Source organism: Patella vulgata, chromosome 9 (genome assembly GCF_932274485.2).
Source record: "Patella vulgata chromosome 9, xgPatVulg1.2, whole genome shotgun sequence".
NCBI classification, from domain to species: domain Eukaryota; kingdom Metazoa; phylum Mollusca; class Gastropoda; family Patellidae; genus Patella; species Patella vulgata.
The window spans coordinates 41,002,392-41,074,480 of NC_065887.2; positions in this window are offsets into that span (position 1 = coordinate 41,002,392).

Below are 72,089 nucleotides of genomic sequence, written 5' to 3' on the forward strand. Positions count from 1 at the left end.
ATCTGAAGCAGGTCTGGTAAACATGTCTTTAAAAGTCATTTCGGTATAGCGTCCAGATCGCATGATTTTGTGGCAGCATTTCTAATAATCTTCTCGAGATCTATTAGAGAAATTGGATTAAATGTTAATCGGTATGAATCAGTTACACTGTCAAGTGAGGAGATTGGGTGTTTGCTCACGGCCACATCAGGAAACAGATCATGGATTTTGTTTATCTTACTTCTGAAAAAGTCGGAGAAAACCCCTGGTAGAGAATCTTTGTCGGAACATGATGGGTACTTATCTCCGGAAGAGCCTTTTGTAAGCTTATTGAATGTTTGAAACAGTGCTTTCGAGATACTGTGATTGGTTATGCGATCTTGGAGATATTTTATCTTAGTTGATCTTAACTCGGATGAGTACTGGTTACGTTTACGACTTGTATATTTGACATTGTACTTCTAAACCTGACCTTCGCCAGTTGGTTTCGGCACTCCGACACTGGTGTTTTAATGTAAAAGTGGATCTAGAACCATTTACTGTAGGGTCTGATGGTAATAGTACGCCTCTTAAGGGGAGTGTGTCTGTCTAAAGTACCAATAAGGGCTTGATTAAAAACTGACCACTTTTTGTCAACAGAGTCTAATTCAGATATCTTTTGTAAAACAGTTTCAATATTGATGTCCTGTATGAATTGACTCAAGTTGATATTCCGACACTTCCTATATACTACTTCAGTTTTAGTAGGGGCTGGTTTTGACAGGTTAAGATCCACAAATACACTGTAGTGATTTGATAATTCATGGTTACACACATGCACTTTTGTTATCAGTTTTGAGGTTGATTTACAGATAACTAGAACCAATGTGTGACCGCTACCATGGGTAGGTTTGGCAACAAGATGTTTGAATACAAAACTATCCAGTATCTGTGTAAAACTCTGGGAATTATTGTCAAGAACATTGTCAACATGGATATTAAAATCACCAAAGAATAGGAATTGGCTCCAAGTTACATTAAGATCAGAGATCAATTCAAGGAATTCATTCTCAAAATTTTGGAAATTCAGTTTGTTTTTAGCGGAAGGGGGAGGTCTGTATAAGGCAGAAACATTATTTTGCTGCAAGTTGAAGCCATTATGTTCGAAACTCTTGAAAGATTTGATTTCACCGCTATTAAACTGTTTCAGAGAGAGTAATTGTCTGAAGATAATTGCTTATCCACCACCTCTAGAGGTTTGGCGATTTTCAAACAGAATGTCATAACCTAGTCGAGGATTTCATTAATAACAATTGTGTCACTGTCTTTTAGCCGTGTTTCAGTTATTAACAATATGTCTATGGATTCATCTTAAATATACTGATCCAGTTTAATTGATTTGTTTCTGACAGATCTTGAGTTTAACAAACAAAGTTTCACCTTATCGTTATTGACAGAGTATTCAGACTACTGAGGTAGGCTGAGAACTTTTTTTCCTCCTCTCCTACTTCTTTTGGTTGGTTTAACAGAGTTAATGTTCAGAAACTTAATAATGTTAAATACTCCAGGTTTTAAGTTTAAGATCTGTGTTGTTTTAGCCCCTCACTAGTATAAGCCAACATAAGTTTAACTCACTAAACTAGATGAACAATGATCATTGTGTCCCTATTGTCAATATTTCAAATGCATATTTCTCAAAAGTTGTTGAAAATTAGGAAGTAGACATAGTTTTTGTTTTATTTTTCAACCAATTTGAAAAGCTGTTTTCACCAATTGGTAGTAGTTCTAAATACATAACGTTTGTCCAAGCTTAAAATTGAAATTCGTGAAACATTTGAACATAACTTTTTTTATTTTCCAAGACATGGACTTGAAACTTCCAGAATCCGTTACTCAAGGGTAGATTAAGGCAAATCTAACCATTTTGAAAGCGAATCAATTGTTTGAACATTTTTAATGTGATATTAACTAACTATAGTGGTCAATTGTAATCGTCTATCAACTTTTTACAGTAATCACCTAAAGCTAAAACAACCGGAATTTTAAAAATGGTAGTCAATTTAATATATATCCGTCTAACAGTTCTGATCCGATTTTTAATATCGTAATATTGCTAGAAGCCATTCACAAGTTACATTTTTGACCAAGAATTTTTAAAATGACGTCAAAAATATTGTTATTTGAAAATGTGCAAAACTCATTCTGAAAATTATATCAACATCGGTTTGTAAACACAGGCTTTGTATCACTATAAAAAATCTTGAAGTGGGAAGATGAAACACCACCTTTAATATCAGACGCCGGTTGTCAAGGGTAAGAAAACCCAAATATCCGTGCTTACTCTTACCCTGTCCCATAAAACATTGGATTGGTCGGTTTTAATACAAAACATTAAAGGAGGTTATAAGTGCAAAAACTTTGAAATCCGTAAATTGTTGATGTCAATCGATTGAGTTGGAAATGAAATGAAATGGGGTTTAACGTCCTACTGTTCTGCTCCTAACTGGGCTAATGAAGACGGGCATACGCCATACAGTGGGCTATGAGGGAAATTTTGGCGGGCAGCGGCGCTACGGCCTACTCTTATATCGAATTCCAACTGCCAAGGAATCTTTTACGTGCACGCCAATGTGTACACAGGACCTCGGTTTTTCGTCCCATCCGAACGACTAGACAGCTGTCCTTGTCGGGCCCTCCGTCCTGCATCACTGACAAGGGGAAACCAGGCCGGATAATCGGGATGAACTTTCTCGGCCAATGCAGGGATCGAACACCCGAACTCCAGGCTAGCGAGCCAGCGTCTTACCCACTTAGCCACGTGATTCCCCCGATTGAGTTGGACATTTGGGTCTAATTTGGAAGTTTTACCAAAATTGTAAACAGAAGGTAATGTGCAACTGGAAATTTTGCCCGATTGAAAATTCTTTCTTTATAACATAGTGACCTTTTGGACGATTTTAATAATTTTTCATTCTTTAAGATTCATGAACGAATACCTATAGGTTCAACATCGAACAGGAAATTTGCCCGGTTGGAATGTTTCTTGTTATAACTTAGTCGGAGTTTGACCGATTTTATTCATTCTTTTGCCTTAACCCTTGTGCGTATACATACAAGGGGTATTTCGGGGCCCCACGACCATATCCTAACGTTTGTGAGGAACTGGTTCATAATTGTCGGGGGGGGGGGTGATGGCAGAATCGTTAGCGCGCTCTGTATGATACGGTCTGTCATTGAGTCAACTGGCGGGGTTTTAATTCCCCGGTTGTACGTGACAAGGAGTGGGGTCGCCTGTCCAACCTCGTGGGTTTTCTCCGGGTCCTCCGGTTTCCTCCCACTGCTAAAGACCCCTACGCGCAAGCGAATTATTGAAATATAAAAATTAAACCAAATGTTAGTCCCGAAATGACCTAGTTTGTGTCGAGCGGACGTTAAACCCAATTTCTCTCTTTCGCTCATAATTGTCTAGCGAGGATGTTATACATTGTCAGCTACTTAATGTCGAGTATAATGCCGCAAAAAGAACGGAAGTGAGGCAGTGGCAACATTCTTCTTTTGACAAGAAACTACGGGTATTACATTATCGGGCACAAGGGGTCGTGTGGACCCCTCTCCTTTCCTTACAATATTATGCTGGTTACAAGTGTCTAATTCTTCGCTCGGTGCTAGTTTTGTATTTGGAATCTTTCTTACTGGTGATATTGTTTTGGTCATTCTAGTAATCTAAATCTGAAAGCAAATCTGGGTACACTACCAACCCCATCAAAAGACGACTCTGCATGGAACATGACAATTAAGTTATTTGTAGATTTGGATGGTCTAAAAAAATACCTTATACTTCATATCGTCACTGTTAATACCTCAAATGTATATTTTTTTACTCTGACTGATTATTATTCAGTCTTTATATGAAGCTGTACTTTGATCGTATTTGACTCAAATTATGCATCCAAAAACCAATTTATGTCTGGGGTCTTAGATTCCCCCTTGTTGCGGACAATGTTTTTTTTAGTGCGACGTGTCCACACAAGGGTTAAAAGATCCTTGATGAAAGGCCAACACAACATTCGACCATTTAATATATAAGTGTGTGATTGTGTTAGATAAAAACTATAGGACAACTCTAACTGTTATTATATTTATGTCATTGTTCCTGGTATACATGAAGTTTTTAATTTCCAGCATTGGTTGCCTGTTTGTGTCTCCCGTCATTATTTTACGTTTTACTCATTGGTTGATCAAGGCTAGAGAAACCCATTAGTCGAAACATCGCTCAGAAATAAACAGTAATTTTATTCCGTACAATGTACATTTCTATTTAAAGTTACAATTTCATATTTTTTAAGAAAGTCAAAACATAATTATTTCTATGTCTTTTGCTCAATAGGTTGTCAACTCACTATTATACGATCATAGGTGTCATGTTCACACTTAAAACTCATTTACACCGGAAATAATAACACAATTACCCCCACCCCCAATTACCTCCCTTGTTTTTATTTCTCCTCCATTCAAACGCTTGAATTTAAAGATGAAAATGATATTTTTGCCAATTTCTCAACTGTTTATAGATACCATCTATTTTAGGGCTTTATTTTAATACATTTTAAAAATATGAAATTGTAACTTTAATGTGATAAAGCCCAGAGCATAATTCATAAACAGTAGGGGGCCACGGTGGCAAAGTGGGTTCCTCTTGCCAGTGGTGCAGGACGGATGACCTGAAAAGGACAGCTGTCTAATCGTTCGGATACCACGAAAAACCGAGGCCCCTTGGCAGTTGGACTTCGATGTAAGAGTAGACTACAGTGCCGCTACCCGGGCAAAATGTCCCCCATAGCACACTGTATGGCGTATGCCACGTCTTCATTAGCCCATTCGGAGCAGAACAGTAGGACGTTAAATTTCATTTTATAATCCATAAACAGTAAATTTAATGTCATGCATACAGCCAGGGGGTTTAGGCACTTGAACATTTAGGTATGCATATGGCGTATATTTGCCTCGGGATCTAATTGTTAATCGATTTCAGCTCTCGGTATTAAATAACCAAAAAAAACAACAGTGTGACTTTAGTCACTGTCTAATATTTATATTTTCCCGCACAGGGGATCATTATATATATATATATATATATATATATATATATATATATATATATATATGGGAAACCATTTTATTAAAAAATATGTTCCTCGACTTAATAGTCAATAAGTAACAATTGACCATTAGCTTCATTAATTTTCATAAATCTATCCCATGATTATCTTCCACTCATTGTTCATTAATTGAACCCATATACTACAGATAAACACATGTGTGTACATGTTTTCTATTAGTTAACAATATACTATGTAACCATAGACAATGGTAACTATAGCCAATTAAAACCACAGTGTTACTATGTAAATATGTATAAATATACTATACTGTCCATCTTTATACAATGACATTATTTATGAATAGTCCCAAGACGGACGAAAAGTACTTTAAAATGTTATTAAACCAACGTTGAAATCAGTTTGTGTCGGCATACTTTTTTTTTATCTTTTCATTATTTACCGTGAAACAAAGTAGTGCAGCTTTGCGGTTGTGCTAATAATTTTGGATATATATATATATATATATATATATATATATCCAAATATTAGAATAGTTAATTAAAGCTGCTCTTTGGTAATATATAATTAAAATTAAAGGTGTTTTTTTAAAGCAATATTTTGTTCAGAATTGTATCTGAATAGTAGGGATTGGGGAACAGACATAGCCTATATTAAACCCCTCTCCCTGTCAGGTATAGATACATGTATTTACATTTTAGAAATAGATAATCAATGGACACATGAAATTATGATTACAGTGATTGTGTTATAGCTGTCTCTGGAATGGATTTACATTTTAGAATATAGCAAGACAGTAATGTACAAGTGAAAATGTAGTTACAATAAGTGCGTTATAGTTGTCCCTTGAACCGCCCCGTCTTCATTATCCCAGTTTAGGAGCAGAACAGTAGGACGTTAACCCCATTTCATTTCATTTCCCTTGAACCGTCTGGTGATTTCGAAAAACGAGTGGACAATTTAAAAATACTGAGTGAGTTTTCTATGTCGTCAATTCCGTGCAATAAGACAGTGGTGTTTCGATGGATAGTAGGTAAATTATTTATTGTATTATTTCGGTCATCAGAATATAAGGAGCAATTCAATAAACAAAAAAGTGATAACCACATTTGCAGCATGGATTATCAGAAATATGAAGTAAAAATTTATGTCTGTTTAGATTGCTGCAAGAGAGACGCAGTTTACAATGAATAGTTTGGATTGTGCGGGATCCAAACGAAGTTTTTTTGTTTGTTTTAGTGGTGTTGAATTTGAATTTGAGTTATGTCTTCTGCGTCTCTCTTTTATTATTATTATTACAGCATATTTATAGTGCGCCCTTTCATATAACATGTTCAGGGGCACTTTAAAAGTGTAATCATAAATAAACAACAAGATTATGGACATGTTAACGATTGTATACAGAGTCAGTTAAAAGCCTGATTAAATAAATGGGTTTTTTGAAAGAATATAGAGATGTACAACATCTTAAACTAAATGGTAGATTATTCTATAAAACAGGTGCTTGATAATTAAAAGAGCGCTGACCATAAGAGACTTGTTGAACAGTTTTGGGTTTTAAAGTAGTTTATCTGATGTATGTTAACGATTGTATGCAGAATCAGTTAAAAGCCTGATTAAATAAATGGGTTTTAAGTTGTTTTTTAAAAGAATATAGAGATGTACAAGTACAACATCTTAAACCAAATGGTAGATTATTCCATAAAACAGGCGCTTGATAATTAAAAGAGCGCCGGGTCTATAAAGTTCTAAAAGATCTGAGAAGTAAACAGGGGCTAAATTATTTAAACATTTAAAAGTTAGTAATAAAATCTTAAAATTAATTCGATATTTAACAGGCAACCAGTGCAAATTATATAACACAGGAGTTATGTGGTCACATTTCTAGCTGCAGTTTTCTGTAGTTTTTGTAATTTATCTATAAGCTTTAAAAGGTAAACCAAGTAAAAGTGAATTAAAGTTATTTAATGGAGAATTGACCAGATAATTAACAAGTGACTTAGTGGCCTCTACAGTTACAAATTTACGTATTTTACCTATATTTCTGATATTAAAATAGCACAATTTACAAATATATTAACTACTTGAGCTCCCATAAGCATAAAAGGGGGGTTGGATGGCCGAATGGTTAGCACGCGCGCGCGTCTATCATACGGTCTGTCATTGAGTCAACTGGCGGGGTTTCGATTCCCCGGTTGTACGTGACAAGGAGTAGGGTCGCCTGTCAAACCTCGTGGGTTTTCTCCGGGTCCTCCGGTTTCCTTCCACTGCTAAAGACCCCTACGCGCAAGTGAATGATTGAAATAAAATTGAACCATGTGTTAGTCCCGAAATGGCCTAGTTTATGTCGGGTGGACGTTAAACCCCATTTCTCCCTCTCTCATAAGCATAAAACTATCAAAGATTGCGCCAGTATTCCGAGCAGAATAAGATAAAAATATATCACAATTACCAATTACAACCGGGGGGTTATCATGTGCAAATTTACTTAATTGATGCCTTGAGCCTCATAACAAATATTTGGTTTTATCATCATTAAATTTTAGAAAGTTCTTTGACATCAATTTTCTAATTTCACTAATACAGTTCTCAAGTTGCAATTAGCGTAATAAAACCGGTTTCTTTATATAACAGTCTATGGCTGGTACCCCTTACAGCTTTACAGCTCCACATATGGACCTAAGTGCATCCAGTTGTAGGAGTCTAATTTGTTAGCTAATTGGTCTGTGCAGTTATCACAATAATCAAAATGAGGTAGGATGAAAGAGGTATAAATGGTTTATAACGATTTACGGTTAAGTCTGTATTTAACAATAATAATCAAAATGAGGTAGGATGAAAGAGGTATAGATGGTTTGTAACGATTTACGGTTAAGTCTGTATTTAAGGGATCTTAAGCAATTGACAGATTGCTGCTTTTTTCGATAATATCGTTAATATGTTTGTTCCATTTACAATTTTGTTGAAAAGTTAAGCCTAAATGTTTGTGATGTGGGACCTCCTTGATAGGAACACTATTTATTGTAAGCGTAGGTAAAATAGGATTTTGTTTGGTTGTCAGTGTTTCGGTCTTTAGTTGGTTGAAGGATACCAGCCATGATTTAACCCATGAGTTAATTTTATCTAGGTCACTGTTTAGAATATTTGCGCATTGGGTAGGATCATCAATTTTCAGATAAAGGGACGTGTTGTCAGCGAAGAGTCGAACATTTGATATGATATCACTTACAATATCATTTATATAAATGAGAAAAGGCAGAGGACTGAGAACAGAGCCCTGTGCCACACCCAAGGGAAGAATTTTTTTTTTTGGGGGGGGGGGGAAAGTAACAACAGACTGTTTTCTTCCCTTTAAATAGTTGTGAAACCATTGAAGGATGCCCCCCCCCCCGTATCCCCGCAGCTTCAAGCTTGTGACAGAGTCCAGCATGCCAGACCCTGTCAATAGCTTTATTTATGTCACAGAACACTGCTCTCGTGTAGAACCCCTGGTCAATGGCTTGACAAAGGTAGTGTGTGATATTGGTAAGTTGGTAAACACTAGAACCCCCTTGCAAAAAGCCGTACTGGAGGTTAGTTAGAACAGAATTCTCCCTTTGGAAGTTGAGGACACTTTTATAAATGCATTTTTTGAATATTTTAACTAAGATACTCAGTAGTGATATGGGCCTATAATTTCCGCAGTCTGATGGGTCACCTTTTTTAATATGGCAGTTACATTGGCAAATTTTTAGATATTCGGTACTGTTTTCGATAAGAGGGAGTGGTTAAATAATTTACATAAAGGTTCAGAGATTTCGTTGGATATTAGTTTTATTAGTTTTCCGCTGATGTTATCGGGTCCGCTGGCTTTCGAGGAATCAGTTGTAGTAATGGTGTCTTCAACTTCCTTCTGGCTAAGGGTACTGTTAGTTAAAGAATTGGGTATTCTTTCTAGTGCAGGAAGTGGTGCATTGTTGCTATCTATGTTAGATTGGCTTATAAAGAAATTGTTAAGGCAGTTACATTTGTCGGAAGGTGTGTGATATGTAGTGTCGTTTACTGATAGAAAATTATTTCATTGCTAGTGCCAGCAAGGTTCTTTTTCTTAAATGAGTTGACAAGGCCCCACCAGTTTATACTGCCAAAGTGATTGCAATTATTGATTTTGTTATCGATTTTGTCAAACTATTCCTTTTTAGAAATTTCTGATTAGGTTTATATATTCGTTTCTAATAGTTCTAAATTTCAGCCAATCTAATTCTAAATTTCTTTTAACTGCCTTTTATGTATTTTATTTTTCTTTCTACTCAACTTTCGACTCGCATTATTCGTCCATGGTTGGTCTTTGGGTCTGACAGTTGCTGTTTTATTAGGAATGTGTTTTTTCGCTAGCCTTGTAAGCTCACTTGTGAAGTTAACACAAGCTGTATTAATTGATTGGATGTTAATTAAGCTTTCCCAGTCCGTTTCAGTAACGTACAGTCGCATTTCTGCTGTATTAATATTGTTATAGTGCTGACTTGGCAATCGAATCAAAAAAAATATTGTTCTGTTCAGCGGTAGAGCTTGGGGGTCTATTAAAAGGTACCTATTAAAATAGTTTTATTTGAGGTATTAAATTGTAACCATAAGCACTCTGTACCGTCGACTTCCAGGTCAGGCCTTCTTTTCACAGAAAGTTTGCCCCGTATGTAGGCCACAATACCCCCACCCTGTCCGTATGTCCTGTCATTTCTTATAGGTGCGTGAAAAGAACTTATTAGTAATGTATTTGTGTCTACTAATTTATCAAGCCATGACTCAGTTAGGAGAATAATGTCAAATTTTTCGGGGAGTTCAGCCACTAAAATATCGACTTTTTGACGGAGACTCCTTATATTTAGATGGGCGATAGATAAGTTGCGGGAAGGGCCAGGATTGCTTTCAAGATCACCAGAAACTAAAAGGGTCATAGATATAATATTTGGGACATAATGAAAAAATAACAAACAACACGCAGGTCTATAAACAGCAGGAAAACACACATAAACATAATTACTTGGTGATGTACATTGAAAATAATTTTGAGTATTTACAAAAGATCGATAATCACGGAACGGCACTGATGCGGCGCTGTGCGTGGGTTGTTACAATGTAAAAAGAACCCGCAAAAAAAAATAACTAAAAAACAACAAACGACAACAACCCCACCCCACCCGAACAAAAGTGTTGTGTTGTGCTTATACCATTGATTGGCACGTTAAGCGCGACTATGGAAGAGAGTTACATAACAATCGACAGTAGAAATAACGGCTAATTTAGATGGTGAGTAAGTTCAGTTGTAGTTAGTGAATAGTGACACCTCGGTTGGATAAAAAAAAAATTAGATACGAGTTATGCAGTTTCATGATACAAGCCCATAACCGTGTTATAACTTCACAAGTCGAAAGTTTTCAGCATTGTTTATCTTAATGTTACAATGATAAAACTAACCTTAGGCTACCTACTCAAGAGTTAATTGTAGAAAATGTAGTATACACGTACATATTTCGATATTTAGGAGAGTTAGCACATTTACGAAACTGGATACCTTAATTGTTAATAATTAAATAATGTTGTACAATACCAGTTTTAAACATTTAGTAGGTGAATTAGCACAATATAATGTCATTATTTATAACCTGGTATTCTATTTTTCCGACGTGATTACTTCAATAGATATTAAAATGTAAAATTAAACTGTAAATGTTTTGGGAGAGAGGAAGAGAGAAAAGGGGTTTAACGTCCACTCGACACAAAGTAGGTCACTTCGAGATTACCATGTGCTTCAAATTTATTTCCTTACTTCCTTAGCATTCGGGGGGTAACCAGAGAAAGCCCCATTAGGATTCACTGTTCTATTTTGTTGACAGTTGTTGTGAGTAGGCCTATTGGGAACAAAATGTTCAATTTGGTCTCAGTTATGAGGTGAATATTGATTCTCGTCTTAAAAACACTTTGGACTGAAGGATAGTGGCCTAGATATACCATAGAACTTTATTATGTATAGTTGGATTTGTTGGCAATTTTCCTGTCTAAAAGATTGTATAGTCTTTTGGAAACATTAACTATCGTTGGGGATATAGTAAGATTAAAATTTGTCAGGTGACAAGTTTTTACAGTTTCTATAATGGTTATGTGAGAACATAACAGACAGCTGACATGCACATGCACAATATACAGGCTAATAAGGGTAAGTATTTTACATATAAACTTATTGATATTTAATAACTAATGTTTTGCTTCCGTGGTATTTTAAAGTTACTACTTAACTAGTTTTTTTATCACTTACAATATGTATTGTTATATTACGACAAATACTCTTTAACACAACATAACAGTTTTAACACTTTTAGTAGCCTTGCATGTACCTAAATACAATATCAATAGGACAAATAGTCTTAACACAACATAACAGTTAATGACACTTACAGTTAATAACACTTACAGTATAACCTTGTAAGCAATACTGTCAACATTTTACATTTATTTTACAGTACAGGTGACAGCTTTAAACAGTGTAGTTTGATGAATTCTGATTTACTATAATCAGAGGATTTACAATCTTTTGCAGTGACTACCAAAGGATTGACTTGTTCAATTGTTGATTTCATGATATGGTAAACAAACTCTTACACAATGTAATGCACATTAAACATACAATATGCAAGAGCTAAATCTGCCTATTGCAAGTCTTTATTTAGGCTCCAACCTCGTGGGTTTTCTCCGAGTCCTCCGGTTTCCTCCCACTGCTAAAGACCCCTACGCGCAAGCGAATTATTGAAATAAAATTAAACCATATGTTAGTCCCGAAATGACCTAGTTTGTGTCTAGTGGACGTTAAACCACATCTCTCTCTCTTTATTTAAGCTTCAGACCTTATTAAGGCTTATTAATTAGACCTTTATTTACACGACAAGCTTACAATCAACTCTGTAGACCCACGAATGGCTTGGATACGGTTTGGATTTAAACAGCCTCGTCCATTTAAAATTAAATCAATAAATGGCGGACCAAGATAACGCTTGCCGTTACTTGCTGATGTCACAACCGGAGACTGACGATGAAAAGTCTGTCAAGCGAGGCTACCATAGCCATTGAGCATGTTACTTGATAATCGAGAATATGTGTGTGGACTTACCGTTTGTGAATCAAACGATCGTCAATTCTCATAGACGGTGAAGGCACAATTGATGCCTATTTCTAGTCCAAACTTCTAACAGTGACAATTCCGATCAGAACAAAGTAATTTGACTGAAATTTTCAACATTTTCTTTTTTAATTATCATCTATTTTTGAATTATTATAGCAAGAATGGCCAACTCTTTATTAAACTCTTAACTAATGTATAGTTAATTGTTTTTCATATTGATGGAAATACATGGGATATAGTGATCCGGCTAGTTTAAGAAGAGTTTTTAGTGATTTTACAGATCACAGTAGAAATTGACAAAAAATAATTCTAATTTAAGGATTGTAGTGAACTGCACTGATAGTGGTTTCTCGCATGTAGAGTATTTATGTTTGTGCACTATTTTGCAGGATATACAAAGAACACTTCGGGCCAGCTATATGCAGACTGGCTGATATACATGTAAATATTTATCATGGGTAAGGTCTATAAGCATGTACAATTGGTTATACAAGTTTGTTATTAAACCCATCATAGTTGAGTATCGTGGTAGATATTCCTGTTATTTATTACAAGACATAATTTTTGGGGGCTACATTAGGTATACTTCATAATATCTCATAAACTACTTTTATTTTTGGAATGGTCCTGATTCCAATTTTAAATAAGGTTGAATTAAGATATCATGATAAATAAACATGATGTAACTAATATAATGTTGATAGATAGTATCGAAAATTTAATTTGAAATACATAGGGTGGTACTAAAGGGAAATAAATGTTTTTTAAAAAAGAGTTATTTCCCTTTAATACCAAACGTGCTAAGTTTTTACATGCTATTTTGAGAGGCAACTCATTTTATTAATTTTAAGTTCTGAAGGGTGACACTTAGCCATTATGAATTATTTTGTGTTATTGAAGGGGACATATGTATTGTCACAGGAAATACTATCAACAACAATATACAATAAAATATTGTTTTAGGTTACATTATATTATGTCAGTGGATGGAGAATTTGTCTGAGGTTGAAGAGATATGGTTAGATTGAAATTAATTAGTTCTTCGCTTGTTGGTTTATAACCAGGCACTTCAACCGGGCTTGTCAGTCCATTCTTACCTGGAACAGTACTGTTTTCACGTATAAAGATTTTACCGCCCCTGGTCCAACAAGCAGTAATAAAATCCTGTCTGTATGACCATCGGGTTATACTCGCTACATATGCTCTGTATCTGGTAAGGTCTTCATTAATGTAGACGCCATTTATTGCATTGTGAGAAATTTTCCTGTTCATCATGATAAGAACTTTTGTTTTGTAACTTTTGAGTCGAACAATTATCTGACGATGCTTGTTATCTTCTTTCCTACCAAGACGATGACAGTTTTCAATATTGTTTGGACCTAGGGAGTTGTCAATAGTGGTCAGTACTCTCAAGATTTTACCCTCAACATTTTCATGTATTTCTTCTTTTATTCCGCTAATGCGAATGCAATTTTTAACGACCGTATTGTTCTAGCTCGTCACACTTCTCTTGCACAGTTGCATTTAGATGGAAAGAGGTTGAGGCTAAGTGCAAGTTTAAGGATTCAGTTTCTTTTTTAAGAGGAGCGACTTGTTTTTTAACGTCAGCTTTGGACGATCTGTTCTATGAAAGGCTTAATTGCGTCCTTGACTTGCCTGCTGTGGAAGGATCGAGCAATTTGATGGGTAAGTGCCTCAACGGTTTTGTCAAAGACTGAACCTTCCGGTTCAGAATGATTGTTTATAGATGGTATAGCCGGGCTTGTATTATTTTGGTCCATTATTGAAGATGGGCTCAATAATTCTAATCTGTCCTTTGTCAACAGTGCCAAGGAAATTAATAAAATCAGAGTTGGTTTGGTCAGTTTCTGTCATCTTCATATACGTGTTCAGCTGGAGGGTTATATGTTTTGTCATCACAATTCCCAGATTGAGTAAACATTGATTTTAAATTAGATTGTTTTGTTCTTTTCAGGACAGATTCAGAAAATTTGATGCTAGTAATATCTCTCGTTGCATATCAATTGGCGAGACAGTGTTGCTTGGGACGCCATTGAAAATGTAAACAAACCAGTGGATAATAAAAACGATCGAAAAAACTCACTCTTTTTGTCGTTTTATCTGATTTTTAGTTGAATCGTTTATGGTATAATTCTTTCACATAACACCATGGAAGCCGATATATTACTTTCATGTAGATTCTGTAAGAGTTTCTTCATGTACGAGCAAAAATCCAAGCAGCGACATTTACCGTGTCTTAACGTGACGCCAAATTAAAGATGGCAAAATAAAACTACATTTTTATGCTAACGTTTTCGCCGCGATAGCGGCTCCTCAGGCATTTATTAAACAATAATTTAATTAACAAAATGCCTGAAGAGCCGTGCAGCTGCACTTCTTTGTTTCACGGTAAACGACGAAAGGATAAAAGGCATGCCGACACAAACTGATTTCAACACTAGTTTAATAACATTTTAAACTCACTTTCTCTCCAGATATACAATGTCATTGTATAGATGGACAAAATACAATTTATACATATTTACAGAGTACCACTGGGTTTTTTTTTGCAATTGTCTTAGGTAACATTGAACATAGGTAACTAACAGAATACATGAATATACATGTTAATCTGTTTTGTATGGGTATAATTTAGACACAGTGAGTAGGAAATAATACCGGTATAGATTATGATAATTAATGGACCGTTTATCATCAACACATCTACTTGCCAAAGACCCCGGGCTAACCCCTCAATCTGTTGCATAGAGTTAATTTCGAAAAAAAAGGGGTTCGTTAGTCAGCGGTGCACTAATCCGCCGCTATGAAAAATAGTATAAATATGGGTATAGAACCCCCCCCCCCCCCGAAAAAAAAAACAGTGGCTGATTGGTATCATGTCGTGATGTAGTGCCGCCCATCGTAAGAGTAACACTGTTTTTTGGGGTGTGTATTTTTTACAATTGTCTGTGGTTACATTAGAGGGGTTCACTAGCTCGCGGGTGCAGAAGTCTGCGGGTTCACTAGTCTGCAGGTGCACAAGTCCGCTGGTGCACAGGTCCGCTGGTTCACTACTCCGCGGGTTCACTAGTCCGCAGGTGCTCTAGTCTGCCCTGTGAAAAATACTATAAATATGGATATCAAAAAAACAAAACAACAACAGCTGCCATGGTGGCTGGTTGGTATCATGTCATGATGTGGTGTCGCTCTTCATAAGAAGACATCACATTTTAACCCGACGCCAAGACAACCCGACATCACGGCATTTTAACATGAAAATACGATATTTTTACCCGACACCACGACTTTAAAAATGTCGTAATGTCGCGTATAAAATGTCATGATGTCAGGTTGTCGGCTATCTTCCTCTCAATATACTATTTGATTATGTACACTGATTCTGGTGTTGGTCAAGTATATATACTGGGATGTTGTTTAACGTCTTACTGTTCTGCCCCGAGTGAGCTAATAAAGATTGGCATGCGCTAAACAATGTACTGTATGAGGAAACCTTTGCCCCGACAGCGGCGCTACCGGCCTACTGTTATATTCAATTCAATCAATTCTTGGAAAAATGGTTACATACCATTGCCGGTGTGGGTGGGTTGCGTACATGTCATTCTCAGAGTTGGTGCATTACATTGCATTGTCGGGGTTGGGGTATTACATTTCATTGTCGGTCTGGGTTGGTGTTTTACATTTCATTGTCAGTGTGGGTGCGTTACATTTCTTTGTCAGGGTGGGTGCGTTAGGATTAACTTTTATGGGCGAGTTATCTTTATAAAACCATAGTCGGTACAAAAACTAATAAGGCCAACATCATGGGTCGTCCATTAGACAGAACTTGTGTTTTAAGAACTACCATTTGCTAAAAAAAACGCTTTTAAATAGGTTGAAAAATAAAAAAAAAAGTATTCATTGCGTTATTCATCAAAATTGCTTTTAGATAATCCTTGGCAGTTGGAGTTCGATATGAGAGTAGGCCGGGAAAAAATTCCCCCCATAGCACAAGCGTATGCCCGTCTTCATTAGCACACTCGGAGTAGAACAGTAGGCCGTTAAATTTCATTTTATTCCTTGTCCTACACTCCGTACTGATAACGGGGTGTGGAGTCACACAGCGAAATTCTGAGGACCTTTCGTAGCCAACACCGGGATTGATTCTTGGACCTATCAAAATAATCAATACAGTGAGCATAGTATCAATAACAGGTGGGGACCGAGGACAGACCGTGGTGCAGTAACTATCAATAACAAGTGGGGATGGGGGACAGACTGTGGTCCAGTAACTGTCAATAACAGGTGGGGATCGAGAGCAGATCGTGGTGAAGTAACTATCAATAACAGGTGCGGATCGAGGGCAGGCCGTGGTCCAGTAACTGTCAATAACAGATGGGGATCGAAGACAGACCGTGGTGCAGTAACTATTAATGACAAGTGGGGATCGGGGACAGACTGTGGTCTAGTAACTGTCAAAAACAGGTGGGGATCAAGAGCAGACCGTGGTGCAGTAATTGTCAACAACAGGTGGGGATCGAGGGCAGACCGTGGTGCAGTAACTACCAATAACAGGTGTGGATCGAGGGCAGACCGTGGTCCAGTAACTATCAATAACAGGTGTGGATCGAGGACAGACCGTGGTCCAGTAGCTATCAATAACAGGTGCTGATTGAGGACAGACCGTGGTCCAGTAACTATCAATAACAGGTGTGGATCGAGGACATACCGTGGTCCAGTAGCTATCAATAACAGGTACTGATTGAGGACAGACCGTGGTCCAGTAACTATCAATAACAGGTACTGATTGAGAACAGACCGTGGTCCAGTAACTATCAATAACAGGTGGGGATCGAAGGCAGACCGTGGTCCAGTAACTATCAATAACAGGTGGGGATCGAAGGCAGACCGTTGTCCAGTAACTATCAATAACAGGTGGGGATCGAAGGCAGACCGAGGACCAGGGAGTCTGGTATATCTTTGTTATTTCTCAGTAACGACTATGTGTCACATGGCCGTGGTCAAAAGTAAGATATAAAGCGTTAGGTATTTGTCACAAAATAGCAACATGTCTCTCAACATTGTAAAACTGCGCTTAATGGTGGGAAATACAGTTAAGGGCGGGGGGGGGGATACTCTATGTTATATTGCAGGCAGACCACCATTAAATTTCACCATCTCCATTTATAGCAATTCTCTCTCTCTTTTCTCTCTTTTTGTATGACAATTTTTGTTGATTTTGTGATCTAGAATGGACGAAGAAGGCTGAATTAACAATTTCTTCCACAATGACCCTTTAAGGGTAGACGTGGTTTTGACATTTTATTCCTGGAGGACATCAGGGAGCACCAGCTGTCGTACTAGTATAATTATCTTGTCACAGACACGCTACTGATATAAATTAACATCCCACGCCACCCAACACGGGTTAATTGACAAAACAGTTCGGTAAAATAAAATACGCTATATTAAAGATACATTATGGGAGATTCGATAACGAGTTGGCAGTTCTCACTATAATAGTTAAAAACTAGATAATGTAAAGGCAATTTGCTGAAAATGTCATTCAAATTGATCCACTATGAACCGAGAATTAAGCGATTGAAATTTCCGCTTAGCCTCGATCATCGTTACTAAAGTCAGTACGATAAACAGCATAGTCTCGATTATCCATTTAATCATTAAATCGTGAAGGAAAGTTATGCAGTAAATCGGCTCATAATCCACTAAAGATCGTAGGCTAGCGATGCCATCGAGAGTTGATTATGGTCTGGATAGGTTAATTAATGTCTAAATACATATATGTAATAATTTAGATAACATTTCAGGTCTAAAGAAAGACCCGCAATAGACAGATTTAGCTCTTGCATAATGTATGTTTAACAAACACATGAACTATATCACAATGTAATCAACAATATCTGTAGGATTTGTCCCTAAGCACAGGTTTACTGACAGAACAGAGAGAGGGAGAGAAATGGAGTTTAATGTCCACTCGACACAAACTAGGTCGTTTTGGGACTAACAGATGGTTTAATTTTATTTCAATAATTCGCTTGCGCGCAGGGGGCTTTAGCAGTGGGAGGAAACCGGAGGACCTGGAGAAAACCCACGAGGTTGGACCGGCGACCCTACTCCTTGTCACGTACAACTGGGTATACGAAACCACGCCAGTTGACTCAATGACAGACCTTATGATACAACGCGCACGTGCTAACCATTCGGCCACCCCTGAAAGAACAGTAATATTAATTAGGTTATATTAACAGAAACACCAACAGGATCTGTTACCTGGCATACTGTGTCACCTAACAGGTTACTTAACCAAAGAGAATTTAGTTTATCCAGCAAACACAACTTATCCAAAGAACAGACACGAAAGGGGTCCAACCTTTTCAAAGTGGGGTGTGAGTCGCGTGGACGTGGAATGGATAGAGTGTGTAACCCAAATCAAAAAGTCGACTGAATCCAAGAGCTTGTAATTTGGAAGTGATATTCAATCCACGTAAGAGGAGTGCGCCCAAGCCCATCAACTTATTATGTGTTTATCACCAATTACACGATACATTTTAACGATTACAATAAATGTTCTATTAGATAAAATTATATAATTGGAATGTTAAATATTTGTTTTTTTCAAGTATAAAAAATTCCGTAAAAAGAACTCTAATATTTGTTTTTTTCAAGTATAAAAAATTCCGTAAAAAGAACTCTAATTCAATACAACAAATCGCCCCCTTGATTAATTAACTATTACGACCAACCAGGGTACTATATAACTAGATTAGTGCGAGTTATCTCCCTTTCTTTATTTATAAACTAACTGTTACGGCCGATCAGGGTACTCTGTAACTAAATTAGTACAATTTTAAGTAGATAAGGTAGAATGTTATTTGTCGTATAGGGAAACAGAACTAACACACACACATCTCCTTAATGACCGAACGAAGAAAAATATTGGATTAAAAATAAGCTATATCTATACTTTATTTAATAAAGATCGCCATTAATGTTATCTGAATGGAATGTAATACAAGTGTGCTGCTCAAAACGCTGTAGAAGCTAGTGTAAATATACTAGGCAAGTCAATTTGGCTATAATTATTGTTTTCTGTATCGGTTTCATGAAACAAAACACACGTCATAGTGTACATCGAACTTCCAGCTTTGTTGATTATATATAGTCTATATTATCCAGAAAAAAAAACATATTCTGCGATGGATTGTCAACATTTGGGTATAATAAGTCATTGGCGAGATTATCCAGTCTTGGATAATCAAACAGACAAAAAAACTCCCGGTTACGCGTGGACAATGGAACTTTTCATCAAATATTGACAACGGTCCCAGACCTTATATACGTTGAAGACTGGGGGTTCTGGGTGACCGAGACTACATATGATATGGTTTGTAGAATATGGCTATTATAAGGTCTTTGTTAGTGCTAAAATGATTATTGAGCCTATGCTAATGAACAACATATGATGGGGTTTGTTAAGTATGACCATTACAGGATCCTTGTTGGTGATAAAAGTGGTTATTGGGTCTATGCTCGAAGTCATAGTTTTACAGTAACCGGAAAACAATAATTTATATGATCTCCGCCGTTAGTCGCAAAGCATTATCGACACGTCAGTTTGTGGAAATTTGTTCCACGGGCCACATTTAAATACTTGGCGGACCGGATCAGGCCCGCGGGCTGCATGTTGGACACCCCCGATCTGTGCTAACAACGACATATGATAAGGTTTGTTGAATATGGCCATTATAGGCTCTTTGTTAGTGATAAAAGTGGCTATTGACAGTAATGACACTGATGGTTTATACATTTTTTAAAATGGCAAATATATTGTTCATTACATCTCTTAATCAATAACATTGATTTGATTCATAAAATATGTAAATTCCCCTTGAGGCTCAAATATAATAATCATGAAAGGGATTGAGGAAGAGTCCGAGAATTGTGGCTGTCACATACTTATCCTGGTGCAATGATCGCTGTCGTGGCTAGGTTTCTGTGGTATTCCAGGCGGCCATTTAAGTCTCGATACCATATTCAGGTAATAGCTGTCGATATCATTAGCTCTTTTCACTTTGGTGGCTATTTTTAAAATCTTATCCAGAGAGTTTAATATAATTGGTCTGTGGGGAACCTTTTGCGCGACCAGAAGGGCGCTGCTACCTACTATGATTTTCTTTGAATCCCAACTGCAAAGGTTATATTTTGTGTGCACCCAAACATATACACGGGACCTCGGATGTTTGTCCCATCCGAAAGACTAGACATTGTTCCTTGTATCATCCTCCATCTTGCACAATTGACAAGAGGGGACCACGCCTGAAAATCATGGGGAACATTATCGGTCAACAGCGAGATCGCACACAAGAATTCCTGGTTAGCTTTCCAGCGTAATGTTCAATGAACCACCATAGCACCCCTTTGAACTCAAACTCACGGCTTCAACTCTTCCTTTCTAGTCCAATTAACTTATTATGTTAAAAGTTCAACACATAACCGTTTTCAATACGGTTCAGACAAATATTTTCCAAAGAGTGTATCGCGGTCTTAAACAGGAAGTCGATTTGTTCACACCTGTAAACAGTGTCTAGTATACCCGATCAATAGGTCATCAATAACCTCGACAAGAGACAACAAGATTATAGCCGTCTAGTGTACTGGCTGACCTAGTCTAATTGATTTTAGTTGTAATACAGATGGTACGTACACGATTCATCTGGCAACCCGAGATGTCTCGGAGAACAAGATAATTCCATATACTGACTGATTAAAAATAATAGACATTGTGTTCTTTATTTAACCCCAATCGGTACCAGTTCACCTTAGTACATGTTTCAGTTCAGAAATAAACGTGGTCGAATTTAAAGGGGCACTATCACACTTATTAGTGTAATACAATGTCATAATTAAAATAACCTTAAACTCACCGAATTACGAAATACATGCAATGACGTATACATAGTAAGATTATTTACGCGACTTTCCATTTTAACTTCTTGAAGAAAAAAAAACCCAACACACCAATAAATTTGCACGATATCTAATTTAAAACTTTTAAGTAAAACGTTAATATCTCACTAATGACATGCTAGGTTGGTTCTAAGGGACTGTCGCAAACTTTCAATATTTACGTCCAAACGATTAATCCGGGAAACTGGCAGGTAGTTTTAAGGATACTGCCGACAAAATGATAATTAAAATGTCGGTTATTGTGATTTAAACTCGCATCAAAATACATCCGTTGTCGCGGATTGACTGGTGCGTGGGCATTCGAGATGTATCGGCGGGTTATTCATTTGTTTATTCGTTGAAATTGTGCAACCGTCCCTAATGTAGTTTGAGTTGAAGTATATCAGGTTGATAGACTGGCACTGGTAGACCACGCGATTCTGTTGGAACGTAGACTGTAGAGTCGAATGGTCTAGATAATAAGGTCTGTCAATCGACGTGGTATCGACACCCACCAACAAACGAATTATTGAAATATAATTATATCATATGTTAGACCTGAAATAAGTTAGTTTGGATCGAGTGGACGGTAAACTCAATGGCTGTTATAATTGGACAGTGTGTAACCTCGGGAATAATCAGTCAAGTAATGGCCTCTATACAAGCCGTGGGTTCGATCACGTGGCTAAGTGGGTAAAGACGCTGGCTCGCTAGCCTGGAAGTCGGGTGTTCGATCCCTGCATTGGCCGAGAAAGTTCATCCAGATTTTCCGGCGTGGTTCCCCTCTTGTCAGTGATGCAGGACGGAGGGCCTGACAATGACAGCTGTCTAGTCCTTCGGATGAGACGAAAAATCGAGGTCCCGTGTATATATTGGAATGCACGTAAAAGATCCCCTGGCAGTTGGAATTCGATATAAGAGTAGACGATAGTGCCGCTGCCTGGGCAAAATTTCCCTCATAGCACACTGTATGGCGTATGCCCGTCTTCATTAGCCTAGCATAGGAGAAGAACAGTAGGACGTTAAACTCCATTTCATTTCATTTCATTTCATTTCGATCCTATATCGGGTTTAATTGTCATCATTTAACTCACCATCCCTACTGTTTATGTAATTAATATGTTCTGTTATCTATGCAAGCCGTGGGTTCGATATTAACGTCATTGTTTCTTTCTGGTTTCTCTCGCGTGTATGAGAATGATTGACCCCAGAAATCCCGGTTGGTGCAGAAAAGTCAGATGTTCAGACGTTCAATACCATTGCATGTCATTGCTAGCGTGTTCTGGACTTTTAATTACTTGTTTTGGAAATATACGGTTAAACATATATTATGTAATTTACTGTTACAGCGCACATGTGCAGTCACGTGATTAGATATATTTAAGTGCACAGTTAATTCAAGTACAGTTCGTCGTTTAAACCTTTTTATCGTGACCGTCTCGAAGATTATAATTGACATTCAATAATTCAACATGACAGTCGCCCCCCTTGATAAGACAGAACTAGGTGTTCGAATACTATTGTCTAGTTGACTGAACCGTAGACAAAGTCATGCGTTCAAACTACTTTCAAATCTTATTACTATGTCACGTTGTTCTTAAGGGGGGTTGGGTGGTCGAGTGGTTAGCACGTGCGCGCTGTATCATAAGACCTGTCATTGAGTCAACTGGCGTGGTTTCGAATCCCCGGTTGTACGTGACAAGGAGCAGGATCGCCTGTCCAACCTCGTGGGTTTTCCCCGGGTCCTCCGGTTTCCTCCCACTGCTAAAGACCCCTACGTACAAGCGAATTATTGAAATAGAATTGAACCATGTGTTAGTCCCGAAATGACCTAGTTTGTGTCGAGTGGACGTTAAACCCCATCTCTCTCTCTCTCTCTCTCTCTCTCTCTCTCTCACACCTTGTTCTTAAATCGTCTCGACATGTAGGCACCATACATGTCTCGTATTCTAATTGGTCCTCGCAAACGGTTTTAATGACCCACATCCTAGTTTAAAAATGTTCGAGACATTTGTAGATACAATGTATAATTCACTGACTGTAAAAGTACTATACTATTTATTTCATGGTTTTCTTCTACTTAGATAGATTTGTACCTTCACTGAGAGAGCAGAAGACAAATCTCCGTCGAGACATTCCACAGTGATTCACATCTCAAAAGAGTCATTTCTTGACACAAGCCGACGATTCTAGCTAATAAAATCAGGGAACATCATCATTCCCAACAATTATGGACAGTAAATGCCGTCACAAACGTCACACCGTCACGGCAGTATGATAATGTGATACACATAAAATCGAATGACAATAAAATGAAACGAACTATTAACAATACAAATAAAGACTGCATAGCGGTTTTTTTTTATCAGGATATGGACGTGTTAGTCTCATAATAAACTAGTTAAAGTGATTAGTGCCTGTTATATTTTACGATTTGCTATGGTGTGAAATGAAATGAAATAAAATGGGGTTTAATGTACTATAATGTTCTGCTCCGAACTGGGCGAATGAAGAGGGGCATACGCCATACAGTGTGCTATGAGGGAAATTTTGCGGCACTGTGGCCTACTCTTATATCGAATTCCAACTGTCAAGGGATCTTTTACGTGCACGCCAATGTGTACACTGGACTTCGGTTTTTCGTCTCATCCGAACGACTAGACAGCTCACTCGACCTACTGAATTATCTTCTGGCTACACGTGACAAATATTGGCGTCACGGACCCAAATTAAAAAGGTTTTGGTATTTTCACCGACTGGTAAACAACAAATATTTCCCGTTTAAGCATTATTGGACCTTGCATGTTCGAATGACATTGTATGCTAGTTTTGAGACCGATCTGTTAAAGCCATCCTTTAGTCAATAGTTGGTTTGTTTTACCGGTTTAATTGGAGGTGTGTTCAAATTCAACATTTGATTGGCGATAATAGATTGTTCGTTTGTCCATGTTGTATTCCATTAACATCTGACCTAGTTTCTTTGAAGTCGGTCTCTACTTCTTGGCTAATCAATCATAATGTCGGCATATTGCGGTGAATAATAATATGGGTGGTTTTCGGGATAAAGCCATTTAAACATGCATTATGCAAGAGCTAAATCTGCATATTGCAGGTCTTTCTTTAGGCCTGAAATGTTTTCTAAAGTATTAATTAGACATTAATTAACTGATCCAGGCCTTAATCAACTCTCGATGGCATCAGATTTCTCCGATATTAAATAGATTAGAATGGTTCAGCGATACTTTGATTTAATCAAATATGGAGGACCGAGACTTAGCTTTGATCAACCAGTACGGTGGTTGAAATTATTGCACACGTCTGTCAAACCTTCAAAGGCTAATAAATTCGCTTGCAATAGAGTAATTTGAATGAAATTTTTAAATTATTCATTTTACATCATCTACTTTCGAACTATTATAGCAAGAATGGCTAGTTCTTTATCTAAATCTTACATAATGTATCTTTAAAATACGACTGCCTGAAATAAATATGACAGAACATCGTAAAGTCAGTCCCTTAAATTATAATTTGACTGAACAGTTGGCCTGATGAATTTTGTTATACCACTTTGTTCAGTAATAATAGATAGGGAGAAAATTAAGGATAATTTTAAAAATTCACATCGGTCTGTTTTCTTATCAGATTAGGTTACACACATCTATCCTGAAGGGGAATATGTCAAAGGTACGTTTTTTCTGGTTGAAGCAAATAATTTACACAAATTAACGTAAGATAATTGCTCGTCTAGATAGGACAGACCAAATCAAGCTGCAGCCAAACAAAAGGCCCTATGTCGTTTTCTAATAACGCTAAAACTTCTACAACCATAGCAAATTACGTCAGCCCTAAAGACGGAAAACCCTATCTTGGAGAGTACCCTAATTTTCTTAGCATCACGACCAGTACCAGTGTATAACTGTTCATATAAAATATATGCAAGTGCCCTTTAAAATTGGGGAAGCATTAATGAGTATCATATTGACTTTTAGTCCATAAACTCAAACAATTTAATGCATTACATTAATACGCTTATCACAAAAATACACTCCAATTTATACTGACTTAAGAGAGATTGAAATTCGAGTAAAAGATTGATTGAAAAAATGTAAGGACTAGCTTAGGCGTACAGGTATGTGGGGGGGGGGCAATCTAACTTTTCGGGCAGACGAGCAGAGTAAGTGAAAACTAAAATTAATTATTACTTCATCCGGTTGGTAAAAAAAGGTGCCCGAAATCTAATAAAACTCATCAATTTATATCGGTAGTACATCCCCGAGGCTAAAAATGCCCAGTGTGACCTCGGCATTAGATTATAAAGTCTGTCATCGTGTCAAGTGGCGTGATTTCGATCCCACGCGTCAGAAAATTCAGGCACTCATTCACATGATGACAAATCTGGTTAAATATGTGAAGTAGTTGGCTTGTCAGGAGAGAGGGAGAGAGAGAGGGATTGAATTCCCTGAAAAATACATGTTATATTGTTATCTAGATAGAGGACACACATTCACCACCGAGAGGTTAGTTGTGCTCACATGTCGGTTTTATTGTCAATATGTAAGTATCTAAGCTTAATATAAATATGTGATGTAATGATTAAACATACATTATGCAAGAGCTAAAACTGTCTTTATTTAGGCCCTAAACGTTATATTAAACTATTAATTAGGCATTTATTAACATGACAAAATCTGATGGCTCCGATTTTCATTAAATTTGATTCCGACCTGCCGTTCAACGACTGTAATGATTAACCGCAAAAATGATAATCGAAACTGTGTTTATTATCGTAACATTGTCAAAATGTGAGCGTATCTTGTATGCCAACCGCTTGTTTTATCGAAATCAAAGGTGTTTACATCATTTAAGCGGTATAACTAGAAGTGGGACATATCAGTATGAATTAGCTTTTACGCCGTGGTGCTAGCATTATACATGGTCTAATCTCATCTCACATTCTCTTAATCTCTTGGGTGTGTGTGTGTGTGTGGGGGGGGGGGGCGAATGGTTAGCGCGTGCGCGTTTTGCTTCTATGTTATATAAATTAATATTTAAACATGTATTTACATGACAAACCCACAATCAACTCTCTAGACTATGCGGTGGTTGAGATATTAAATGGTTGAGAAACAATCTGTCTTTTCTTCATTAAACGTTAAATTGAAAAATTATAATCGTAGCAACGGTATTTGATGATCAAGACTATGTATGCTATTTTTTGTCAAAACTTTAAACATCCAAAAAATAATCTGACTGAAAATTTAATATATAATTATTTTCATTATCTATCTTTAAACTAGTATACCAAGAACAGGGAGTTCTGTATCTTAACCCTATATAATGCATCTTTAATGTTTATGGTATCTTATTATGTTGTCGTTTAAAACTGTTTTCTATTATACGTATTCGTCCGTGCAGGGACACCATTACATTATATTGCATGTAAAATCAAGGTAACCTGACATAGCTTTGAATAGTATATATTATATGAAGGAGGGAACACCCTGCCATAGCTCAAACTTCTAACTCCAAAATTTATAATTCGTAACTTACAATTGCTAACTTGTATTCATGTAGCTTCCTATTTTGATTCATTTAAATGCCAAATTCTTATTTTTAACTTTTAATTTCTATTTTTAACCTACAATTTCTTACTCGTTTGTTGTTTCTTGGTTTTATATCAATAAATTGCATAACGTGTCTTTAATTTCACAAAGTATTTCTCAAATTGTCAAACATTTCTCAATTTATTAGCGTGGGTCGCACATTGTCATTAGATATGCCCATAGGACGTTTAAGAGAGATTAAAACAAAGTACAAGTTTGGAGTCAAGAGAGAGAGAGAGAGAGAGAGAGAGAAATGGGGTTTAACGTCCACTCGACACAAAATAGGTCATTTCGATACTATCATATGGTTCAATATTTTTTCAATAATTCGCTTGCGCGTTGGAGGAGCCGGTAATAACCCACGGGGTTGGACAGGCGATCCTACTCCTTGTCACGTACAACCAAGGAATCGAAACCACGCCAGTTGACTAAATGCCCCCTCCACCCACCCTCCTGGAGTCAAGGGCGTCAGAAACATTTCGCTACATTGTTTTCATTTTTGCTGTTTATTATTAAAACAAGTGTCATGCCCATAAACAACAGCAAAATCTGAGGGTCACAACAGATTAATGAAAGTGATAATCAATAGAAATATTCAACGCAATTTCTTAAAATTGAACCATGTGTTAGTCACAAAATGACCCAGTTGCTGTTGAATGGGCGTTAAACCCCATTTCTATCTCTCTCTCTCTCTCTCTCTCTCTCTCTCTCAACGCTATTTCTAATGTTGAATAATGAAGAGAATTGAAAAAAAAAACTGAACGTATTTGACTTGGCGCATGATGTAAACATCTCCCGAGTATGATAATATAACATTATTTCGGCTTCCAGGCTTACTTACGTGCATGTCAACGAGTACACCGGACCCCGTTTGTTCGTGTCCCATCCGAACGACAGGATGCCAGTTCCAGGTCTTTCGCCCTGCTTCATTGACAAGGGGGACAACCACCCCGGAATATCACGAGGAACCTCTAGGTTTGCGAGTCTGTGCTTTACTTTATGAACAACTATCAAATGTGTCATACAGATAAATGTCTTTGTAATAATGGTTTAATGCATATTTTGTTTTATCTTTCCTGAGTACACTGAAACTTGGGGTATAAACAGCGGACGTGACATGGACAATTCTAGGAGGAAACCGTATGCGATATCAAGCACAGAAAACTACCCCGCCGAAAGAACATCGATGAATGGAATGTCTGACATATATAGTTCAAAACCTAGGCATGGACAACAGCTTGTTCTTTTTTCTTCTTTCACGTGGGCGAATTATGTCGTCGCCACTGTCCGTCGCTTCACATATATTGTGGACATTCTACAGGGTCACTAATTTTCATGAAATTTAAAATAAATGTTTCTGTTCCAGATATCTCGTATGAGCTCAATTTTGGCCCATATCGGACAAAACATCTTTGATTATTGCCCACTATTGTACGAAAATCACAATCAGCTTGTGTTAGAGGTCGGACGTGCTGTCCAGTTGAGATGAAAAGTTAAAAAATATGTTAGGGAACTTCGATATTGATTTATAGACCCTGTCATTTACTCAAAATGTGTAACAACGTTTGTAGCCACTCTTGTGTGATGAGCCCTATCGATAATTGTCGTTCTGGAGACCCCCCCCCCCTCCCTTAGTCGAATATGGTTGTTAACGAAAAAAGACTACAGTTCTAACGGATTTATTACAAATTTGGTGTGAAGCATTATGGTCGTGAGAGGACCTATCGATATTCCGGAGTTACTCCCCTTTGCCAAAATCCTCGTCAACTGGATAGAGCCTACAGTTTCTAGTGGAAATGAGGCATTAGGACAAAATCAATTCTCCTGTTTTCCGTTCATCTGCAAAATGTGGGCGTATCTTGCATGACAATCGCTTGTTTTTAATGATTGAAACATGGTAAAATGAAGCAAGGTGTCAAAGTGAATTACTTTAATTATATGAGTGTTTCGTGTGGGGATGGGGGTGGAGGTACCGAATTCAATATTGGACTGGTGGAAGGGACCCAGGCAGTGCTAACTGTCCACGAAAACGGGGGCGGGCTACTACTTGCCTTGCCCGGGGCATTGGTAACCCATATGGGTTTTGGAATTTTGAAATTTACTTCGGTTTTGCTCTGTTACGTAAATCCTTTAGGACAATCACATGTGTGTGATTTTTGGCTACACAAGTTCACCCCTCTTTCGTATTGAAATAATTTAATACATATTATATTATCTTCTTTTAAGTGGTGGAACTTGGAGTATATATGACGGTAGTGATAAAGTCATCAATAATACCAGAAAGACGCCAGATGAGATGTCAAGCCCAGCCACCAACGACAAAACACCTTGGCGCCTTTCTAAAATTGGTAACCGCTTCGCCGAGAGAACATCGATGCAAGGAATTGCTTACATAACTAGTTCAAAAACTTTGTATGGAAAAGCGGCGTGGGTGTTTCTGTTGTTGGTAGCATCGGGGGCTATGGTTCTTCATTTGTATTATCTCACCGATACGTATTTGAAGTTCGAAAAGACGACATCTATTAAACTGGGTTTTAACGCGTTGAGATTTCCGGCTGTCTCGTTCTGTAACGTAAATCCGATACGACAATCAGAGATGTACAGAACTAATGATAAGTTACAAGTTTTGGTTGAAAATGTTAAACCAATTATTGTGAAAGAACTCTATGAGAATTATGTGGTAACTATAACCTTTTCTTTTCACTCCCGTGTAATACACCAGTTTGTTCATCGCATATATTTCAAACCTATAGCCTATTTTATCACGTCAATCTAATAATAAGCCACCTCGTTTACATACATGTTTTTGATTCTCACAACTGAAATAAACATCATAATAACAAACCAACCCATCCATCACGCCACTCCCTTATACAATCCATCCATCACGCTACTCACTTACATGTATACAATCCATCCATCACGCTACTCATCTCAAACCAACTCATCCATCACGTCACTCCCTTATAACAAGCAAACCCATCTCAAACCAAACCATCCATCACGTCACTCCCTTATAACAAGCCAATTCATCTCAAATCAACCCATCCATCACGCCACTCCCTTATAACAAGTCAACTCATCTCAAATCAACCCATCCATCACTGCACTCCCTTATAACAAGCCAACTCTTCTCAAACCAACCCATCCATCACGTCACTCCCTTATAACAAGCCAACTCTTCTCAAATCAACCCGTCCATCACGTCACTCCCTTATAACAAGTCAACTCATCTCAATCCAACCCATCCATCACGTTACTCCATTATAACAAGCAACTTATCTCAAAGGAACCCATCCATCACGTCACTCCCTTATAACAAGCCAACTCTTCTCAAACCAACCCATCCATCACGCCACTCCCTTATAACAAGTCAACTCATCTCAAATCAACCCATCTCAAACCAACCTATCCATCACGTTACTCCTTTATAACAAGCCAACTCATCCCAAACCGTCTGTATAGTTTACGTAATTACATACATAGATCCCAGTATAAGATAATCATTCATAAAGAATTGGCTGGCTTATGAAGTTATTTGCGCTGACTTTTACAGTCATATATATTGAAAAAGTCTGAATACGGTTTGACATCCTACTTCACACCAGCATGGCTAATGACGACGGGCATACACCATTCAATGAGCTATTAGAGGAATGTTACCCAGACAGCGGCGCTACGACCTAATCTTATATTGAAGTCCAAGTAACCTACGTGTACGGCAACGTTCAAGCCGAATGTCGGGATACTTGTCAGACACCCCGTTCTGCACCACTGACAAAGGGACACCACGCTAAATAATCTAGAGATACTTTCTTGGCCAACACCGGGTTTGAACACTGGAACTCCTGGTTAAGCCATTGTCTTACTGCCTGGGAGAATAAGGCCAGATCTAGCCAGGTTTTGTATGAATAGAAACTTTTATATCGACCGTCTACATTCAATTTAATTTTATTTTTAGGACAATACCACAACTGAGAGGCCAGGCTCAGGACATGCTCGTAAGAAAAGGTTTATAAATAAGAATATGGAAGGCGGAGACAAACAGGTCGGTCTATCCAGAAAGAAACGTGTCTTAGATAAACTTACCATTAATGAGTCGTTTGCTTGGGAAGACATCCATGAAGAGTATTATCAGGATTATGACGAAGGTGACTGGGAGTATGTTGCTCCAAGGGATCCAACTGATGTTATTTATGACAATTTTATAGCCCAGTTTAACGCTGAAGATAGGTAGGAACTGACAAAATGGATTTTTAACGTCCCACTGTTGTGAGCCAACCAAGCTAATGAATTTCAAATGCCACGCGCAACTCATCTTGTTGTCCTTCTTGTGGGAAACACTCTTCGAAAAAATACCCCTAAAGCCCAACAAATTGCGCATCATGACGTATCAATATACTATTATGACAACAATACCACCATGCTAGGTTCCTGGTCCATATGGTACTATCATACTTGCTATTTTATTACTTTGACAATGTGTTTGTCATCTTGTCGGAAAGTCTGTTTTCTTGGTTTGCTATTTGTGAATTATGCGTGGTGCAGTTCTCCTCCGGTTATTATTAGAAGTCAGATCAAAACGGCACTTCTATACGAGTCTTGGTGGTCTAGTGGGGTATAGTAAAACAAATATAAGTACTGCAGGAGATCTGTACATTTATGATTGTGTATAATAATGTCAGTTTTCCATTCGTTCGTTTCTGGAGTTTTACGTCCACTTCCACCTAAGGTGATATCGTAGACAATCAGTTTTCCAGTAACCAGTGTTGATAAATATCTCTATAAAGCTAATATCATCATTCACTTATAAAATTTTACTAAAGAAAATATCTTCCACAAACAGATGCATTGTATGATTGTATTCTTGTCTGATGGAGTGATTAGTGTTATGTCTGATGGAGTGATTAGTGTTATGTCTGATGGAGTGATTAGTTTTATGTCACTAAAAACGTAATATACACCACTATTGGTTAAGTTATATTTATAGCACGGCTTTCGTGAGTTAACAGGTTTAACCAGAGGCCGAAGGTCGAGGGATTAAACCTGTTAACGAATGAAGCGTGCTATAAATGACTTGTAACATTGACACCTGCTCAACATGCTTATTGTTATTGCACAGAAAAAACACCCCACTTCTCTATATGATTTCTACTAAAACTAGCGTAAACCAGCAAAAAGTGTGCAATAACATTGAGCGGGTCTAGTTATTGCAGTGTAAGCTCCACCCAATCTACTAGACGGAAAACAGTCTGCTTATTCAACGAAAAGAGCAAAGGAAGATTTCCCGTTCATGTTACAGCTGTGTGTATTCAATAGTAATGGTTATTAGAGAAATAGTCACACTTTAACAACAGAAGGGGCATATTTTCCAGCTGGTTTCACAGCTGCTAATTAATTACTACTATATTATTTATAACCACTTCTCATGCCTAATTAACAATAGTTAAAAGTAATGCTAACTTGTACGATTTGATGGCAATAGGCATAGGTTCATACGTGGATGTCATTTTCATTTCATTTTTCAGAACAACCCGGATAGCTATTGGTCATGATTTGGAGACAATGTTAATTAAATGTACATTTGCTGGAAGAACTTGTTATGCACAGTACGTATTGGATTTGAAATAGTTTCACCAATTCCAGATCATTGTCTCCGCTTATATTCAAGCGGAATCAAAATATGCTAGCACGAACTGGAGTGGTTTTGATTCCCCGGTTGTACGTGAGAAGGAGTAGAATCGCCTGGCCAACCTTACGTGCAAGTGAATTATTGAACTAAAATTGAACCATATGTTTGTCCAGAAATGACCTAGTCTGTGTCGAGTGTACGTTATCCCCCCCTCCCTCTGCCTGTTGTCATACCATGCAGTTTATCTTAGTGATAGAGTAAGAACCAGTGCGGACAAGTTTGGTAGCGACAAAGGTAGTCATAAAGCCATTGACCCATCCTGATTATATACGCTTCTCTGTTGTCATACCTTCACGATAAAGTAAGATACATTGCAGCACGATTTGAGCCTCGTAGTATAAATATTGTGATGTTCTTCGAAGCTTTAAAATGGCACTTCTATTGTTATTTGGGTAAAAAATACTATGGATTTTTTGACGGCATTTTATGTTCTCGTTTGTTTTGTGACAGTTTGTATTTGTTCAAAAGTTAAGCTTCGTATTAGATACAGCCAATGACCGATTCGATATTCAAATGTCAAGAACTCAAGCAAAAATATAACTATAATTTTGACCTAAATTCAACAAAAATATAACTATAATTTTGACCTAAATTCAAGCAAAAATTTAACTATAATTTTGACCTAACCTAAATAAAAGTGATTGACCTACTTTGGTATACAATTTCTTTTTACAGAAATTTTACACAGTTCACGAATGAAAAGTATGGAAACTGTTATACTCTAAAATCTCCACTGTATAAAAGTCGACGCAGTGGACAGTCACAAGGTATTTATATTAATCTTTAATTTATTAGGAGTACATTATGTGTGCCATAAACCAAGAAGAATTAATCGAGGCCTTTTGGTCATCAGAAATTACTGGATTAATCAACCTATGTGCTGTTGGTAGGGCGTTAAGCCACATTGCATTACCAGGCATGACCAATGACTGACTTTCTGAATCGTTATACCGTGGGGGTTGGGCAGGGATGGAAGTAGTGGTTGCCTTTAAGTGTTCATTTTCTTATTTAAAAAATAGATTTCTGACATAAAAGATCATTTGATTTCGTTGTTTAATTATAAGTTTCTTATTTCGCTTAGATATTTTAATATTTATATGAACAATTTCTGAAACAGTTTAGTGAATCATTTTCAAGGTATGGAATTGATTTTATTTATGGAAAATAATGAATATATTCGCGGTATTACAAATGGTTTTGGGGCTACATTGATTATTACGGACAGTGATGCAATTCCTAATATAGACGATGGGATAGCTGTTTCGCCTGCAGCGGAAACTCAGGTGGGACACCGAATGGTAAGTAAACATCATTAAGGGGAATTCCCTGTGCTTAGATAATAAAAAGTAAAAGTAGATACACAAAAAGCTTGGAATACGCCCACACAACAGCTTTGTCTCAACTACATCATATCCGAAAGAAAAACTTGGCTGCTGAGCAAATTTGAAAAGGATCCTTGAAGAAATCTAATCTCTAAGGTTCAGGGGGGATAACTCCGGAACTGATAATCGTGGACAGCTGAAAATTGATACGCTTCATCCCCTCGTGGCCCAACTACTTTGAACCTAATTTACACACTGAATCCTTTGTTCAGACTCGGGTGTTCAAGTTACTGATCAACCTATAAAGTGTTGTTTTAGCACGTGCACAGGTGACCATTTGAGCAAAAGTAGGTGTTCATATAAATGAACACCCCAACATACTAACCCGGTGATTGTCAAAATAGACCATGCATGTTCGTGCGTCGCTGCATTAGAAATAACAAGAAACACCGTGTTAATTAAAAAAGATAAATACATGTAGTTAAAACAATAAATACAAATTTGTTTCAATGTAGATTGTGAAATAGTATCATTAGCTAAAAAAAGCATCCAATAGTATAAGGAACAGATACACAAAACCTAGCGAACTGGGATAAATTTCTGTTTGGTCAGGTTTTAGATAATTGTAATCTTGTAAAATACCTTTCCTGCATCATCGCACATGCTATTTCTTTTCGCACATGGTTAGTTTGTTCTGTAGCTGATAATTCGTGAATGTAAAACGTATTCCAGTCAATGCAGCATACATTATTCATTGACCTGTTGTGAATTTTAAAGATAGATTGCCAGGCAACGAAACATACGCCCACATCAGCTAATTCCGGGCAGTCAATAAGGGGTGTCGCATATTTAGTTCATTTCTTTTGTCGGTAAGGAGAGAGAAATGGGGTTTAACATCCACTCGACTCAAACTAGGTCATTTCGGGACTCACATGGTTCAATTTTATTTCAAAAATTCGCTTGCAGGGGTCTTTAGCATTGGGAGGAAACCAGAGGACCTGGAGAAAACCCACGAGGTTGGACAGGCTACCCTACACCTTGTCACGTACAACCGGGGAATCGAAACCACGCCAGTTGACCCAATGACATACCTTATGATGCAACGCGCACGCGCTAACCATTCGACCATCGAAACCCCCTTGTCGGTAAGGAAAACATTTACAACACATTAAAATATACGACATGTTGGCGTATAAAAAAAAGTGTCGAAAACCGGAAATCAGCAAATAGGCTTAAATTAAATTTATCTATATACCAATCCACATTTCTTAAAATTGTATTTCAAAAACCTGACATTGGAATGATCTGATTTGTATGCATCGTAAATAAACGGGTATACACATATTCAGGTTATTGACCAACTCCCCAATTTGCTGAGTAAACAACAATATATTATGATGTGCAAACTAATGTATTGATACCTATTATATCCCAATTGGTAAAATTATTTTGTGTGATAAAGGGCCTGTGAACGGAATAACTACAGAACGGACAGTCGTCTTCACACATCCATAATGCATCACACCAAATTTGAAAAGAATCCGTCAAAAACTACAGCATCTATCGCATTCAAAGGTTTTCGGCAAAGGGAGGATAATTCTAGAATGACAGCGTTCACAAACCAATTGTTGTTGTACAACAATAAGACAACTTGTCTGCGATATTACCCTCGGTAGACGCGAACGTTAAACACCGCTATAGATGGATATGATTGCTAAAATAATTTCTTCGATTGGACGTGATTGGATTTGGCAGTTACATTGGGGATTGCAAGCTGGACAAATGTGCGATGCCATAGCTGAGATTCATTTGCACAATTGCATTAATTAGCGATGTTATTGTCAGTGTAATTATTCATGGTGGAAGTAGACATCAAGAGAGAGAGAGAGAAAGAGAGAGAGAGAGATGGGGTTTAACATCAACTCTACACAAACTAGGTCATTTCAGGACTAACATGGTTCAATTTTATTTCAATAATTCGTTTAAGTGTAGGGGTCTTGAGCAATGTGAGGGAACCGGAGGACCCGGAGAAAACACACGAGGTCGGAAAGGCCCCCCCCCCTTGTCACGTACGACCATGGAATCGAAATCACCCCAGTTGACACGCCTTATGATACAACGCGCATGCGCTACCCCCCCCCCACGCCCGTCGCTGTTAAGCCTAAAAAACGACAAACGGGCGATTTAGTCAGCGTAGCAAATATCAATTTTAATTTTAAATACATATATGTATAATTTCTTTAATTATGAATCTTTATTTATAAAGGTACACATATCAAGAATAGGAAAACCATATGGTGAATGTACCGAATTATCTGAATTTGAAAAGAATTATAATGTCACGTATAAAAGAACGGTAATTTTGTTTTTGTTTTTGTTACTTTGAAAACACAAACTAGATAAATCTAAAGATATTAATTATACTAATAGTCAACTTCCACTGATATATTCATAGGGGCATCCATTGCATGGGTTCATCCAATCAGAGAAATGAAATGAAATGGGGTTTAACGCCATACAGTGTGCTATGAGGGAAATTTTCCCCGTGCAGCGGCACTACTCTTATTTCGAATTCCAACTGTCAAGGGATCTTTTACGTGCACGCCAATGTGTACACGGGACCTCGGTTTTTCGTCCCACCCGCACGACTAGACAGCTGTCCATGTCAGGCCCTCCGTCCTGCATCACGCCAGAAAATCTGGATGAACTCGGCCAATGCAGGGATCGAACACCCGACCTCCAGGCTAGCGAGCCAGCGTCTCACCCACTTAGCCACCCTGATCTCCCATCCAATCAGAGAGTGGCATTAAACTTAATAGTACTTGATTTGAATACGTTTGTTTCGTCTGTTGTACAAAATTAAATTTCTCCCATTTCCCAGTACAAGGCCATATACACGAATCTTGGGGTTATCACTAAACATCTGTATGCCACTAGCTCGGTAGCTCAGTGAGTATGACTATGACTCACTGATCAGATGGTTCCTCAGTGAGTATGACGATGCCTCACTGATCAGATGGTTCCTCAGTGAGTATGACTATGACTCGCTGATCAGATGGTTCCTCAGTGAGTATGACTATGACTTACTGATCAGATGGTTCCTCAGTGAGTATGACTATGACTCACTGATCTGATGGTTCCTCAGTGAATATGACGATGACTCACTGATCAGATGGTTCCTCAGTGAGTATGACTATGACTCACTGATCAGATGGTTCCTCAGTGAGTATGACGATGACTCACTGATCAGATGGTTCCTCAGTGAGTATGACTATGACTCACTGATCTGATGGTTCCTCAGTGAATATGACGATGACTCACTGATCAGATGGTTCCTCAGTGAGTATGACGATGACTCACTGATCAGGTGGTTCCTCAGTGAGTATGCCGATGACTCACTGATCAGATGGTTCCTCAGTGAGTATGACTATGACTCACTGATCAGATGGTTCCTCAGTGAATATGACGATGACTCACTGATCAGATGGTTCCTCAGTGAGTATGACTATGACTCACTGATCAGATCCTCGGTGAGTATGACGATGCCTCACTGATCAGATGGTTCCTCAGTGAGTATGACAATGACTCACTGATCAGGTGGTTCCTCAGTGAGTATGACGATGATTCACTGATCAGATGGTTCCTCAGTGAGTATGACTATGACTCACTGATCAGATCCTCGGTGAGTATGACGATGTCTCACTGATCAGATGGTTCCTCAGTGAATATGACGATGACTCACTGATCAAATGGTTCCTCAGTGAATATGACGATGACTCACTGATCAGATGGTTCCTCAGTGAGTTCCTTGTCGGTAAGGAAAACATTTACAACACATTAAAATATAATTACGAATAACAAACCCATCGAGTAATTGTCATACTTGTTTGGCTTCTAATTCTGCCCTATACTGACGTTGAGTTCTCAAAACATTAAATATCAAGGGCCATACATCTGGAAGTCATTATCGGAAATCATTGAAAATCAATAGGATTCTTCGTCTAATGACCAAAATTGTTTAGCCTCCAGACCAGAGCGTGGACACCGGACGAGAGCGACGACAATATACGACATGTTGGCGTATAAAAATTTATCTATATACCAATCCACATTTCTTAAAATTGTATTTCAAAAACCTGACATTGGAATGATCTGATTTGTATGCATCGTAAATAAACGGGTATACACATATTCAGGTTATTGACCAACTCCCCAGTTTGCTGAGTAAACAACAATATATTATGATGTGCAAACTAATGTATTGATACCTATTATATCCCAATTGGTAAAATTATTTTGTGTGATAAAGGGCCTGTGAACGGAATAACTACAGAACGGACAGTCGTCTTCACACATCCATAATGCATCACACCAAATTTGAAAAGAATCCGTCAAAAACTACAGCATCTATCGCATTCAAAGGTTTTCGGCAAAGGGAGGATAATTCTAGAATGACAGCGTTCACAAATCAATTGTTGTTGTACAACAATAAGACAACTTGTCTGCGATATTACCCTCGGTAGACGCGAACGTTAAACACCGCTATAGATGGATATGATTGCTAAAATAATTTCTTCGATTGGACGTGATTGGATTTGGCAGTTACATTGGGGATTGCAAGCTGGACAAATGTGCGATGTCATAGCTGAGATTCATTTGCACAATTGCAAGAATTAGCGATGCTATTGTCAGTGTAATTATTCATGGTGGAAGTAGACATCAAGAGAGAGAGAGAGAGAGAGAGAGAGAGAGAGGGAGAGAGAGAGAGAGATGGGGTTTAACGTACACTCGACACAGACTAGGTCATTTCGGGACTAACATGGTTCAATTTTATTTCAATAATTCCCTTAAGTGTAGGGGTCTTGAGCAATGTGAGGGAACCGGAGGACCCGGAGAAAACACACGAGGTCGGAAAGGCACCCCCCCCCCCCCTTGTCACGTACGACCATGGAATCGAAATCACCCCAGTTGACACGCCTTATGATACAACGCGCATGCGCTACCGCCCCCCCCCCCCCGCCCGTGGCTGTTAAGCCTAAAAAACGACAAACGGGCGATTTATTTTATCATGTAGTCAGCGTAGCAAATATCAATTTTAATTTTAAATACATATATCTATAATTTCTTTAATTATGAATCTTTATTTATAAAGGTACACATATCAAGAATAGGAAAACCATATGGTGAATGTACCGAATTATCTGAATTTGAAAAGAATTATAATGTCACGTATAAAAGAACGGTATTTTTGTTTTTGTTTTTGTTACTTTGAAAACACAAACTAGATAAATCTAAAGATATTAATTATACTAATAGTCAACTTCCACTGACATATTCATAGGGGCATCCATTGCATGGGTTCATCCAATCAGAGAAATGAAATGAAATGGGGTTTAACGCCATACAGTGTACTATGAGGGAAATTTTCCCCGTGCAGCGGCACTACTCCTATTTCGAATTCCAACTGCCAAGGGATCGTTTACGTGCACGCCAATGTGTACACGGGACCTCGGTTTTTCGTCCCACCCGCACGACTAGACAGCTGTCCATGTCAGGCCCTCCGTCCTGCATCACTCCAAAAAATCTGGATGAACTCGGCCAATGCAGGGATCGAACACCCGACCTCCAGGCTAGCGAGCCAGCGTCTTACCCACTTAGCCACCCTGATCTCCCATCCAATCAGAGAGTGGCATTAAACTTAATAGTACTTGATTTGAATACGTTTGTTTCGTCTGTTGTACAAAATTAAATTTCTCCCATTTCCCAGTACAAGGCCATATACACGAATCTTGGGGTTATCACTAAACATCTGTATGCCACTAGCTCGGTAGCTCAGTGAGTATGACTATGACTCACTGATCAGATGGTTCCTCAGTGAGTATGACGATGCCTCACTGATCAGATGGTTCCTCAGTGAGTATGACTATGACTCGCTGATCAGATGGTTCCTCAGTGAGTATGACTATGACTTACTGATCAGATGGTTCCTCAGTGAGTATGACTATGACTCACTGATCTGATGGTTCCTCAGTGAATATGACGATGACTCACTGATCAGATGGTTCCTCAGTGAGTATGACTATGACTCACTGATCAGATGGTTCCTCAGTGAGTATGACGATGACTCACTGATCAGATGGTTCCTCAGTGAGTATGACTATGACTCACTGATCCGATGGTTCCTCAGTGAATATGACGATGACTCACTGATCAGATGGTTCCTCAGTGAGTATGACGATGACTCACTGATCAGGTGGTTCCTCAGTGAGTATGACGATGACTCACTGATCAGATGGTTCCTCAGTGGGTATGACTATGACTCACTGATCAGATGGTTCCTCAGTGAATATGACGATGACTCACTGATCAGATGGTTCCTCAGTGAGTATGACTATGACTCACTGATCAGATCCTCGGTGAGTATGACGATGCCTCACTGATCAGATGGTTCCTCAGTGAGTATGACAATGACTCACTGATCAGGTGGTTCCTCAGTGAGTATGACGATGATTCACTGATCAGATGGTTCCTCAGTGAGTATGACTATGACTCACTGATCAGATCCTCGGTGAGTATGACGATGTCTCACTGATCAGATGGTTCCTCAGTGAATATGACGATGACTCACTGATCAAATGGTTCCTCAGTGAATATGACGATGACTCACTGATCAGATGGTTCCTCAGTGAGTTCCTTGTCGGTAAGGAAAACATTTACAACACATTAAAATATAATTACGAATAACAAACCCATCGAGTAATTGTCATACTTGTTTGGCTTCTAATTCTGCCCTATACTGACGTTGAGTTCTCAAAACATTAAATATCAAGGGCCATACATCTGGAAGTCATTATCGGAAATCATTGAAAATCAATAGGATTCTTCGTCTAATGACCAAAATTGTTTAGCCTCCAGACCAGAGCGTGGACACCGGACGAGAGCGACGACAATATACGACATGTTGGCGTATAAAAATTTATCTATATACCAATCCACATTTCTTAAAATTGTATTTCAAAAACCTGACATTGGAATGATCTGATTTGTATGCATCGTAAATAAACGGGTATACACATATTCAGGTTATTGACCAACTCCCCAATTTGCTGAGTAAACAACAATATATTATGATGTGCAAACTAATGTATTGATACCTATTATATCCCAATTGGTAAAATTATTTTGTGTGATAAAGGGCCTGTGAACGGAATAACTACAGAACGGACAGTCGTCTTCACACATCCATAATGCATCACACCAAATTTGAAAAGAATCCGTCAAAAACTACAGCATCTATCGCATTCAAAGGTTTTCGGCAAAGGGAGGATAATTCTAGAATGACAGCGTTCACAAATCAATTGTTGTTGTACAACAATAAGACAACTTGTCTGCGATATTACCCACGGTAGACGCGAACGTTAAACACCGCTATAGATGGATATGATTGCTAAAATAATTTCTTCGATTGGACGTGATTGGATTTGGCAGTTACATTGGGGATTGCAAGCTGGACAAATGTGCGATGTCATAGCTGAGATTCATTTGCACAATTGCAAGAATTAGCGATGCTATTGTCAGTGTAATTATTCATGGTGGAAGTAGACATCAAGAGAGAGAGAGAGAGAGAGAGAGAGATGGGGTTTAACGTACACTCGACACAGACTAGGTCATTTCGGGACTAACATGGTTCAATTTTATTTCAATAATTCCCTTAAGTGTAGGGGTCGTGAGCAATGTGAGGGAACCGGAGGACCCGGAGAAAACACACGAGGTCGGAAAGGCACCCCCCCCCCCCCCTTGTCACGTACGACCATGGAATCGAAATCACCCCAGTTGACACGCCTTATGATACAACGCGCATGCGCTACCGCCCCCCCCCCCCCCGCCCGTGGCTGTTAAGCCTAAAAAACGACAAACGGGCGATTTATTTTATCATGTAGTCAGCGTAGCAAATATCAATTTTAATTCTAAATACATATATCTATAATTTCTTTAATTATGAATCTTTATTTATAAAGGTACACATATCAAGAATAGGAAAACCATATGGTGAATGTACTGAATTATCTGAATTTGAAAAGAATTATAATGTCACGTATAAAAGAACGGTATTTTTGTTTTTGTTTTTGTTACTTGGAAAACACAAACTAGATAAGTCTAAAGATATTAATTATACTAATAGTCAACTTCCACTGACATATTCATAGGGGCATCCATTGCATGGGTTCATCCAATCAGAGAAATGAAATGAAATGGGGTTTAACGCCATACAGTGTGCTATGAGGGAAATTTTCCCCGTGCAGCGGCACTACTCTTATTTCGAATTCCAACTGTCAAGGGATCTTTTACGTGCACGCCAATGTGTACACGGGACCTCGGTTTTTCGTCCCACCCGCACGACTAGACAGCTGTCCATGTCAGGCCCTCCGTCCTGCATCACGCCAGAAAATCTGGATGAACTCGGCCAATGCAGGGATCGAACACCCGACCTCCAGGCTAGCGAGCCAGCGTCTCACCCACTTAGCCACCCTGATCTCCCATCCAATCAGAGAGTGGCATTAAACTTAATAGTACTTGATTTAAATACGTTTGTTTCGTCTGTTGTACAAAATTAAATTTCTCCCATTTCCCAGTACAAGGCCATATACACGAATCTTGGGGTTATCACTAAACATCTGTATGCCACTAGCTCGGAAGCTCAGTGAGTATGACTATGACTCACTGATCAGATGGTTCCTCAGTGAGTATGACGATGCCTCACTGATCAGATGGTTCCTCAGTGAGTATGACTATGACTCGCTGATCAGATGGTTCCTCAGTGAGTATGACTATGACTTACTGATCAGATGGTTCCTCAGTGAGTATGACTATGACTCACTGATCTGATGGTTCCTCAGTGAATATGACGATGACTCACTGATCAGATGGTTCCTCAGTGAGTATGACTATGACTCACTGATCAGATGGTTCCTCAGTGAGTATGACAATGACTCACTGATCAGGTGGTTCCTCAGTGAATATGACGATGCCTCACTGATCAGATGGTTCCTCAGTGAGTATGACGATGCCTCACTGATCAGATGGTTCCTCAGTGAGTATGACTATGACTCACTGATCAGGTGGTTCCTCAGTGAATATGACGATGACTCACTGATCAGATGGTTCCTCAGTGAGTATGACGATGACTCACTGATCAGATGGTTCCTCAGTGAATATGACGATGACTCACTGATCAGATGGTTCCTCAGTGAGTATGACTATGACTCACTGATCAGATCCTCAGTGAATATGACGATGACTCACTGATCAGATGGTTCCTCGGTGAGTATGACTATGACTCACTGATCAGATCCTCGGTGAGTATGACGATGTCTCACTAATCAGATGGTTCCTCAGGATTTCCATCCTGTTTTTCCCTTGACAGTGGTACAGGGCACAGAAAAGCGTCGCATCTTTTGGATGAGATGAAATTCCAAAATTTACCCGTATACAGGTTGGCGTATATGTAAACAAACCCACAGAATAGTAAATAAACAATAGTGTTGTAACAGTAATAAACAATAGTGTTATAACAGTAATAAACAATAGTGTTATAACAATAATAAACAATAGTGTTATAACAGTAATATACAATAGTTTATAACAGTAATATACAATAGTGTTATAACAGTAATAAACAATAGTGTTATAACAGTAATATACAATAGTTTTATAACAGTAATATACAATAGTGTTATAACAGTAATAAACAGTATTATAACAGCACCATTAGTGTTGTAACGGCAATAAAAATACTGTAATAAGGGTAATAAACAGTAGTATAACAGCAATAAACAGTAGCGTTATTTCAGCAATAAACAGTAGTGTCACATATAGTGTTATAAGAGCAATAAACGGCAGTGTTATAAAATGAAATGAAATGGGGTTTAACGTCCTACTGTTCTGCTCCGAACTTGGCTAATGAAGACGGGCATACGCCATACAGTGTGCTATGAGGGAAATTTTGCCCGGACAGCGGCACTTTGGCCTACTCTTAATTCGAATTCCAACTGTCAAGGGGTCTTTTACGTGCACGCCAATGTGTACATGGGACCCCGGTTTTTCGTCCCATCCGAACGACTAGACAGCTGTCCTTGTGGTAGTGTTATAACAGCAACAATAGTGTTATAACAGAAATAAACAAAAGTGTTTTTGCTCGTGTATGGTTTCTTTAGATTTGTGAACCTGGCCCTCATTTCTTCCACACTGTCATGTTTTATATTTTACAGACATGTCAAAAGTTCTGTGAAGCCAAATCCGTAATGGACACCTGTAACTGTTCGAGTTTTTTTTCGGAAGAAATAAATTTAAAAATAGGTAAACGAAGAGCAATACCAGGTGTATGTAGGACCACTACAGGTAAAACCTCTTTATAAAATCTGTATTGTAATTTGTATGTTTTCTGCTTGGGTCAAATACTGTTACCGTGTTGTGCCAATAATGCTACTGGGTTTTGCCAAATAATGTTACTGGGTCGTGTCTAATAGTAGTACCGGGGTGTGTTAAATAATGTCACCGGGTTATGCCAAATATTGTTACAGGGGTGTGTCAAGTAATGTTACATAATTGTGTCAAATAATGTTACATTAACGTGTTAAATAACGTGTCAAATAATGTTACATTAACGTGTCAAATAATGTTACATTAACGTGTCAAGCAATATTACATTGATGTCAAATAAACTGATTTGTTCGCTGTAGGAAACCAAATCAGTTTTAAATTAACTCCATAATAACCAGTTTATTTTTAAGAGCAATTGATCTTGTATTTGATGCAGTATTTAAAAATGAAATGTTTGAATGATTATCGTGTTATTATGGATGTTCTTATTTCAAATATTTTCAAATTTTCAGAATTAAACTGAATGCTCCTGTGATGATCCTTGCACGTAAGTAATTCTTCCATCAGTGTTTTCCTCAAATTTAGACCTTCTGATGCCACTGGTCAAATTGGAGTATATCCGTTTCATTGATTCCTACACATGAGTTGAGGATATTTTATTTTAGACCTTAGCCGAGTCACACATTTTGAAAATGCGTGAATGAATGAATGAATGAATAAAATGCAATCGAGAGATCCAAACGAGATAATGAAGATGGACGGGCGTCATGCAGCTTGGTATGAGGGCAAGGGTTCTGTTACGTGCACGCCCAGATATAGACAAGAGGAATAGATGATGCCCATAACCTCCAGGTTAACGAGACATCACCTTGATCACTTTCACCAGGTTCCCTTTTAGAAATGCAATGGATTATATGAGCTCAATTTCGAAATGTGCTAGCCAATGTCCCTTTTATCTGGACAATTAATTATCATATTATTAGATATTACTGCCCATGACATTTTGAATATTGTCTCAGAATTTCCAATCCCTGTTATCAAGATTAATTAGAATCACCCTTGTCATGATTAAATACGTGTCGTCACTATCATTGAACCATATGATCCTAGATAACCGACCAACTTGTGTACAACCTCGTGGGTTTTTTCCGGGTCCTCCGGTTTACTCCCACTGCTAAAGACCCTACGCGCAAGCGAATTATTGAAATAAAATTTTTAAAAACCATATGTTAGTCCCGAAATGACCTAGTTTGTGTCGAGTGGACGTTAAACCCATTTTTTTCTCTCTCTCTCTCTCTCTCTCTCTCTCTCTCTCTCTCTCTCTCTCTCTCTACGACCAACTTGAAACGTTACTCAGACCGTATTCAATTTGATTTTGTTAAGCGATATTTTACAGAGAAACCCTATATGAGAAGTTTATATCATCAAGGGCGTGGCCATCTGACGATTACGCCGTAAGTAATATTGTGAAACTAATGGGGTAAATTAGGATTATATTTCGTCATTTAAAACAACGACCCATTCTTCAAATATTGTCAACAATGGTGTGCATGTAAACGAAACCTGGAAATCGAAGAGAAATGGCCAGAAACACTATTTTCATACCATTGAACAAAATACTATAAGAATTGAGATTTCCAGATGTACAATGTATGTCTGGAAGTGGCTGAAGATGTTTTGTTGACGAGACATTCCATTAACAGTGGTCTGTGTATTACTCATTTCCCGCAGTGAATCATACTCAATTATACCCATCACTGGAAAAAACAACCGTGGACGTCTCGGTAAATAGGGAAGTCATTTGCAAATGGGTGTTACTTCCTTTATGACCACTCCGGGGTAGCTACAAACAGGCTTAATACGCGGAGACGTCAATCATACGTAAAACACTGAATGTCAAATCTTATGTATGTCATTCATGCTATCTATACAGAATATTAGGCCTCCTCAATGGATTTCACAACCTGAACACCAGGTTCGACATGTTATCGTGAAAATCATTTCATTTTTTCATCTTAATCTGTTGCAATGAGCCAGCATCCCCCCCCCCTAATAAGTCATGCAAACAGCCCACCGCCCGGATTCCCTCCCACTGCCAAAGACTCCTAAGCGCAAGCAAATTATACAAATAAAATTGAACCATGTATTAGTCCCGAAATGACCATTTCTCTCCCTTTGTTGTCCCTCTCTCTCTTTCTGATTATCAACCCCATTGTATCTGCCCCGTTTGTTTGGGGTTGTTTTTGTAAGTTTCTAATCAGTTATCCTTTTTTTTATATTAGTGTTTATTAAATATTGTGTTTTATCATTATTACAGGAATTATTATTAAAAGTACTTTGTGACAAAACGGGAACAAGTGCATGTACAACTCTTTATAATCATTATACTGCAAGTCAGTTGGCGTAAGTCTAATCTTATTATAAAGCACAGACAATATGCCGTTTCGTTTATTTTAGTTTATTTTTCAATGTATGTATCTTTAGTACTCTAGAGTCTACGCTCTTTAAATTAAAAATGGGGTATTATAGTTTACACCATTCTGCCTCTATTGCACAAACCCCGCTCTATATAGAAGTCCTCAAACATCAAATGAAATTTAAATATCCCCCTAAAGCTAAAGAACTCTACGTCAGTGTGAGTTATTGAAATAAAACTGAACCATAATTATGTCAGTCCAGAAGTAACCTAGTGACCTAGTCAACGTTAACCCCCATTTCTCTTTTAGATATTCGTTGATGGTCAGCGTTGATCTTTCAAGACCGGTTCATAGGTGCCATGGATGACGCCTATGAGACGTGTGCCTTATTCCAGGTCTACCTACAAATTTAAATATGTGATGTTTCTTTTTCCATGTTTGAGACACATCTGTGTATATCCCAGAATCAGTTTGGGATTTAAGCTTAGTTTGATTTTTATAATTGGATAAGTAATTTGGGTGTTTTTCAATATGATGTTACATAAAATTAATTGTAATTATTTTCTTGCTGTCAATAATAAACCTTCTTTAAAATGTTTTAGGAAAAACTTTATAAAGCTGAACATTTTTTTTGAAGATTTGAATTATCAAAATATTACAGAGAAGGAGGATTATGAGGTGAGTTCAATTATTAAAAATAAAACATGGCACCATTTTATGGAATACAAGTTACTTGAAAGATTTATTTCTGGGGATGTTTCGACGATGTTTTCTCTCGACTTTATCAAGTACAGGATGACAACCATAGTACAGTGAAGATATAATTATATACACAATGTGGACCAAAGACAAACGTTAATGTAATGAGATAATCATTTAAAAATCATCAAAGGGGATGAAGGGAAGCAATAAATGTTGGGTAGTAATAAACTATGTACAACGAAAACATGATAATTGGGACAGTCAGATTGGGTAGTGGGTATGTAATAAATCTGTCAAGTAACTTGTATTTCATATAATTGTGTCATGTGCCATTCTCACCCCGCAACTAAATGCCGCTTAAACAATTTATTAAAAATTAAACCCTTATCTAGTTTCTGGTTATATATGCGTTAGTAGACAATATCCCTTATATTAGGATTGTATATCTTCTCAACGCGCTTTACCTCTTAAAAATAATCTAACTAGGTTTCGATCACATCTACGGTGGCTGATTTAGGATACGCAAAAAAGAAAATAATAATAATTACATCTCGAGCGCTGGAAATTAAGTCGAGCGCTAGAGATAATACAATCGAACACGTTCTGGGTTCGGTCCCTACAGGGTGTGAGTGTATCTGGCATTTTGATTCTTACGACAAGTCATATACGCTCACGCCAGGGACCGAACCCAGAACAACAATACCGAGGTAGTTGGAACCCTTCGCACATTTCAGATTATCCACTTCCTAACTTGGAAGGGGGTAGATATAATGGGAACTATTTAGTGGTGGCGAAGGTCAGTAGGTTTACAACCCGCCCCCCCCCCTCACCTCCCCTTACCTGGTCTCCCGTCAAAAGGCAAAACCTAGTAACTCACCTTTTTTTTTTTATCAAAATTGAGTTAGGACCAAATTTGTAGTTACTAGGGTATGTGCTTCCTGTTGTTGTACTAGATCTTCCAATCTTTTAATTTTGTAATCAGTTACACCCATGACACAACCTAGCAACTTCTTTCATTTGCCTAGAATACCACAGCAAAACCTAGTAACTCAATAGTGAAATTAATATTCATTCATTACGTTTACCTTTTTTTTCTCAAAATAAGAAAAAAGTGAGTTACTAGGTTTTGCCTTTTGACTGGAGAGGTGGGGCCGTATATATGTGTGTAAGAAGTAGTGCTCAAAGTAATGTTATGTAATTCTGGTTCTTTTATATACTTACATTTAGGCATATTACGTAGACCGTGTCCATATATATGTGTTCTGGGAGCCACGGTGGCTAGGTGGTTAAGACGCTGGCGGGCTCGCTAGGTCGGGTGTTAGATCCCTGCATTGGCCGAGAAATTTCATCTAGATTTTCCGACGTGTCAGTGGTGCAGAACGGAGGGCCTGACAAGGACAGCTGTCTAGTCCTTCCGATGATACGAAAAACCGAGGTCCTGTGTATACATTGGAATGCACGTAAAAGATGCCTTGGCAGTTGGAATTCGATATAAGAGTAGGCGATAGTGGCGTTGCCCGGGCAAAATTAAATTTCCCTCATAGCACACTGTATGGCGTATGCCCGTCTTCATTAGCCCAGTATAGGAGCAGAACAGTAGGACGTTAAACCCCATTTCATTTCATTTATATATGTGTTCTATCTACAAATTGAAGTAGGCGTAAGGTTTGAAATACACATTTCAATAGATTCGCCGTCCATTATCATCGGGGGATCACGTGGCTAAGTGGGTAAGACGCTAGCTCGCTAGCCTGGAGGTCCGGTGTTCGATCCCTGCATTGGCCGAGAAAGTTCATCCAGATTTTCCGGCGTGGTTCTCCCTTGTCAGTGATGCAGGACGGAGGGGCTGACAAGGAAAGCTGTCTAGTCGTTCGGATGGGACGAAAAACCGAGGTCCCGTGTACACATTGGCGTGCACGTAAAAGATCCCTTGGCAGTTGGAATTCGATACAAGAGTAGGCCGTAGTGCCGCTGTCCGGGCAAAATTTCCCTCATAGCACACTGTATGGCGTATGCTCGTCTTCATTAGCCCAGTATAGGAGCAGAACAGTAGGACGTTAAACCCCATTTCATTTCATTTATATATGTGTTCTATCTACAAATTGAAGTAGGCGTAAGGTTTGAAATACACATTTCAATAGATTTGCCGTCCATTATCATCGGTGGTAGGCCGTTAAGCACCTTTTTTTTCCCCTTTTCATTAGAGTAGACAAACTCTCCGCTGTCTGGGCAAAATTGCACTCGCAGCACACTGTCTACTTATTTTAACTGGGACGCTGGAGACAACATATATCGGCTTTTAATTGTGTTCAAGTTTATACTATTTCATTTCATTTTTGAAAGTCCATATTTGCGAATTATTATAGTTTAATGCACTTTTGATAATGGAAAACAGTTAATTTTCAGGATGTCCAGTTTATATCTGATATTGGTGGCACAGTAGGATTGTGGATAGGTTTATCGATTTTAAGTATATTTGAAGTTTTGCAGTTTTTTGGAGAACTCATCATATATGGCGGAAGATGTTGAAGAACGCAAAACAATTAAAATATATCACTCTTTTTCAAAGTCCCGATGCGCCGATTTAGAGCTATATTGTTAAAGACGAATCTCGAACAGGAATATTAATCCAATAATGCTTACGTTTTAATTTTGTTTTCTTAATTACATTTTAAATAATTAGCGTAGATTAAGCCCTGAGAAATTTTATTTTTTAGTGGAAAATGCAAAGATCCCCGATATTTTCCAGTATTTTTTATCCCGGTGAGAAAGGGGAGGGAGGGGCTGGGAAGGACGGTGTAAAAAGTAAAAAGTTCCCAATAGCACACTTTATGCCGTCATCATTAACCCGGAGGATCGTACTGAAAAGTAGGACGTTAAAGTTTTTTATTTATTGTTTATGCCAATTTATATTACAGTCCTACTAACAAACTGAAAAACTTACTCAATTTAACTTGATCTGTACTACTGTCAACACATCTTTTTACTGATGTCATTATTCTATAACACGCGGTCCTAGGCATTATTATATAACACGGTGCCCTGGGTATTATTATATAACAAACGGTCCTGAACATTATCATTATAACACATTGTCATGAGAATTATTATATAACCCGTGGCCCTAGACATCATAATATAACACGTGGTCCTGGGCATTATTATATTATAACACGTGGTCCTAAGTATTATTATATAACACGTGGTCCTGGTAATTATTCCCAATGGTGGTTCACATCAACTTGTATTTTACCTTGAATTATATGTATAATTTTGGCTTGTTTCTCTAATATTGTTTATGCTTATTATGCTTGTATATGTATAACTATATACTATTACATATACTGTACATTTTCATCCATTTTATTATATATATATAATATATATTATGTGTTTGCTATTTTAACTATGCATATACATTATTATGATATAGAAATTATTTAGGCAGAGTGGTTTTATATAGGCTAAGTCTGTTCCCTAATTCCATTTAGACAACCTGAATAAAAATATGGCAGTTGCAATTCGAAATAAGAGTAGGTCATAGTACCGCTGCCCGGGCACTAAATGTCCCTCATAGCCCACTGTATGGCGTATTCCCGTCTTTATTATCCCATTCAAATCAGAACAGTAGGACGTTAACGCCCTTTTTATTTTATTTCATCTCATCTGGCCTATATCATTCCAACAATTATTAAACCCGAGAAAGTCTGGAAGATATAAAGCGATTAAACAGATAATATTCATAGCATGGTTTTCTACCCCCCCCCCCCCCCCCCGCTTATTTCTATGGTTACCTGCGTCTCGTGGGTTATAGTGAGTGATTTCGCTCCGACTGTTGCGTTTTTGAATATTAATTACCAAGGATCCTTCTACGTGCACACCCATTATTACCCTGGTACGCAAAATGACAGTGTGAATATATTCAAGGATTTCTCCCTGAATCATAATATAATTTACTTCATACAAAACCAATAAGCAAATTAAACTAATATTGTTGCTATGATAACCAGTCCTTAGTTTAAACGTGGTCATGATGGTAGTAATGATTTTATAACGTCACAAAACGTATGGTAGTTCGGCAATGTAATTTTATTGATGTCGTATATGAGAGGAAAAGAGAACGTCGTTTAATGTGTTTGCCCATCAAGAAGATCCTTTCCGTCAAATTGATTTCCAATTTAATATTTAGTGGCTGTTTTATTAGAGTCGTTATCTGCTTCCTAAAACTTGAACAAAGGCCCTGAAGTCGTTAAATTCCCAAGGGCAATACAGATCGTTTGAAGAACATTTATGTCGATAAGGAGATGAAGGGGAGATTTTACATCCCACTAATTGTTGAAACTCTCAAAAGATAACCGGGTTTCCTGGACGATATTGTTCAACAGTCAATCTGGACAGGTGATGGTCGAATTCCTATTTTATAATTTGCTTGTTCATCATTATAAATTTCGACTAGTGTTTGTTGTGGGGATACCCCGACACCGCCCACATTTCCATCACTGTATATTCACGATCATCAATGCCCAACAGATACCCTGCGACCACCCACCACTCCCAACTACACCAGATGTTTCTACTTAGAAACGTTTAACATTTTTATTGAATATTCTAAACTACTTAAAAGACGCAATCGATAAGAGAACACTTGTCGAAACGTTGCGCTATACGTGTACAACCCAGTGAATGTTTTCGATATAAATTGTGTTTATTATTGTGTTCAATCGCTAAATGCCAGTCATTATGTTGGTTTACTTCGGGTGTTAAGATTTCTCAAAGTTTATAAAATATTCCACTAGTAAAGAATTTTTAACACGATGTTAATCTTATATAATTATTTATCTCAACTATTAAAACACAGTAAATAATGGATCCTGTCATTTTTTTCCTTGTGCTATATTTATCAGCCATGTTTTCGGTATATGATTTTACATCAAGCTTCAGGCAAATCTCGCCAATTTAATCAAATATTACATCAATTTTCACGTCGCTTCAATCAACTCGTTCATCTTAGCTTTGAAATTCATTATTTTTTGTTGCTGTTTTACTACAATTCTTTACGGACCATATCACAAGATTAGATTATGTTTTCGCTTGTTCTGAATTTTACTGAAGGATAACACAAAATATTTATACACGTTATTTACTTTTTGTTTCTAATTTAATTATTCCCAACAGACAAGTTGTAGCAAATTTAATTCTGCTAAAACATTTTCTGCAACGTTTCGTACAATTCAGGAAGGTACGATCCGATAAGCGCAAATATCGTTAGAAACCAAGGTCTATCGGATATAAAAATATATTTTAAATTTCATCAAAACTGGTTTAAAATTGTGACCAGCTCTAGAGGGTCCACAAGCCAAAAAACGCGATTTTTCTTACAATCAAGGGCCGTAATCCACGAACTTACTCTCCGATATGTACGTATATTGACAGGAACCGGGATCTTTGGGATATAAACATATATTTTAAGTGTTATCAAAATAGACTAAAAATTGTGACCTCTAGAGTGTCCACAGCCTTGGTATTATATACATTTACATTATTTGCGTACGAGGAGCGACCATTTTGTCGAACGGTGGCAGTCCGATGTTCAGGAAATTGTAACTCAACTGAAGCGGTTTTTAAAATTGTCACTCCAGAGGGTCCACAAGCTAAAGACGCGATTTTTCGTACAATCAGGGGTAGTAACCAAGTAAGTTACGATCTCATATACTCGAATATCGAAAGGTGTCGCTTATGTTGGGTTATTAACATGCTTTTTAAGTTTCATCAAATTCGGATAAAAGTTGTGACTTCTAGAGCATCGTAAAATCAGGGCCCATTAATCTATGAAATTACGGTTCGATACATGCCAATATTGAAATAAACTGAGAGATAAACCTGTATTGTAAGTTTCCTCCTCAAGCAAATTGTGGACTGACGTCCGTACGAATAGGAACGACAATACACGTCCATATGAAAATGTTAGCGTATGAAAGTATAATATCGCATTTCATCAAAAGATCGTATTTTAGTTTTGCAATTGTCTCCAATAAATCTGTAAAGCATGGACTGTAGCCGTTTTAGTAGTAAGTATGGGCGCATAGCTGTTTTAACAGTAAGCAGCTATTTACACATAACGAGTTAAACATATATAAGTTTCGAAATAAGGAGTGAACAAATTAAGACGTAGCGGTTAAAGCAGTAAGCAGCTATTTACACATAATGGGTTAAACATCTATAAGTTTCGAAATAAGGAGTGAACAAAGATGTATCACAAGGAAAGCAATAGTTAACTGCTTAAATTTCAATGATATCACATTCACATAGAGGCTCAACAATAATTTGAAAACACACGTTAACCTCAAAACATTTGGTTTATTTGTGATGCCTTGTAAATCACACTGTTAATATTCTCATGGTCATTTTCGCTACTAGTATATATTTTTTGGAATACCCCATATACGACATTTTGAATCAATATTATCAAAGCCATTTTTGTTGACTTAGAAGTGCGACAACTAGGTGAAAACATGCGCAAGAAGATTGTGATTCTAAAGAAGCCAAAAAGTGAATTTCTTCAAATATGTCAGATAGGCCTCTTGACTCCCCACCGACGATATACGTACGTACAAACAATACTTAGTCGACGATGATCAATTAAGGACATGTTGCAAGTCATCTTGAAGGAGACCCCACTTTACGAATCTAAAATTATTCTAGATATGACCAAAAAGAAGCCAAAAAGTGAATTTCTTCAAATATGCCAGATAGGCCTCTTGACTCCCCACCGACGATATACGTACGTACAAACAATACTTAGTCGACGATGATCAATTAAGGACATGTTGCAAGTCATCTTGAAGGAGACCCCACTTTACGAATCTAAAATTATTCTAGATATGACCATGGTTTATGACTCAAATGTCAACTTGTGATGTGATAATAATTGATGGGAGGCTAATAATAACCTCCAATACAGACTACTTTTACCTGGGAATTCAACCTCCAGATATGTGGTGTGTGGGCAGGTGATCGTTAACAGAAGGAGGAAATGAAGAGTTGCGTCCCCTGGGAAATCGAAATCCAGACACGAGAACAGGAAATCATCTAAATTTGACATTTTAATAAGTATAATTAACCATTCCTTCTACTGGTAGAACTTTGTCAAATTGATTCTGAACGTAGTGAGTTGGCTTTCCGCGGCTCAGTGAGAATTGGAATTAAATAAAAGGGAGGTTAAATGCCTTAGATACCAATCGGTTAGAATCGATTCTACTTCATATTGTATTACTGGTAAGCTGATACCCTTGACTGATGCAAATAAGCCTTTCAGTAATGACAATGTCATTAAATCAAATAAATAGTCAGTATTCTAAACTAATGTTTAAATGTATACAAAGTGGTTAGAAATAATACAGTTGTCATTAATTAGCTGGTGTGTAACGAGCTGTAAAAGATGTCACTTCTGGTGTAAAAGCGTGACTATTTATAACACCCATAACTACTGAATAAACAACCCTGGGAAGTAGTGGTGTATATCATTCAATAGTCACAGTTTTAAGCACCTTAGTGTGGTCTACAATATTGTGACCTTTGTATCTCTAAAAGATATATAAGATCAAAAATAGTTCATCTCTGTTTAGTATTTGCACATATATGACGAATTGAAAGAAGATATCAAAACCAACAAGCACCGCCATTTTGATATGGTGGTCATAATGACATGTTAAACAATCAATTTGAGTATATTTTGGAGAGGATTGCGTCGTTGATTTGTTTCAAATATTTTTTTTTTAAATCAACACTCCTGAATCCCCAACGAGTTAGTCAGTGGCAAGCGCAAGATATTTGGCTGGGACCCCTTGACGGTATGCCACGGAGGCAATAGTTTTCACAGTGATCAGTGTGTTTCTAGAGTGTAATCTAGTCGACCTGCTAGGAAGAAAATTTTACAGTGTATCATGAAACACTAATGACTGAAACATTCATTGAATAAATATAAAATAGTTCGTGTTGCGTTTCAAACATACAAATTAATCACCTAAATTAACAACTCATTGGGGAATTCTGTTTAAATTATGGACTGTCTGTTTTATCAGCATTTCTTGTTAATATGTATTCTGTTCCCTAGAGTTGGTGTTGGGCGATCTCGTGACGAATTCTACTTTAGAGGTCGCCACGATCTCAACACACCAGGCGACTGAGATGGCGTCAGTGACAACAGTTCTTAGCAATATGTTTTGGAGCAAATATTCTTTTTATTCCTTTCATCCAGCCAAAAGCAAAAAGATCGATACTTTTATATTAAAGGGACAGATTCAAGCATGTCCAATCGTATATACATATCAGTTTTAAAGGAAATGAAATAATGTTTAACGTCCTACCTTTCTGTACTGACTGGGTAAATGAAGACAGAGAGAGAAGAGAGAAGGGGGGTTTAACGTCCACTCGACACAAACTAGGTCATTTCGGGACTAACATATGGTTTAATTTTATTTCAATAATTCGCTTGCGCATAGGGGTCTTTAGCAGTGGAGGAAACCGGAGGACCCGAAGATAACCCACGAGGTTGGACAGGCGACCCTACTCCTTGTCACGTACAACCGGGGATTCGAAACCACGCCAGTCGACTCAATTACAGACCGTATGATACAACACACACGCGTTAACCATTCGGCCACCCAAACCCCCGTATAACAACAGAGGCGCTTTAATAATTATGATGGGGAATATTATATGAATATTCGTTTTTGACATCAAACACACTGGTGTACGGGATATTTTACTATATTGATCAGATCTTTTAAATGTATGCCAATTCGGAATATGATACAGCGCGCGCACGCTAACCATTCAGTCATCCAACCCCCCTAATGAAGACAGACGTACACTATACAGTGTGTTACGAGGGAAATTGTGCTTACTCTTATACCGCATTCCAAATGCCAGGGGTTCTTTTACATGCATGCCAATGTGTCTACGGAACCTACCCCTTTCTCGTCCAATATTGAAGGTTAATTCTAGCCTTACCATTGATTATCATCACATCACAAGTTGTTATTAAAGGTTGACATTTATGAAATCAACCTTGGTCATTTCCAGAATACATTTACATTCATAAAGGCAGGTGTCCTTCAAGCTAATTAGTGACATGTTCCTGATTGGTTATCATAGACCAAGTACTGTTAGTATGGGGAGCCAATGGGTCGTACCTGGCATATTTGACGAAATTCACCTTTTTTGCTTCTTCAGAATCATAATTTTCCTCGGCATCTTTTCCATTTACTTGTATTTCTAAGTCAATCAAAATGACTTTGATAATATTTTTCCACTTCTTGTATATGGGGTGTTCCAAAACAAAGGTCTATTATGAGCGAAAATGCCGTATATCCTTGACAAAATTAACTTTGTGAATTACTAAAGCATTACAGGCAACCTACATGTAGCCAGTATTGATTTAAGGTTAGTTATGTCTCTTCTCAAATTATTATTGAGCTTGAACTATATAATAACTATCGAATTCAAGCACTTATTTCCCGAGATAATTCTGCCCTGTATAAAATTGCAAATTACCTCACACTCCTTATTTCTGCATTATAGATGTTTAGTCCGGTATGTGTCGACACCTAAATGCTGTTTAAACAGCGACATATACGAGGACAGGCTGAAAAGTTCCAAGTCCCAAAAGGATAGATCAGTCGGGTTGACACAAACTTTTGCCACCAACAAGTACAATCATTGAATGGATCAAACACATAAGAACTGAAACTGCAATGTTATTATTGTCTTTATACAAGACCATCTTGTGAACCTACCCACCGAAATCACCAGAAATAGAGAAAACTGGCTACAGGACAGTCATCAAGTTCCTGAAACTGAAAGGACGAACCCCAACACAGATACAAGTCGACATGGTCACCACTTTAGGAGATGATGCCCCTTCCTTTTCCGCACTACAGAAGTGGGCTGCTGGGAGCCTTGGCGATGATCCGCGTCCTGGAAGGCCACCAACAGCAACGATTTAAGACATGACATGCTGATGGACGATTGACCACGGAACGTATTTCCAGTGGTGTGGGCATCTCTAATGATATAGTTGAGCATATTATCGCTATAACGAGTTAGAAATGACAAAAGTGTATGCAAGATGGGTGCCAAAGCTCATGACTGCTGATCAGAAACGTGTCAGATCCCTGTTGTCCCGTGACAATCTGCACCGTTTTGAAGCATACCCTGATAATCGTTTGGCCAGATTTGTAAGCATTGGTGAGAAAGGAACTAGCCGATAGTAATTTTCCTAGTAAGAATGACGTCATGTCAGCTTTGGGCGACTTTTTTTATGTCTTTCACAGATAGGCTTAGAACTTTTCAGCCCTCGTGCATTTGTTACAGAAATATTTTGCGTGGCGTTTCTTACCGATATCATGATTCTTAACCTGTATGCGTTTTTAGCCGGACTAGACAATTTCACCAAAATGAGATACGACCTCTTGGTATAATATAATATTTTTGGTCATTGCCTGATAAAGACTGGCTGCACCTTGTAGAAGCAGATCTTGCATTCCATATAATTGTGTATAAAATTGCTTAGTTGTTGTTATTGTACTTGAAATAAAAATAAACGGTACGTGCCCTTTTATAATTCAGGTGGGTATACCTCCATTGACTATAACTCCTTCCTTCCAAGTATATATTTCATGTGCACGTATTGTTGATGTAAAATGCATTTTTCCGCCGGTACTTTCCCTGATCAGATCTATGTAGGTTAATCATGGTGGGAGGGGTGTGCCTAAGCATTGTATATATCGGCGTTATAGTTCTTCAAGAGTTCAGCAGTTGTATTATTGAATGCAAATTACCCCGAGACTCGTCATTCTGAGCACAGACTGATCAGTCCTCTGGGAGGAATAAATAACACTGTCTCCTATACTACTGTGTAACATGAATAATCTGGTGTATGCTGCCTTTCACACTCAGTCATTATAAATATATTGTACAGGCTATACAACACATAATGTTCAATTATAAGTTTGCGCACAGACATACATCACTCCATTGGAACTTAAGTTCATTCAATTTCAGAACAAGACTTCGCGTTGGCCTATTGTGAATAAAATATTTCGACATAATAATTGGGCTAATTCATCAACGAAATATATTATTCCCAAGATGTACTTTGATGGATATAGCTTTAGATAATTTGAATATACTTGAAGCGTTTCGGATCATCTGAATTCAGTTCGCCATATTTGGGCTGCTCCATGCCCCCCAGTGAATAGCTCCACGTGCTACCGTGTCGTCATTGCTGTTCAAAACATTGTGTGTTTTTGTATTTTGATTGCACCAAAGGGTCTCGTAGTATATCTGTATTATTTTCTGTATTGCAGCATAATAATATCATCCAATATTCCGCGTGAAAGCATTTCCTACGGATCCAGTTTGTTTGTGAAGCTATTTTGTATTCAGATAATTCATCACGTGACGATGTTATATTAACGTGGTGTTTATGAATGGATCTGAACGTTAATGCGAATTTATGAGGTGGTCGTTAGCATAAAATAACATAAGCTGTGAAATGGGTCATTGGGGAGTATTTAATAACGGCGTTAATAAATTTATTAGTTCATCCCGGGAGTATATTGGTTAATGTTGCTGATGGATAAACACATTAAAATGCATTCAACAGATTCTCAGTAAATGTCACTAACATGCGCGGATATTTTCTAGCCATTATCATATATAATCCTGGCTTACAAAAGTTTGTCTGTAGTTAATAATAAAAAAATGACCCCTGTTTTCTACAAGAACGTAAATAATTCCACAGGGAAAGCAGCATTTTTCACCTGCTCTTCGTCGAATTTCAACTTTCAAGATGTCGTTCACATGCACTCCAATGGACCCCAGTCGTTCGTCACAACAGAACTATATTTGACAATTTTCCATTAAGTTAGGTTGAATATGTCTGCAACTGTTGTACCAGTACTATGTGTTTGGATAAAACCATGCACACGATATGAATGACTCAGCACATATAGGACGTTATGGCCATAGAAAACGTGTCTACAGCTGTTCGGATGGAATGAATAACAAAAATTTGGCAGTCCAGTAAAACAACCGGTTATGTCGAACACCTTGCAGTAACCTAATTGCAGATAACGTAGCATCTCGGGCAAGACTTCAAAACGATGGACATATTCTAGGAGCTCTTTACACAATGAACAGATTCTAGGAGCCCTGTATAAAATAGACAGATTCTAGGAGCCCTGTATAAAATAGTGGACAGATACTAGGTGCGCTGTATAAAATAGTGGACAGATTCTAGCCCCCCCCCCCTGTATAAAATAGTGGATAGATTCTAATACCATCGACCGTTGGGATGTACATTAAAATAGACGGGAGTATCGTAATCCCGACAATCGTTTCTTATCCGGTTTTCTACACATAACCATAAGACAGAGAGAGAGAAATGTGGTTTAACGTCCACTCGACACAAACTAGGTCATTTTGGGACTAACATATGGTTTAATTTTATTTCAACAATTTGCTAGCACGTAGGGGTCTTTAGCAGTAGGAGGAAACCGAAGGACCCGGAGAAAACCCACGAGGTTGGACAGGCGACCCTACTCCTTGTCACGTACAACCGGGGATTCGAAACCACGCCAGTTGACTCAATGGCAGGCTTTATGATACAGCAAGCACGTGCTAACCATTCGGCCATCCAACCCCCAATAACCATAAGAAATATAACGATACCATATTTGTCTATAAATGCAAGACATTTTGTTACGTCAGCTATTTAAAAAAAACATTGCATTCTCTTCCACTGAATCAACAGTTTTCAAAATCCATATGTTCCTGATTTAACCTGCGGCTGGTCTTTATTGAGTTCCATCATCTTCCAATTAAAATCATCAATACGAAAACCATTTTATCAGAGTTACAACCACAAAAAATAGTTCTGACCCTGTCTCGAGTTGTTCCGTTCAAACCACTTCTGTGTCAATCAAAACTCTTCAATTCCTATTTCTAAAACTAACATTCACAATAAAATCAATTCTACTGTCAAAATATTTACATTCGTAATTAAAAGTAGTTTTCGAGAATTGCCGAAGATAAGACGCAGACTTTCGCACTTCCCATGTAAAGATTAAAGGGATGTCTGTTATCAATGTCACCATCGAGCGCCGTGAATGCGTCCATTTTTTTTGTTATTGATGTTTAAGCAATTCAAAGTTATCATTTTCTCAACATCTTTTTGCCAACGGCACACCTTGGAACACATGACAAAATAGTGGCACACCTATGAAAAATATTTTTTTTTTAGCAAAATAAAAATATGGCAAGTCATAGACGGAATACAACCGTAGACGCGAACTAGTCATACTCAAACTAAAAAAAAGAAATGCACAGCTATGAACTTACTGTATTGCAGTGTTTCGAATTTTATCAGTCAAATAGCTGGCTTCTTTAGTGAGACATTTACTTAGGGTGTCATTCAAAATTTCGCGGCACACTTAGAAAGATCTCGCGGTACGCCTGTGTGCCGCGGCACACTGGTTGAGAATCACTGTTCTACAAGAACGTAAATAATTCCACGGGGAAAGCAGCATTTTTCACCTACTCTTCGTCGAATTTCAACTTTCAAGGTGTCGTTCACGTGCACTCAAATGGACCCCAGTTGTTCGTCAAAAAAAAAAACGACATTTGAGAATGTTCCATTAAGTTAGGTTGATAAAGAAGTGACATGGGGTGTTTCCGTCGACCATATACTTTCAAGTAAAGCAGAAAAACTTGCCAACTTGATGTCTATCCTCAACCCATTGTTTTGTTAAAAATATATATCTGGAACAAGTTCATCTAATATTAATAACTATTTGTAAAAGATCTTTTCAATATGTGAGATATAACTTTATTTTAAACGTAGAACTTTCAGGAAGAAAACAAATGTAGTTAATTTCGTATCATATACAAAACATCCCTAGACATAGGTAATTATCGTAGGTAATTGGAAACTCAAAACATTCAACACCTGAGCTTTGGCTAGGAAACCTTTGTGGTTAGAATATAGGACATTAATCTGCCTAGTCAGTGGCACGACAAGATGACCTTAATCGGACTAGCCAGTGGCCCGACAAGGTGACATTAATCGGACTAGCCAGTGGCCCGACAAAGTGACATTAATCTGTCTAGTCAGTGGCCCGACAAGGTGACATTAATCCGTCCTAGCAAGTGGCCCGGCAAGGTGACATTAATCCGTCTAGCAAGTGGCCCGACAAGGTGACATTAATCCGTCCTAGCAAGTGGCCCGGCAAGGTGACATTAATCCGTCTAGCAAGTGGCCCGACAAGGTGACATTAATCCGTCCTAGCAAGTGGCCCGGCAAGGTGACATTAATCCGTCTAGAAAGTGGCCCGACAAGGTGACATTAATCTGACTAGCGAGTGGTTAGAATATAGACATTGATATGTTTATAGTGGTTAGGTAAGGACGCCTTGGTTTGTCAAGGTTGTTCTGTTGCACTAATGTAAAGCTACGACCAGATGTAATTAGTTGTTCGGATAGGCCCCCGGTTGTGGTTAGATAAAGATACATTGTTCTGGTGAGCTATGGGTTTGTTTAGCTTGGATTAGATACAGATACCTTGTTCTGGTGAGCTATGGGTTTGTTTAGCTTGGGTTAGATACAGATACCTTGTTCTAGTGAGCTATGGGTTTGTTTAGCTTGGGTTAGATACAGATACCTTGTTCTGGTGAGCTATGGGTTTGTTTAGCTTGGGTTAGATACAGATACCTTGTTCTGGTGAGCTATGGCTTTGTTTAGCTTGGGTTAGGTACAGATACCTTGTTCTGGTGAGCTATGGGTTTGTTTAGCTTGGGGTTAGATAAAGATACATTGTTCTGGCTAGCTATGGGTTAAGCTAGGATATCTGATTTTGTTTAGCGTGTGGTCATGTTATCTAACGATACCTTCTTCTGGCTAGCTATGTCTATAGGCTACGACACCCAATTACGTCTAAAGCTACGGGTCGTATATGCCCAAGGAACTTTTGCTAAGCTAGTGCATCCTGTTTTATCCAGCTATCGCCTATGCCAGCTACCGGGTTCAATTTGGGCGACCTTGTTTTTGGAAGCTATAAGATAGATTAGGACGATACTTTATGTCTGTATTGTCTTGCTGGAAACCAGACAGACGAGGTATCTAACTAGATACTAAGTTACGCGACCTTAGTTTTGGTCAACATGTTCCGTCCAGCTGGAAACTGTCAAGCTAGTTAGAGATGGGGTTAACTAATATGACGAATAAATTAATTTCAATTGGCAGACTACCCCTTTAACGATATCTAAACATCAGAAAAACGTTGCAGAAAATGTTTTATCAGAATTGAATTTGCTACAACTTGACTGATGGAAATAATTAAATTAGAAACAAAAAGTAAATAACGTGTATAAATATTTTGTGTTATCCTTCAGTAAAATCCAGAACAAGCGAAAACACAATCTAATCTTGTGATATGGTCCGTAAAGAATTGTAGTCAAACAGCAACAAAAAATAATGAATTTCAAAGCTAAGATAAACGAGTCGATTGAAGCGACGTGAAAATTGATGTAATATTTGATTAAATTGGCGAGATTTGCCTGAAGCTTGATGTAAAATCATATACCGAAAACATGGCTGATAAATATAGCACGAGGAGATAAATGACAGGATCCATTATTTACTGTGTTTTAATAGTTGAGATAAATAATTATATAAGAAGATTAACATCGTGTTAAAAACTCTTTACTAGTGGAATATTTTATAATCCTTGAGAAATCGGAAGACCCGAAGTAAACCAACATCGTGTGTTTTATCCGGGTCTTCCGATTTCTCAAGTTTATATAGCACGACATTTCGACAAGTTTTCTCTTATGTTACACAATTTGCAGATGATATGGATACGTTACCGTGCCATCTCAACACATGAAAGCAGGAAGAATTGTTGAAATATAATTGAACCATATGTTAGTCCCGAAATGACCTATTTTGTGTGGATGGACGTTAAACACTATTTTCTCTCTATAATCATTGACTGGCATTTAGCGATTGAACACAATAATAAACACAATTTATATCGAAAACATTCACTGGGTTCTACACGTATAGCGCAACGTTTCGACAAGTGTTCTCTTATCGATTGCGTCTTTTAAGTAGTTTAGAATATTCAATAAAAAATGTTAAACGTTTCAAAGTAGCAACATCTGTGGCCGAGTTCACAAAGCATTCTCAGACTTAAGTTAAGAATTTACTCAACTTTCAATCGATGTTTATGAGAAATATCTTTGATCCAAAACACAAAACTTCGCACATAGTTTCTTATTGATGTATTTGATACATTAAAACAACAAAAGTTTTATAAAGGGCTATGTTTTAGTAAAAATAAGGCCAACAATTTTGAGTAAATTCTTAACTTAAGTCTGAGAATGCTTTGTGAACTCGGAGCCTGGTGTAGTTGGTAGTGGTGGGTGGTTGCCGGGTATCTGTTTGGCATTGCTGATCGTGAATATACAGTGATGGGTGGTGGAGCTATCTTCTGTTAAGCATCATTGATGTGCTGTTACTATGTGGGCGGGGTCGGGGTATCCCCACAACAAACACTATTCGATATTTATAATGATGAACAACCAAATTGTAAAATAGGAATTCGATCATCAGCCGTCCAGATTGACTGTTGAACAATATCGTCCAGGAAACCCGGTTATCTTTTGAGATTTTCAACAATTAGTTGGAAGTAAAATCTCCCCTTTATCTCCTTATCGACATAAATGTTCTTCAAACGATCTGTATTGCCCTTGGGAATTTAACGACTTCAGGGCCTTTGTTCAAGTTTTAGGAAGCAGATAACGACTCTAATAAAACAGCCACTAAATATTAAATTGGAAATCAATTTGACGGAAAGGATCTTCTTGATGGGCAAACACATTAAACGACGTTCTCTTTTCCTCTCAGATACGACATAAATAAAATTACATTGCCGAACTACCATACGTTTTGTGACGTAATAAAATCATTACTGCCATCATGACTACGTTTAAACTAAAGATTCGTTGTCATAGCAACAATATTAGTTTAATTTGCGGAGATGTATTGGATTATTTCTGTCAACCATACTTTTTATTGGTTTTGTATGAAGTAAATTATATTATGATTCCGGGAGAAATCGTTGAATGCATTCACACTGCCCTTTTACGTACTAGGGTAATAATGGATGTGCACGTAAGAGATTCCTTGGTAATTAAAATTCAAAAACGCAACAGTCGGAGCAAAACCACTCACTGTACCCCACACTGCGCACGTAACAATAAAAATAAGTCAATATGATCTAAGAAGATGTTGACGCGACATTAAACACATTCCCTTTTATTATGATGAGCATGTGAACGTATTACAGCAACTGATGGTTTTCTGTGTTATTTTTTAACATTTTAGAACACCTGGTGTCACTTCCTGTTCGGGGAGTTAAAATAGCGCATAATATAGTTTGTTGTAAATAGAAATATCAGTGAGTTCAAACCCCACTTCAACAACAAATACAAAGCTTTATCATCCATTCAATACAACGCTCTGACAGATTACAAAAAAGACCACAGGGAGGACAATATCATTGAGATCGTCTTCAATTAAATCGATTATTTCACATTTCTTGGTCCATCTCCAGACAACTTAATGACCAGTTAAACCACGTGTGAAATATCTGTCAATATAATATAGATATCTAAGAAAAAAGATGAAAGAGTGATGTCAGTAAAGATGGCGGAAACAATATATCACAGTTGCTATGGTTAATTGAGCGGGGGATTTAGAAAACCATGCTATAAATATTATCTGTTTAATCGCTTTATTTCTTCCAGGCTTTCTAGGTGCGTTCGATCTGTTTACTCGGGTTTAATGAACTATGTTGGAATGATATCAATCTGATTAAAAGACAGATCTATATTTCGTTTCGTTTTTTTATACTTTCGATGGCCTACACTACATGAAGATCTGACCGGTTGTAGCGACAGGTCGCGTCATACGAGCGTCTTTTGACCTATGACATCAGAAATTTGATTAACCAATCAGTATTGATGTTACTAGTGGATTACCCACAGTTCCGTGCAAAACACGCCTAAAGCTCGCCGTAACAGAACGTTTCGTTGGCTAATAGCTCACATTCAGAACACGTCAATGACAACAACTCTTCCAGATCCTAGTGTAGTAAAGACAAGTAAAACGAAATTTTGAACTATAAAAACGAAACGAAACGAAATAGAATCTGTGTTTAAATCAGATTGGCATGATATAGGCCAGATGAGATGAAATGGGGTTTCAAGTCTTACTTTTCTGCACCAACTGTCCGTGGATCGTTACCTACTGTCTCTGGTATACACACGGGATCTCTAATTTCGTCCAATTGAAACGAGTAGACACATACAACGTACGGCCACAGATCACTAAAGATTTCCCCATAGACCGGCTCTAATTTTCGTTGGGTAGAACGCTTTCTACCACAGATGGAGCAACGTGTGGCAACCTCTTGCCCAATTTAGTGTCTAATTACTGTGTTACATAATTTTATTAACGTGTCACCATCTACATGTATACAAAAGTTTTAAAATATATTTACACATACAGTTACATGAAATAATAGGGTAGGGAAATGTTTTAAAAGTCTGGACCATTTTAAGGAATCTAACGGGGAGGTGCGCGGAGAGTACTCCGAGTAGGGCTACCACCAAATTGTTCTACATCATGCTTCAAGCGCATTGTTTGGTTCGATTTTACCAATGTGTCACAATGGACATACAATTCGCAACCCTGTGTTGGGTTCTAGAAATTAACCTCGTCTCCCGATATCATGACTTATCAGAGAATCACTATAATATCGCTTCTTATTCTGATTGGGATGAGAATGCTTTTCGCTTTGTGTTGCAAGTGGGATGTCTACCAAATATCCTACTTTCTTTCTCTCAAATGTTACCAAAAGGTTATAATTTCACTTGCCGACGTCATCTCTATCCTTTTAAAAAAACGTGACTTCTCACCCATCATTGTTATACCCGATTTTAACTCTTTCCACGCCAGGTCTCAAATTGGGAGCATTTCACTATTAGGCATAAGTTTTGTCACAAATTTTAGACATGCGATTTAATGAATTATCTGAGCTCTTGAACTCAATATCAATATGCTAGCCAATGGCGTTATTACATTTTTGGAAAACTATTTATCAATTTAAACATCACTGGCATAGTATTTTCCCCATAGGCGCCTATATTATACAAACGACCAGTGGACTTTTCTTCAATTGTCCCGTCATATTAATTTGTCCGTTGGTCCATCTGGCATCTAGTAGGTCCTGTATACATTTTCTTTCCAAATGGGGGTGGGGGTGGATGGTCGAATGGTTAGCGCGTTGTATCATAAGGTCTGGCAATGAGTCAGCTAGCGTGATTTTGATTCCCCGGTTGCACGTGACAAGGAGTAGGGTCGCCTTTCGAACCTCGTGGGTTTCCTCCGAGTCTTCTTGTTTGGTCCCACTGCTAAAGACCCATGTCCGCAAGCAAATTATTGAAATGAAATTGAACCATGTGTTAGTCCCGAAATGACCTGATTTGTGTCGAGTGGACGTTGAACCCCATTTCTCTATCGCTTTCCAAACTCCTGCTAGTGGTTCTCATTTGAGGGGTTCAAATAACTAACACACTTTTCATTGTACTTTTATATGCAGCCATGGTTGAATATGTCCTTCATTTAAAAACATGTATTAATCACAATGGTAAAGAATGACGAGAGAATTAGGGAATAGGTTTGTTTTAAAGTTTCTTGTTGTAGATTCTGACATGATCGGTGAAAGAATAAATGTTTCTGTAATAAAACACGTGTAATAATAATTAGACGGGTGTCTATTTGCTTGTTCTAAGCATCTAGATAGACTATGTTTAAAAACACAGAAAGAGACAAATTAATAGAACTATATTGTCTGGCCCAACTCTCTTCACAGCACGAGCTCACCTGACGTAATCATTTACGTCACATCATCAGGTTTAGAGGTCACGTGTGTAATTGTCCTTCCGTCACAGCAGGTGCGGGCACAAGACAGTATTATTGACTTACATATTATATATATGTATATATATATATATATATATATGTATATGTATAGGTCATTCATTTATTGTTTATTTAACAATGAATGGAGTTTTCTGGAAACTAATCTATAGTGTGTGTCTTAAGCACTGATAGTTGTAGATTCTGACATCATCGATGGGAGGAAGAGAGAAATGGGGATTAACGTCCACTCGACACAAACTGGGTCATTTCGAGACTAACATATGGTTCAATTGTATTTTAATAATTCGCTTGCGCTGAGTGGGGGGAAACCGGAGGACCCGGAGAAAATCCACGAGGTTTGACAGGCGACCCTACAAACGGGGAATAGAAACCACGTCACTCAACTCAATGACAGACATTGTGATTCAACGTGCACGCGTTAACCATTTGCCCCCCCCCCCCGCCATATCGCCTGTAGTCGTTGCATGTATTATGGGTTTAAAGTTATACTTGTCTGCATCAACTGAGCTAAAGAAGTCTGACAAACCCCGGGGACATGTTGCCTGGGCAGTAATCTTTGAGCCTGCTCGTCGACAAAAGGTATGTTTTACGTGCTCGTTTTTTTTTGTTCCACCTGAATGAACAGGCAAGGTGATACCGCGCTGAACAATCCCGAGGACTTTTCTCGGCCAGCACCGAGATTGAAACCAGTGAGACAACGACTTGCTCGCCAAGCCACCGTGGATCCGTTAATGCACTAGAAGGTAAATAATCACTTTCCTGAATTAAATGTAACAAACGTCAGGAACTGACCGATGCACGTTACAAAATACTTAACATGATTAAAGTAGCTAAGTCTCTAACTCAATATCATCTACAGTTTTCGACATTGCAAACACGACTTATTGGTCAATTTAAATCAACATTGATGTTGTTATCCTATCGTGAAAAGATGGGCTTCTGATATCCAGAACGCTTTGTAATGAAGCGAATTGATGAACGAACCTAAACTTATCCCACAGAAGTATACTACCTGTGTAGACTGGAATAACCAGACGTCAAAGACTGCAATTCAATTTGAAGGAACATAACCGATTAGAAATTACAGGAAAAACAGATCGATTGAATGGAAATCAGTTTTTATACATTTATATTACATTATTACATGTATATGTATTGTGACCCATTTGTGTCCATTTCTAGGTGCCAAAGAATGGGGATTAAGCTCCTTTAAACACAAAAATTGCATGAACAGAAACAGGTTATTCTTCAGCAGCTGGCTGACATTTTAAAAACAGCAACGATAATATCATGTACAATCAACAGAATGTATTGGGACCATACTTACACGAAGATCTTCTTCAATAATGTTTGATGCTTAGGTCTAGTTAGTATCAAAGCTCCCAATACTGGTACCACTGATTGAGTTAACTCGTAACATTGATCATGTGACCGAGCAAGATATTAAATAGCACTACTGGCGTATATTAACAATTTAATTATCTGATTGTTACCATTACAACCAATACTCTTTGACTGATTACAGATTAAAATACAGATCGATATTTCGTTTCGGTTTTTTTATATACTTTCGATGGCCTCTACTACATGAAGATCTGACAAGTTGTAGTGGGAGGTCGTGTCAGTGGTCATGCGAGCGGCTTTTAGCCCTATGACGTCAGCCATTTGATTTACCAATCAGCGTTGATGTTTCTAGTGGGTTGCCCACAGTTCCGTGCAACTCACGCCAAAGACTCGCCGTAACAGACCGTTTCATTGGCTAATCCAGAATGCGCGTTAAATAACAACTCTTCCAGATCCTAGTGTAGTAAAGACAGGTAAACAAATTTTAAAAAAAGAAAGGAAGTAGAATCTGTGTTTAAATCAAATTAGCGATTAATCAGGGGATGGATGACTGAGTGGTCTAACGCTTACGCTCTGTCATTAAGTCAAGTGACATTGAGTCACAAGGAGTAATGTCGTCTGTCCAAAATCGTGGATTTGTCCCAGGTACTCCGGTTACCTCCCATTGCTAAAGACCCCTGCGCGCAACAGAATTATTGATATAAAATTTACCATGTGTTAGTCCCGAAATTACCTATTTTGTGTCGACTGGCCGTTATACATACCTTCTTCTTTCACTCTGTGAAATGCATATGTTGTTGTCGCTTTAGCTTAAAATTTGTTAAAATATTATCTTGTGAAGAAACAATTTTGTTAGGGAGAAGTTCGTTAGTTTGATTCTGGGTATTACTGACTACGTGCCATACTGAAATAGACTCGATCATTTCAATTACAGAAAGTACTATGGGCGTTTGGTTCAATTTAGTGTGATGTAGCTTAAGGCACGTCTAGTTCAGGATCTACGACCTCTCTATGATTGTTACAACTATTCTGCCATTATCGGTAAATCAGTATTATTAGTTAACTCGGTGACCCAGCAGGCAATCTAACGTTGTTCTTCCATTTGTATCTAAGTTACATGACCAGTCACACTATGCTGTAGACTAAGTAAAAATGTATGAACATTTCCATCAGTTTTATTTTTGTTTTCGCTTGTTGACTCCACTTTCTTCAGGAGTGAGTGAATAGGGACTTTTGGCAAGCGGAATTTTTCCATCCGTATCACGTTTCCGTATGGTATACGTGATACGTTGCGTCAATGTAGTTTTAGAGTTTGGGCAGATTTTCGCGTCGCGTACGTATGCGTCGATCAGCTGAGCATAGTTCTATTACACCTTGATGGCAGATATCTACCAAGATCACCATCAGTACTAGTCAAGTGCCTATTATAGCCGACAATTTCCCGGAGGGTATGAACTCGCTCGATAGTCGCTGGGCTATTAAAAAAAAATTAATGTCGAATCTTATTAAGAATCTTCGACTTCGACTCGAATGCAATTTTTGGTTTCACTAATGAATCGTTTCAGAAAGTTTATACCCGTTTACCACAAAATAAAATCATTTACAGATTTGCAAGGTTCCGCCTCCCTAAATTTAACACGTAGATCAACCATCATGGTTAAAATCACATCAAATATACACGTTCGTGTTCTAGAATACAAAAAGATTCATAAAAACGCTACGATACAACATTTCAGTGTCTAAAAGTAGCAAAAAAGACGGTAAAGGGACACGACAATGTTATACGGACCTTTTCCGTATGAAAGCTGTTCGATACGTGCTGCCCTATCACGTATGAGAAATACACACACATTGATGACGTCACACGCAAAATCCATACGGATACCGGATACGGACCAGAAGAAATTTACGCTTGCCAAAAGTCTCTTAATATGATGGGTTTAACGTCCCTCTGTTCTGCTCCAACCAGGACAAGGAAAACAGCAACTTACTTTTAGTTTAAAGACTTTTTGATATTGGACGCGTAATTAACCTAGTCATGACAGTGTTCGAAACATAGAATGCCGAGGATCTTTCCAAAGGTTTGGCTATCGCAAAATTTGATTGGCTGACACGGGGCATTATATTAAATAACCAGTCTATCATGTTAGATGGTCGAATCTTAGTACAAACCTGTTTACTTCATTTGGATACGGGATGATCGAATTCCTAACACAAACCTTTCTAGGCCATTTAAATAATGGATGGTTGAATCCCTAGTATCTCCCTCAACACTGACCCTTGGGCCAAAGTTAGCCAATTGAGGAAACGTGTCCTGCCTTTCACGACATCTCTAGATACACATACAGTCAGGCAGTTGGCGAAATGGTCAGAAGCTTGGATCTTGATAGGACCACCATGCGTGGTATAGGAGATACGATGAGGGCCCAATGGACTCTTCCGGTACCCCCGGAAGATACCTCCCCCCTCCTGATGGTCAACAAAAGGAATAATCCACTGACGACCAAAAATCTCTCTTTCGCTCATTCCGAGAATAACTGGTCTAATTGGACTCATATATACACGGACGGATCGCACAACCCCGAGAATGGTAGGGCGGTCTGCAAATAGACTACCAAATATTTGCTCCGTGTACACATCGGAAATTTATGCGATTAAAGAAGTCGTAGTGTGGATATCCAGCCGAGAGCAATCAAAAAACGTGGTCCTCAGTGACTCTCTGGGTAGTCTGGAATCAATACGGAACCAGAGATCGGACGTCCGTCCCGATCTATTGACCCAAAGCTACCTACCTTATTAAGAGTCCCTGGCAAAGGACAATAGAGTAGCAGTGATGTGGATCCTTTCGGATGTAAATCTAGGAGTGAGGGAAAGGGTGAAGAAGACGACCGACTGGCCAAGCATCAGCTCCCTTGTGCAACTCGGCACTTACAGATTCAGATCCGACGAGTCCTTAAATGTTAAGTTAACTGTAAAGCTGAAGGTGACAGAAGAGACGCTCAGACATCGAACCTTTGAGCATATTAGGTGTAGTTGCGGCACGGACGTATCCCTAGCACATATCTGGTGGACTGTGATCGCCTCCCAGTCGAAAGGAAATTCCTAGCGGAACACATTAATGAACGTATCCAAACCATAATCAACACTCGATGTCATCTTTTCTAAAAAAAAAAAAAAATAAAAATTGTGATCCTCTAGAGGGCCCAAAAGCTGAACAGGTGAGTTTTGGTACAATGAGGGGTCACCAACCTATATTTCAAGTTTCGTCAAAATCGGATAAAACTTGTGACCTAAGTGTTAACGGACGTCCAGACGCTCGGGTGGACAGGGGCGACTACAATATACAATATACGTCCGCATGAAA